The sequence below is a fragment of the Podarcis muralis genome, chromosome 4, assembly GCF_964188315.1.
Source record: "Podarcis muralis chromosome 4, rPodMur119.hap1.1, whole genome shotgun sequence".
NCBI classification, from domain to species: Eukaryota; Metazoa; Chordata; class Lepidosauria; order Squamata; family Lacertidae; genus Podarcis; species Podarcis muralis.
The window spans coordinates 71224346-71296434 of record NC_135658.1 but is presented as its reverse complement, the minus strand read 5'-3'; the positions used below and the strand labels follow the sequence as shown (position 1 = coordinate 71296434).

At 40.9% G+C, this 72089-nt stretch overlaps 1 protein-coding gene across 1 annotated transcript; it reads right to left on the bottom strand.

Moving 5' to 3' along the window:
* Positions 1 to 11670: 11670 nt before the first annotated feature.
* On the bottom strand, positions 11671 to 70282 carry PRKX (protein kinase cAMP-dependent X-linked catalytic subunit). The gene is made up of 9 exons (XM_028727744.2): positions 69509 to 70282; positions 36074 to 36242; positions 33108 to 33371; positions 24887 to 25006; positions 20334 to 20429; positions 18985 to 19042; positions 17403 to 17480; positions 16731 to 16881; positions 11671 to 15999 (listed from the first exon to the last, which is right to left on the bottom strand). The coding sequence occupies exons 1-8, from the start codon at positions 69693 to 69695 to the stop codon at positions 16756 to 16758; spliced, it is 1098 nt and encodes a 365-aa protein (XP_028583577.2). The 5' UTR covers positions 69696 to 70282; the 3' UTR covers positions 11671 to 15999; positions 16731 to 16755.
* Positions 70283 to 72089: the final 1807 nt, after the last annotated feature.

The window sequence follows — 72089 nt, the reverse complement described above, 5'->3', positions numbered from 1 at the left end:
TGATCTCATCTTGATGTATTGCTTCCATTTCTCTAAATCCCTTTGTTTCCTACAGGAGGAATGAGATCAGTGATGCAACGTACCAGAGAAGGAAAAAGAAAATGGAGGCTCCACATTCTGTTCAATGATGAGGCAGGCACGAGTTCTCATTCCATGACTATAAAAATAAACTTACCTAGGAGATTGGGGAGAAATTTGATTCAGTTCACTTCTAAATATGAACCCAGCTAATTCACACTTTCCAAAACAATATGTGAACCAAAATACAGCCAATTTCTGAAATTCACACTTCCCCTGAATTTTGCAATGCAGTTCTCTAGCCAAGCAATGTGCAGCAACATGCATATTCTAAGGTGCAGTGTGCATGAGAATGCATGTTAGTGAAAATAGCATACGAAAGGCATTAGATTAGGGGAATTTCTCTGCAAAAATGCTTATTGGGCAAAGCTGCATACAAAAATGTGTATATTAGGAGTAATCCGCACTATGATGTTGATTAATTTTCACGGAGAAGTTTATGCCTGCTTCTAGTGTGGTCACAACATTTTCACTGTTGCGATCAAAGATGTTACTAAATGTGTAGGGTGTGTGTGTGTGAATGGTTATGATTAAATGCATATGTATTGGGGCCCAGTTGTAAAGTTATCTTACAAAATAAAAATGGTTACATGGACTTTCTCAGAAGGTGGTGGACTCTCCTTACATTGGAGGTTTTAAGCAGAGCTTGGATGGCCATCTCTCTTGGATACTTTGGTCGAGATTCCTGCATTGCTGGGGGTTGGGCTAGATGACCCTTAGGGTCCCTTCCAACTCTACAATTCCATGATTCTATGTGTAACCAATGCCTAGATGAAATGTCAAGCTAGAGAAAGGACTGAGCAATACTTCCCATGGTTAGCAGGCAGGCGTCCCATGACCTGCATGGTTCAAACCCTTCATTACGGCTAACAAAAGCAAAACTATGCAAATATGCTGAATGCACGTGCTTTAAATAGGCTGCAGAGTTCAGCTGTTCTTGGCACACAACTTGCTTTACCTTGATGTTGAGCAAACTGAGCCCTGGGCGCTGCAAATATCTTTTAAAGATTAATTATTTTCACTGCTCCTCTATCAAACCTCCACTCCTCTCCAGCTGTTTTAGTGTTTTGCTCAGCCCTCCCCCATTTCCTGTCTATTTTGAACGTTCAACAACACTCCCTGAGCCATTGTCTGCATCTGCATTTCACCTTAAAAGAATCCTGAAGCATTTGGGTCTTATTGGCACTCTTTCCCTATATCTTCAAATTTCACTATAATACACTTCCTTCAGCCTCTGGACCAAATTTACTGCTGCTTACTCAAGCAAGAAACTTCCCAATGAATCTGAAGAGGAGACGCATGTGTCCACCACTGGCAACTTGTGCGAAATGCCAGAGACCGCTATCTTTCCATGATATTCTTCAGATATATCCTTCTGAAAGATTTCAGCTTGGTTTCACAGAACACTAGAAATTGGTGATCTAGAACTGCTTTAGCTGGAAAAGAAATTATATACAGTGGAGAGCTGAAGGCAAGAGAGAAGTGAAATAACGCCCTTTGTGTGGAACACCAGGGTTTATACTGGCTGCTGCTACTTCAGCAAGTGGTGGCAATTTTCCAGTTCTCTCTCTCTGCAAAACCACAGGGTTGTTATGATGTAGCGGGAGGGTGGGCATGTATGCCACCTTGAACTCCTTGGGAACCTAGTGGTAGAAAGTATCATTGCACCCAATGCAACTAATGAGTCCTGCAAGTGGAATGAAATCCATAGACCTCAGCCCTAACTCCCCCAATTTAAGTTACATCTTGCTCTGCCCCCCCCAGATAAATATCCACCAAAAAATGTAAGGGGACTGTGCCCTCTTTTGCCACCTTCTAATTTGGGTACTGACAATATTATTATTATTATTATTATTATTATTATTATTATTATTATTATTATTATTACAGTGGTGCCTCGCAAGACGAAAACAATCCGTTCCGCGAGTCTCTTCGTCTAGCGTTTTTTTCGTCTTGCGAAGCAACCCTATTAGCTGCTTAGCGGCTTAGCGGCTTAGCGGCTAAAAGGCTATTAGCGGCTTAGCGGCTTAGAAAAAGGGGGGAAGCGAAAAAAATCGCAAGACTCGCAAGACGTTTTCGTCTTGCGAAGGAAGCCCATAGGGAAAATCGTCTTGCGAAGCAACTCAAAAATGGAAAACCCTTTCGTCTAGCGGGTTTTTCGTCTTGCGAGGCATTCGTCTTGTGGGGCCCCACTGTATTATTATTATTATTATTATTATTATTATTATTATTATTAAAAATTTGTATACTGCCATATACCCGTAGATCTCAGGGCAGTTTGCAACATAAAATCACAATATATATAAAAAAGAAAATACATAATAAAAACAAAGACAAACCAATAATCTTCTCTTCTGTTTCTTCTGTTGAGAGCAAGGTTTCATAAATTCATTTTCAAAACTGTCTCCCGTTAGGTTGCACCAATTTTGCTGCATCACACTGCCTTGCTTGGGACTTGAGAAATTTTGCAGTGATTCCTTCTAGACTGTGGTTTCTACAGTAAGGGTGCTTTCAGACAACCTGTTTATTGAGCATGCTTCCTAATTTGTTTGCAGCCGAATACGGCGACATTAATCATTCAATGCGTATTCATTCTGATCCATTTTACGGTTCATTTTCCAGTGTACTTTCCTTATATCAAAAAGTCCATCCTTTTGGGGAAGTGGATTTATTGCACAAGGCTTCCAGATCAACTATAATTGCACAAGCCAAATTGTCCAGTATGTGATTGAATCCCACCTGAAAATAGTGAAAATCAGGAAAGGCCCTAGCAGAAAACAAAGGCCAAAAAAGCAGTGGGAAAACACAGTAGGGTTACAATTGGTTTACAGCATAATTTGGACCCCCCGCCCTTGTAAAAAATATCTGAAGGAGAGAGGCATGACAATTGCATATTAAAGGCTTCACTGGAAGCCCTCTAAGTCAGCAGGAGAAGCTTCAGAAGAATTGGATTAAGTTGTGTACATTCTTCTGGCACATAGCTGTACCACTTCAGTTACGCTTGTGTTTTTGCTTAGCCAAAACAGAACATTAAAAAGTTTCCAAGTAAAAGTATTATCACAGAACTGCATCCAGTGGGAATAACTGAGGTACATGCAAAATGACATTCTAAAATGTTCTGATCTAGCTTTCAGCTCTCAAGTCTCTTGGAAATAAGTGTTCTGATTGGTTACTGGAAGCTGAACGGTTCATTTTAGAATCTACATCTTCTAGGACATGACGGTGGGGAAAGATGAAATCAGAAGATGAGGTTTTGGACATATAAAATAAAAGCATCCTTGAGGCGGATGCATTTTTTTAGTCTGCTAAGTCCAAAAATGTTTTCCTTAGTATTGATATACAGAAGCTGGATATGAAAAAATACCTAGTGTATTAGGAAAGCTTTTCTGTTCTATGAGGTCATGTCAAGAAGCAGCCATATTATGAATCATAACAAATCCTTCACTTCCTGGTGCTCCCTTTGGAAAATATAGACAGCAAAATATAGACTGCAAAATGGAAATTGTGAGGCCCTGTTGTGTCAACTGTTCGGGATCACCAGTACACATTCAAAATCCCCCGTTATTTACAATGGGCAGTAAAAGAGCAGTAAAAAGAAGGTTCATGGGAATCATTTTGTTTGCTTTACGAACGCCATGCATCCTGTAATTCATTCTCCTACCAAATATTATTTAAGTAACAGTGTATCACGTGAGTTTAGGCTTATGAGATAGGCTAGGAGCTTTGAATGACTCTGTCCAAGTTGTTAGCCTGAGGGAAAATTAAAATAGAAACAAAAAAGAAATCCTAGAAGCTAAAACATTAAAATTATGAAGGAGTAAGACTGGGGGAGAGCTTTGGGGAACACCCACGGCAAAATGGGTATTCTGTTTCAGCAGTCTTTAAGGAACACACAGCAGGGATAAAAATGTTTGCAATCGCTTCCCCTCTCTCTTGGACATTTTGCAAATAAGGGGTGGGGGAATCAGCTGACATTTCATACCTGACCACTGTAGTCCAGGGACCCAGCTACACTGGCAAAGAAAAAGCTTTATATGTGCTTTATATGTATTATACATTATGTAACACTGTGACACCAGATGGCACTGTGGAGTTCCATTTTTGCCAACCTGATTTCTCATACAAAAATTACAACACGTTTAACTGAAACGCTTCTTTGATGTGTGCAGATCCAGCCCAGGCTGCAAACAATCGCAAATGATGCCACCTCCAAAGACGGGGAGCCAAGGCTTTTGAGGGGAAAAATAGCCTTGAAAAAGCCATATTCAGCCCCAAATTGTTTGCAGGCAATCATTCAATGTAGCCCAAATTAAAATGCATCACAGTTTAGCTGAGCTATAAATGGATTTAACATTAGAGGTGGAGGGGGAAAGATCAAGTCACTGCCTGGAGTTACATGAACTGAACAGAAAATTAACAATGCATGTTTGAAGGCCATCATCTCCTCCTGTGGAAAAGGAGCTGTTTTTACGCGCACAAAATCATGTCGTGTATCCATAGACACTTCTTTGAGGTATGCAAAAGTGAATACAAAAAGGTATTCATACTCCCTTTGGAAAAGAAAACATTTAAGATTTAGAGTAAAAGGCATCAGAACCTAGGGATTTAGAGCCCTTAGGAAGCATTTTAGTTCCTTTTTCAAAGTAATGAGAGAGATGAGTCACAGCTGTGCAAGTACAAAAGTCAATAAACTTAAAGGTTTACTATTACACATTAAGGGACGCGGGTGGCGCTGTGGGTTAAACCACAGAGCCTAGGACTTGCCGATCAGAAGGTTGGCGGTTTGAATCCCCATGACGGGGTGAGCTCCCGTTGCTCCTGCTCCTGCCAACATAGCAGTTCGAAAGCACCTCAAAGTGCAAGTAGATAAATAGGTACCGCTCTGGCGGGAAGGTAAACGGCGTTTCCGTGCGCTGCTCTGATTCGCCAGAAGCGGCTTAGTCATGCTGGCCACATGACCCGGAAGCTGTACGCCGGCTCCCTCGGCCAATAAAGCAAGATGAGCACCGCAACCCCAGAGTGGGCCACGACTGGACCTAGTGGTCAGGGGTCCCTTTACCTTTACCTTATTACACATAGGCCATGGGTACAAATAAGGTGTAGAAGGTGTCTAGAGATGATATCTGCCAAGCAACAGCAGTCAGAGCACATGAGATCTTTACAACACACAACAAAAGGCTTTACCAGACCTGCTGTTAAATCTAAAAGCTTCCAGTTTCGTCAAAAGATGCCATTAATAATGCAGAAAAGCAGTAAATTTTGTCTTGTCCACTTTACGCAAGGACCCCCCACAAATTATAATCCACATTATACAAGGGAAACACAGTAGGGAGAACAAAATAGGAGATCCACTGTTTCAGAACTGTGCTTTAAACTCACACACCCTATTTTGCTAGCGCTGGGAAATAGGAAGCTGTTTTCATACCAAGCAAGACCATTGGTGCATCTTGTTCAGAATGGTTGACACTGAATGGCAGCAGCTTTCTGGATTTCCAGATGGGGAACTTCCCCATGCTGCTACTAGGCATTGAATTTAGGAGCTAGGTATGCAGAGCTAGATGCTCTGTTGCTGAGCTTGTTGTTTAGTCGTTTAGTCGTGTCTGACTCTTCGTGACCCCATGGACCAGAGCACGCCAGGCACTTCTGTCTTCCACTGCCTCCCGCAGTTTAGTCAAACTCATGCTGGTAGCCTCGAGAACACTATCCAGCCATCTCGTCCTCTGTCGTCCCCTTCTCCTTGTGCCCTCCATCTTTCCCTACATCAGGGTCTTTTCCAGGGAGTCTTCTCTTCTCATGAGGTGGCCAAAGTCTTGGAGTCTCAGCTTCAGGATCTGTCCTTCCAGTGAGCACTTAGGGCTGATTTCCTTCAGAATGGATAGGTTTGATCTTCTTGCAGTCCACGGGACTCTCAAGAGTCTCCTCCAGCACCATAACTCAAAAGCATCAATTCTTCGGCGATCAGCCTTCTTGATGGTCCAGCTCTCACTTCCATACATCACTACTGGGAAAACTATAGCTTTTACTATACGGACCTTTGTTGGCAAGGTGATGTCTCTACTTTTTAAGATGCTGTCTAGGTTTGTCATTGCTTTTCTCTCAAGAGTTGCTGAGCTATAGTCCTTTAATCTGTAACAGAAGCCCATGGTGTTTTCTTGGAGAAAGACATAGACCAGTGGCAGAGGATCTGCTTAGCACACAGAAAGTCCCAGATTTGATCTCCAGCCTCTCCAAGTAGGGGCTGAGATCGACTCCTTACCTGAAACCCTGGAGAGCCTTTGCCACTCAACACAGACAATGCTGAGCTAGGTGGACCCATCTTCTGACTCAGTATAATGCTCTGTATTGCAGTGTTCATTGGCTAAAGGTGACATGTGGTTTTAAAGCATAGTTCTATGTCTGCTCTATACCTGGGATACACTCGATTGCTTTTGATGCCATGCTAATAGCACAGGAGAGAATCAATGGTATCATCTGCGCTGCTCTAAGCAGGCCTTATGTCCCCACTCTCTCCTCTAGCTTTAAGTAGCCTCAAGCTGAGATACATCACCATCATATTTAATCTGAAAGAACTTGAAAGGAAGCTACTTAGGCTCTGGATTGCATTGCCCAGAGTTTAAATATTCAAATATTATTTCATGTCTACCCCATAAAATGCTTTCCCCATTCATCTTGGAATCTTTTACAGTAGAAAGATAATGTTTTTTGATACGGAAGTGCACTCTTAAACTACTTGGCTGACCAAACAAGGATGAAAGGGAGCACAGAAATATGTGTTCCCTTTCATCCTCCCTAAATTCTAATTTTAGCTTTTCCCACCCGAGCACTTAGCTTATATTTAACCCAATATCGCTTATGTTACTTATCTTTTATTTAACTCTATCTTATATTTAACCCAGCACCTAGATGATGATGATGATGATTAACATTTATATAGTACCATCAAATGGGGTCCCAGGATTGCTCATGGAACTCAATGTGTAGCCTTGGAAAAGTCATTATTTACTGCACTGAGCTGTTGGGAAGATAATGCAGCACAACCACTGGGACCCTGGCCTCAGATAATGATGTGATTCAAGTGTGATGACTGAAATTCCCAATTCTTAGAGATCTTAGCCTTAAGTGATGACTGGAAATCTATTGTTAGAAGAACATCGCTGGCGTAAGTTGCTCAATCTTGGTACGCTGCAGTCCATTTCCTTTTTGAAACACTTCAATGGGATGCACAACAATATCAAAGTAGGATTTCACTCTGAAGTTTCTTGCCCCTAACTTGTCGGACTAGATTTGTGAGGAGGCACAGATGAAGGACTTCTTGATCAAACAAGCATAACTTAACGTCACTGAGTGTAGCCTGGGGGGCAATCATGAAAATGAAGCAGGCGCTTCCCAAGCGAAAGAGGAACAATGAAGTATCGATTTTTGTAAAGGAAGCCACATAAAGGGGAAATAATAACTGTGGTCACACATATATTTTAGGTGCAAAAACGGGCAATTCGATTGTCAAGACACACGTACCACATGGCTTTTTTCAAGGTACAGGATGTTACGATGAGGTTATAGTTAGTAAAACAAAATTCACAAGAGGGAAAAACTTTAGGCAACACATGTTTTGAGAATCACTTATTGTTTCCACTCACTTTTTGAAGCTTTTGTCTTTTCAGTTGTTTCAAAGTGTGCCAAGACGTTTTAAAGATGTTATTAATGGACTATATTTTCCTGCAATTTTTAATAGAAACAAAAAAAGGGGGGGGGGGAGAAGCACCTTTAAGTTTCATAGGTAACTGCTGTTTGCTGTTCATATTTGGTGAATAAAAGGCATTAGAGAATTGTGTTAAAATCGAAGAGATATTTATAAGCATCTATATTTTTAAAAATATGAGGAATAAATAGCAATAGGCAGTCCTGAGATTTAAATTCAGGAAATGTTTTACCACACACACACACAATTAAAGCGCTTATATTCCACCCTTGTAGCATAATCACTCAGATATATAACATTACAGTTCAATAAAACAATGTCAAATAATGGCCAAAGAAGTCAGGATCAGCAGTTAAAAACATCAGTAAGACATTTTATGCCTTGTAAAATAAATGTCTGCTGGAATATAAAGGTCTCTGGTAATCAGAAAGATGTTGAGGGACCAACCACATTTTATGGGGTGAAATGTTCCATGATCTGATTGCAGCCACTGAGAAGCTCTCTGATTCAGAATTTAAAAGGCCCCAAAATCCTCTGGGACCAAAGTGTACATTGGGTATTCTGAAATGAGAAATATTTATCTATTTTGCTTTACATTTATATCCCACTTTTTCTATAAGGTGCTCAAGCTGGCACTCATGGTTCTCCGTATCCTAATTTTATTCTCATAACAACCTTGTGAAGTAAATCAGAGTCTATGAAGTAAATCAAGGTCTCCCAGTGAGATTCATGACTGACAATTTGAAACCGGGTCTCTCAGACCCTAGTCTGATGCTCTAACCACTATACCACACTTATTATCACAATATACCCTAAAACATGTATACTATCACTTTCCTCAAGCAGCACAAGTATGGCACTCCTCATGTTTGGCCTCAGTATATAGTATATAATAAAAGGTTGTATTAAATTAAAGTGTAAGGAGAATATAGAATATATGAAATCCTATTTTTGTCCGAAGACAAAGAGTGAATATTGTGATATTAGAAGGATGTTTATGGATGAGGATGATGGTGGATAGAGAAAGAGATGATATGAAAGACCCAGGAGTGTAGAACGATTGCAAGTTAGCATAGCTCATTCTGACTTACCTAGAGAAATAATCTAGTCGGGTAGATAGACGCTTCCTATGTTCCAAGCAGATCAAAAACATCCAATGGTTGCACACCAGTTGTGTCCCAATATTCTGAGCTCCAAATTTTCCTCTTCTGAGCAGTGTAAAAATAAGCAAAAGTGAATGCCTCCAGGGAGCATTCATACAATGTCATCAATCCACTCCAGTAGCCACAGATCTCCCAGTCTGAATATTCTAACTCAAACGGTTGTAAGGAGCATGTTCTGCATACTTGTATAGAAGTACTTTTGCACTATATGCTGAAACATGCAATGTGTTTCTATATAGTTACCTTTCCTCACACATCAACAAGCCCTTCACCCTAGCACAGTAGAAGGGGGCACTTCTGAAGTGTTTCATAAGAAGGTGCCGTATGTGATGGGAGTACAGTGATACCTTGGTTTACGAACTTAATCCGTTCTGGAAGTCCGTTCTTAAACCAAGGCATGCTTTCCCCTAGCAGCGGGGGACTCAATGTACAGTGGTACCTCGGGTTACATACACTTCAGGTTACACACTCTGCTAACCCAGAAATAGTGCTTCAGGTTAAGAACTTTGCTTCAGGATAAGAACAGAAATCAGGCTCCAGCGGCACGGCAGCAGCAGGAAGCCCCATTAGCTAAAGTGGTGCTTCAGGTTAAGAACACTTTCAGGTTAAGAACAGACCTCCGGAACGAATTAAGTACTTAACCTGAGGTACCACTGTACAAACAGGAAGCGGAACATGTTCTGCTTCCAAGGCAAAGTTCACAAACCAAAACACCTACTTCCGGGTCTGCAGCATTCTTAATCCAAGTTGTTCATAAACTAAGCTGTTCTTAAACCAAGGTACCACTGTACAACTCCCAGGATCCTTGGCTATTGACTGTGCTAGTTGAGGATGATGGGTGTTGGTGTCTGACATCATCTGGAGGGCCACAGGTTTGATAAACTTGCATGCGGTCCCAGTGCCTTAGTGTGCTTTTTACCTTTATACCACTTCCAACACCCATGCCACTGTGTTTCTCCCAGCCTAGTAACAGAGCACACCATTGTGTCCATAAATTTGCAATCGAATTCCAAAGGACCGATTGCCCCTTTCCAAAGAAACTTGGCTTCCACAAAACATAGTTCTGATAGAAATGTTGCATTTATGAATAGAATAAGATTTCTAATCATAACCAGGACTGCAGGAAGTAGCACAGGGTAGAGGAAGAGATAATGGACATGCCACCCCAGCTGTAGAATGACACCAGAAGGCTTTGCCACGGAAGGAGACACGGCTGAGAAATGCCAGATAACTGCATCTAGCTCTGACATGGAAGCTCTGGAAGTTATTTAAAACATCACTTTTGATTTATTTTAATCTGTGGGCCATGCGTATTACGAGTAGGACTGTTGCCAAGAGCAGACATGGCCCCCAACGCTCCCAGCCAAACGGGTTGCAGTAATGCATTTGATGAGGTTCACATCAAAATGTAGCTTTCCCAAAAACACCGAGGAGGAAAGCTGCCAAGAATGGGCTCTCCATTCTGTTCCACATAACTTGAAAATAATGGCTAAATGGAGCGATGTGACAAGAATATGCCATATCATGCCAACAATCTCCGCCCCCCTCCCTATTGTTGCAGATTTTGTCTTAAGAATATTGTGATAAGCTACTCTTTGTTTTTAAAGAGGGAATAAGAAAAGGATGTGGCTTTTGCTTTTTATGTGGGGTGGTTAAAATGAGACCACCAGGAATAGCCATTCTAAGAATCCATTTTCATTGTCTATGAAACATTCTACTATATGGAATTTACCCTCGATATCAATTTCAAAACAAATGGGTCGTTTCCAGTGTAAGTTCTATTCAGAAAACAAATGGACATGACAAACTTGGGTTCATTACTTTCAATGAGTCTACTCTAATTTAAAGTGGGTATGAAAAATGAAAAAGCATACAGACGCAGTCAAACATTTAAGAAATTACGACCTATATTCCTTCTGGGAAACATGGTCTGATTGCAGATCTAAAGCCATGCCTTCATTTTTTTCTTTTTATTATTAGACAATGTTTCTTTCTTTACCTTCCTCTTCTTTGCTCAACATACTACAATGTATATATGCCTATTTATTTTTATTTAATTCAGCAAATCAACACAGTGGGTAAGGTCCAATGTCAGACTAGTGCAAGAGGTTGGAGAATTATCATTGTTGTGGAAATGACTGCACAAGTAAGCCACGGGTTGCACAAGAATTTTCACAAGTGCAAGAAACCAATTGCAAGCAATCAATCAATTACAAGCAACCAATTGCCGCTACGGAAAAGTTGTATGAGCAGGCTGTTGCTACAGTTGTAGATCTCCCAGTAACAGTGAGCAAATTTCTCTGCGCCTGTCATCTTGTTTCTTCTTTGAGGTTAAAAGGATGGATGGCGAAGGAGAATCTGCCTACAGGGTCTGTTTTATTCCAAGGTCGTAGATAACAGAGCAGATCCCACAAGCTGAACTCGTATCATATCTTATCCACTTGATTTTGTCTAAAAGGTTCATGCCTACAAAGAATGAATAAATTTGGTCTATGCAGTTACTCATACTTGGAGAAGGATTCATCATCCAATAAAGGACAGCACAACCTGTCTCTGCCTTCTACTGTGTGCTGCCAGTTTTTAAATCTGTGAGTAGATCGCAGTCTCTTGGGAGTTGGCCACCCCTGTTATAATAGATTCAAAACACTTTGTAACTTCCAATAGGGTAAAAAATGTCTCAAAGGTCAAATATAATTAATTTCAGAACTGATATACAATTAAAGAGCTGAATAATTTTTGGACTAAGTTTTATTTACAGATCACAGTGATTTTCATTGTGCAATGAGGACTGACTTATATATTTGTACAGTACTTATACACATGAGTTCAAACAAGCAAGCAACTTCTCCGACATCAGTCCAAGTCAGCGTTGGAAGTCAAATCTGTTCAATTTGGTTTTCTACACAAATGTAACTATCCCTTACTTACTGTACAACAGAGTATTTATAAAGCTGTCATGTTTGCCATAGAAAAGTGCAAAACATAGGAAATCTGTACACAGTACAGTACAAAGGAATTATGCTACAATTCTTGAAAGCTGAAAAATTCTGTAGTATAGGAATCACTGAATCTTAGTTTTCCAGGATGGCAAGATGACTGGCTTGCTATTCTTCACTTTCCAAGATTTGTCCATCCAGTTAAACAGTTTAGTACCTACATTTCAATAAATTAAATTTGCTCTTCTACAGCAGATCACCTTTGTTAAATTCAACAACAGCACAAACGTTTGAGCAAGCAAGTACATCTAGGCAATTTAAGGCATGACCCCCATTTCAATTATACTGCATCATGTTTGGTTACAAAATTATGCCCATTATCCACCTTATAATTGAATACAGAGAAGGCTGTAGGGGCGATTTGTTTTGGTTTCATCCATATCATGAAAGCTGTGTGTTGATGTGAAAAGGGGAATTTTTGTTTTGAGTCCCTTAAAAAAGATCTAACCATTATAAAAATAAGGCATGAAGAATAAGAATTCTAATAAAAATAAATCAATAGGTGTATGAAAAAATTTAAGTGGAATTTAGGAGACGCTAGGGCTGTGAAATGAATCTGTGGCCTGCCACATGTTTGACTACAAACCCTCTCATTCCTGATCACTGGACACGAGGGTTGCAGCTATGAAATTTGGAATCCAACATCTGGAGAGAAACAAGTTTCCTCTTCCTGGCATATAGGACTGCAGCCTAAGCCATCTTCGGGCATTATAGTTCCCATATAAAGCAACATGGGAGCAGCAAAACTGGGCTGTGGTTCCAGATCACATGGAAGCTTTTGTGCACACCTCTGCATTTGAAAAGGTACACTTCCCAGTAGATGCCATGCTGTATGTGCAGACACAAGGGGCATAGATACTCACTGATCTTGCATTGCTCCTTTATAGGGGCTATAATGCCCAAATAGAGGTTTAGCTGAACTTGACACCCACTGATTTCAATGATAACCAAGTCAAAGCTAAATTGTTCAATTTACTTCAACTGGACCAAGTTCAACTAACTCAGTCTGGATCCAGCCCAGTGTGCGCAGCTCCAGTTGATGTTTTTTAATTTATTCATTTTATTTATATAAACTATCAATAACTATTTCCCCAGGGCAGCTTACAGCAGAAAATTGGAAGATAAAAGCACAACACCCATACTGCATTATCACTTTTCGAGGCAGCCTTTTGCTGTTTCCAGTTTGGTGGTATCCTGCTAAATTAACCATAAGGCAGGCTTCAGACTTCAGTGCACAATATTTGCGAAGCATCACCAGTGCCTTGTGAACAGATGCATCAGAACAGCTCTTTTATATTGTTGTTTATGCTAAGGGAAGCTATATTCTAAAATGCACCTGTCGTTCATACAAATGAAGATTCAGTTTCTTCCTGTGCAGAATTCAATTTACAATACATAATTGATTTATTTTATGGATGATTAACTTGCCAAATGAAAGCCACAATTCTCTGGTATAACTTTTACAGCTAAGGAAATGTTACTTTCCTACTTACTTATTGGAAGCACTATTTCAGTATTATTATTTTTTCCTTGAGAAAGAAGTTGTAATAGCATAACTGAATTCAGAGGATATAAATTTATGGAATAGCAGACCAACTCATAGAATACATTGGCTCAATTTACATATAACAATAAGGCAAATCATGGCTTAGCATGAACATGCATACTCCCACAAAAGAGGCTGTTCCATTCTTCCTGTTTTGAGCTACCCATGGTTTGGCTTAGTGTGTCATGCAAACCTGGGCTGGTTGTTTCTTTTGCTTTAGACAAATTATGAGCTGCACCAGGGTTTGTTCTTGGTTTACAGCTCACAACCTCCTGTCCGGGAACATGTGCATTCATGCCAAGTTGTGGTTTGGCTGAGTGTTATGTGCAAATTAAGCAGTATGTCTTCCTGTATCCACTGTTTTTCTTGCTTAGCGTGGTTCCAACTGTTAAAACTGCTGCAAGCTAGAAACAAACAGAAGTACTCTGTTTGCAAGCACCTTAATATACTGCACATCAAATGCCAAGATTCTGCAACACAGGAAGTCAAGATTTGGAAGGTTCATCTTGGAAGAATTATGCAAGACACACAAACGTTGTGTGTTCAGAATCAGTAGATGCAGTAACAGCAAAACAGTCACTTATTCTCTGGCAGATAGATTGTACTAACTGCGAAAAGTACAGAAGGAAAAGCACTAGAACTCATTTGATAATGAGTAGGTGACAGGAAACTGTGAAAAGTTTCAATCCCCTGCCACTTGCAAGACACGCTATCTCCTCTTTTTGGAGTCAGTTTTCCCCACAATGTGGTCTAAAAAAATGTGATCTTATGTACAATAAGAGAAATATGGGTTTTTTGTAGCATCTCAGGTTCAAATAGTCACAGTAAAGGTCTGTGGGGAAAACTGACCAGAAGAGACCAGAAAGCTGGACAAGTCTTTACATTTATAAATTGCATATGCATGAGCCACCTAACAGTGAGGATTTGCAGACTGTGGGGAGAAGAATCAGTCATTGATTTTTTTAAACAACTTCTTCAAATGTACAGACCAAACATCTATAACCATGGTAGGTGTCTAAAGCCATCACTGGAGAGAATTTCACATACAACAAATATTTCTCTGAATGCACAACTGCTGAAATTTTATTTTTAAACATACATGCCAGTTCAAAGTTAAGCTTGCTAGAAATAAGTAAGCTTAAATCCTAGTAGTGGTACTAGGTGTGAACAGCTCAAAGAACTTCTACACATCATAACCCTTCATATGTTGGATTTCCAACTCTAGTCAGTCCCAGCTGATATGGCCAATGATCAAAGGGATGGGACTTGTAGCCACATCTAGAAGGCCACAGGTTCTCCTTGCCTGTTGAGCTCAACCTTGGGATCATGTAAGTATATAGTCCTAATTCTACATATTCTGGTTTATTTCAGCAGTATAAATGACATTAATTGACATGTAGAAGATTCTACTTCGGAATCTGTAGAATTTTAATTTACACACAAAGATGTTCATTAATTTTCACGATGATGACTCAGAAGACCATGTGAATAGCCTTGTTTCCTCAAGTGATACTTATGCAACGTGAAATCTGATTGTAGCAGTTGATCTGTGGTGAATGTTTCACGCACCAAGCCATCACCTTAGGTTGCAGTTGTTCAGTGATGGTAATTCATGTATGAAACAGTGCATATGGCAGAAGATTTATTAGATGATCTTCAGGTCCCTGTAAGTGCAACGATTCTAAACCTAAACTCAGAGAACACACCTTACCAATAGGTATGATTTTGCCATGATTTCATATAGTTAATGAAAAACATTTTACATAGTCTGCAGTAATCAAGAATCATGATTTGCATGGACAAAATTTCAACTCAAATTCATAAAGAAAACATTGTGTAATCTAAACAAAACATACAGGCCCTTTATCTTTCAGCTTTCAAATAGTAGGGCTGCAGGTGTGGAGCACTGGAAATGTTACAATTTTCTCAAAATTTACTTGTATATTTCTTTTTTACAAAGAATTATAAAACGTATAGAAGATGCTGAAAAACCTATTGATCATTTTAAGATTTTCTTCTTCTAGGGGGCATCTTGAAAAAACATTTAAGAATAAAAACCATAGACTCTGTAAAGTACAAAAATTTACATTTCAGCACAGTTTATGTGCCTTTTTCTGTATTGATTTCTTTATATACACATATTCTAATCTGTGCTTTAAATGACAATCTTAGTATAAACTTATAAAGTTAGTCAATGACATAACTATGCAAAAATATTTGGGCATAGCAAGAAACAAAACTAAAAATAACTGTTTCTTTTTTAAAAAAAAACAAACCCCAAAAAACTATAACAGTTTCAAAGTCTACACCTCAGGGTAGGTGCTTCAGTATTTTAGTTTACTGAACTAATGCCAAATCCATACAACTAAACTTATTGACCCTTTCCCATCTTTTAACATTATTTCTTTATGAATAATGAAGTAACGTTCTTTCACTCATTTCAAAGAAATTCTTCATAACTTTTTTCATGTTCTTCTTTGCCGGTTCCCAACTAGCACATTAATAATCTTCCAGTTTCTACAAAATAAATAAAAACAAGTGTTCGGTTAATTGATATTGCAGAGTAGTAGATACTTGAATCTCCTTATTCAAAGTTCTGGACGTTATACACTGCATAGACATAACCACAAGAAAATCTCTGCAAGGAAAGATCACTTTCTTTTTTTCATGCTATTTTAAAATGCCTTTCTTGACTTTCAGTCAAGAAAGATCTCAAGGAATTACTTTTTACCAAAGGAAAAATCAGTATGGGTGTGATTCTATAAAGTACGAGAGTGGACATTCATAAACGCTATCTGCTGAAAAATGCGTAAGTGCAACAGGAATGAATAAAAACATCAAGATCATCATGGATGCTTTTACAATGCAGAGGAAGCAGATCTGATCCTTTTCATTTCTTTACCCCCAGCAGATAAGTTTGACAAGTGAGTGGGCCTACCAACCTGCCAATCGTGTGACATCACAATGTCAGGTGACCTGTTTTCACCAATGTGTCTTGTAATCACTCCATGAAGGCAAATGTTCAGTGCTTTGCAAGCCCTGACAATCAGCTGATCATTGGGACTTTGTGTGCCTGCAAAGCCCCCTTTTGGCCCAGCTGCATCTTTACCTGCCTCACAGCTGATACCATATATGATAGGTGTGGCTTGGCAAGGTGGGTCTAATTAAGTCATGTGCCAGAGCTTTCCTATAGACGTTAAAAAGGAATAAAAAGGAAGTAGAACTTGGGGAAGATGAGTATCCAATACCTTAATGACATTTTGTGTCTCACATTTAGAAGTTCTTGAAAATTTCTAAATCTTTAGGAGGTACAGGAGGCATTTTGTTCCAGTCATCTTCAGGATAAGCTTCAAAGTTGGATGTATCACCATCATTTGATACCTTCGGGACTATAGGAGGCTGAATTAAAAAAGGAAAATAATAATAAATTTAAATCCCATGTCAAATGAAGTATTGGTCTAGAATTTTTCACCCCCCTCCCCAATTTTTTTTGCTTGGCATAAAGTTAGCTCATTATCACAGATTAGTTTTAGCACAATTGCTTGGCCTGATCAGTTATTTATCTATATTACAGTACATTTATATCCCACCTTTCTTTCATTATGAAACTTAGGTTCCTATCTAGGCTCTGACTTGAACCCAAATCTGCTTTGCTCCAGCTGGGTGGATATCTCACCTGCCTTCTGAGAGTCCTATCACTAACTTCTTTTTGTCCATTGGAATCCTAACTTATATTGAGTTTGGGAAATGTTTGGTGTGATGGCTCTGGGATTTCAACTTAAAGAACTCAGGCATATGACCTTCACTATAATTCTAGGACAACCTTCCAAACAGATTTTTTTTTTTAGCTGAAAAAGAATCAAATGAAGCAGAAGTATAATGAATTATCTCAAAGCTGCATTTGTTTCTGCACAATTCACCTTTAATTTTCTCTGTGGTACAGCATCCCAGTCTACAGACCTGAACCATCTGTGCCTCTTCACATCATCAGCTCCATTCTTTTGAAGAAAAATCAAATTAGATGTTTATTCACTGACAGGAAATGCCAAAATATATTCTAGCAAACACTTTATGCAGACCCATACGTATTTCTGCCATCTGTATTTTGAGGGCACACTCTAGTGCACATACTCCAGTTTGCCCAATTTTTCTCGTTCTCTCTTAAATACTGGATTCCTCAGCAGCTTTTCCTGTACCAAATTTGGATTCTGCTGGTCACAAATCATCCTTTGACATACCGAATGCAAGTAATATTGTGAGATTGGGACTGATTTCTACAAAGCATATACTGAGTAAGGTTTTGATTCTTTTACCCACATGCAATAGTACAAGTTTTTGAAACTGATCTCAAATTTGAAATTGGTATACTATGGGTTGTTCCTTTTTGAGGAACACATGACTGGAGTCCTACTGAATGCACAGAACTGTACACAGTATTCCAAATGGAGTTAGATCACAGATTGGAATAGCAGCAGTTTTATTTTAAAATTGTCTCCTAATGATCTCCGGCATGGAATTTGCCTTTCTCACAGCTGCTTTCTACATAGAATCAACATCTCCATCAAACTATCCATGATGACCCCAAGGTTTCAATCCTGGCCAAGTTACTGCCAGTTTAGGTTCCATCAGCATATATGTGAAACTAAGGTGTTTTGCAGTAACGTGCATAACTTTATGCTTATTTACACCAAATGACATTTGCTACCTATTCACTCAAGTTTGGAGATGCCTGTTTGGAACTTTTTGCAATCCCTTTTTCTTTTAGGGATCTTGAACCAGGGCTTTCTTTCCATCCAGAACTTGCTGGAACTCAGTTCTGGCACCTCTCAGGTGGGCGCCATTACCATTATAAGAGAACAAGAGAGGCAGTCATGGTGAGTTCCGGCACCTCTTTTTCTAGAAAAATAACATTGCCTTGAGCCCCACTGCTCACCCCTAACTCTAGAACGATATGGCTTTCCCACACTTAAAGGTAAAGGTAAAGGTACCCCTGCCCGTACGGGCCAGTCTTGCCAGACTCTAGGGTTGTGCGCTCATCTCACTCTATAGGCCGGGAGCCAGCGCTGTCCGCAGACACTTCCGGGTCACGTGGCCAGCGTGACAAGCTGCATCTGGCGAGCCAGCGCAGCACACGGAACACCGTTTACCTTCCCGCTGGTATGCGGTCCCTATTTATCTACTTGCACCCGGAGGTGCTTTCGAACTGCTAGGTTGGCAGGGGCTGGGACCGAACGACAGGAGCGCACCCCGCCGCGGGGATTCGAACCACCGACCATGCGATCGGCAAGTCCTAGGCACTGAGGTTTTACCCACAGCGCCACCCACGTTCCCACACTTATTAATGTATTCTTAAGATCCCCCCCTCCACAAAATAAATCGAATGTATTGAAATTTGGTTTTAAGCAAACCAAAAAGAGCATTTCTGGAAACCGAAGATAAGGAAAACGTTTTATGCCAATGGTTAGGATGTGCTGAGATTTAAAAGTAGCATTTAAAGCTTACCTTCATGTTTCCTAGCCGTCTTGTTCGGTCAACCACAAGAAGTTTTTTAATAAGGTCCCTGGACAAGGGGTGGGGGAAAATTAGTCAATTTTTGAAGTTGTATTTGAGTTCATGATGACAGAAAATATATAAAGGCATCTAATAACAGTGAAAGAAGTAGTAATAGTGGTGGTGGTAGTAGTAGTAGTAATGTAATAAGGCTAACATTTTCCCTGCAGTTATCAGCTTTCAAATGGAGAGAGATTGTAGCTTGAGCAACAAACCTCCAATGCTTAATACTCCAGTTGAGATAACTGGGGTGCAGCTAGGGGAGGTGAGCAATAAATCCACCTTTCAACACACCTTTGACAGGGATGCAGACAGAATAACTGAAAGCTGAGTTGCCAAGAAAACATATGGGGAGGGCAGGTACATATTTCACAATTATTAAATTCTTCGCTGATCTACTCAAACCATTTAGTCAGCATTCCAGTTTGATTAAGTGACCCCTTATAAATACATATTAAGCACACAGCTGCCACCGGCTGAACTAGTATAGTTGTATCGTTTTTCAGCCATGTAATATATAGTTCCTACTCTATTAATCCTTGCTGCAGACTGGGGAGGGGCATGGTCTGGGAGAGGCATTTCCTGCAGAGAGGTCTCCATACTTGCTCGAGTGGTTTAGGAGAAAAGGAACTGTGCAATTGGTGAAGGTCAGGCAGACACCTTTAAGATATTCTCTGTAAAGTCCTACTCTCAAGCCCACTTGGCTGAGTCAGGGCTATGACCCGATCGCTTACATATAGACAAAAAGATCCTGCTCGGGTTTCAGTTCACACTGGAAAGCTTCCCAAAGCTTTGTCAGAAAAGCTCAGGGTTTCTACGCCTCCCTTGCTCTCAAGGGTTGTCAGTTTCCCTGAGCTGTGCCCTATATGCCAGCTCAGGGACGACAGAGCTCCCTGGAGTCTTAAAAATAAGCTCTGTCTGAGCTATAGAAGGCAAAGTAATGTCTGATTTTATGAGATTTGCTAAGCTGTTGGGTGGAAATCTTCATCACACATGCAAATTGCTATATGAAAACCAGAACTAATGCTACTAATTAGGCTCAGCTCTAATTAAAGTTAAATATTTAAAACTCTGAGCAAGCTTTCTGAATTCACATTAGAGCCCCCTAGAATTTAATTAATGTCAAGTATATAAATTAGAGTGTTCTCTGCCCAGAATCCACAGACAGTGCACACTGTACAAATAAATAGTGGCTGCATGTGACAAGCGGCTTCACACACCGTACTTTGAATGACACTTTAAAGTAATGCTAAGGTAGAACCTAAATAGAATAAACCAGTGATTAAGGTGAATGCACTTACTTTACATATAAATCCAGATGCCTGGGGAAATCTATTTTACCAGCAAGAATCTTCTGATATATTCCAAAAGGGTTGTCATCAAAGAATGGAGGAAACCTAATCAAGAGGAGGAAGACACACAAAAGCACACAGCTATAAGTTTAAAAATCTTTGAAAGTATATTGCAAAAGCCATAAAAAGGTAAAGGTAAAGGTACCCCTGCCCGTACGGGCCAGTCTTGACAGACTCTAGGGTTGTGCGCCCATCTCACTCAAGAGGCCGGGGGCCAGCGCTGTCCGGAGACACTTCCGGGTCACGTGGCCAGCGTGACATCGCTGCTCTGGTGAGCCAGAGCCACACATGGAAACGCCGTTTACCTTCCCGCCAGTAAGCGGTCCCTATTTATCTACTTGCACCCGGAGGTGCTTTCGAACTGCTAGGTTGGCAGGCGCTGGGACCGAGCAGCGGGAGCGCACCCCGCCGCGGGGATTCGAACCGCTGACCTTTCGATCGGCAAGCCCTAGGCGCTGAGGCTTTTACCCACAGTGCCACCTGCGTCCCTGCAAAAGCCATAGCCTATTTTAAATGCCATCTGCTTCCCAATATTAGACCTGCAATTATTTATTCATACAGCTGTACTGTATTTACTGAAGTCCGGAAAAGTGATTCAGTACATACACATGTTGACTACTTCTGCTGCCCCTTGGCCTGGTGTAAACCAAAGAATACACTTTCTAGAAACATACATAAAGCATAGAGAATGACAGTACGCTTATACCATGCAATGAGTGACAAAATTATGAATGGGGTTTTTTAAAAACACTTTGGGTTGCCTTGCAGCCTTCACTTTTGCCCTCTGAAGCACCCTGCATCACAGTGAAGTCAATCCTCTTGTTAACAGGCTGGGGGTTTTATGCCTTGGTGTATGCATTCCTCACAATTGAGGTACAGGGCATCTGTTAAAGAAATAGGTCTGATTTATTAAGTGCTAGCTTGTGATGAATAGGGGTCTGACCATAAAGCTTGCTATGCTAGCAAGACCTGGGGTGGCATGTTTTAAATACTGGCGAAGCAGCATATCTGTGCCATGAGGATATTACTTTAGTTAATAAACTTAGTACAAATATTTAGCACTTAAGTATAAAGGAGCTCTAACAAAACACCCAAGACCTCTTCAGAAACATGTTTTTAAGCCTTAGATCCTCATGTGTCTTGTAAATTTTGTCCATCTTGGGAATAATTCCTCCTGCTGTTCCAATTTAAGAAATCATGGGTATTTTGGAATGGTTGATGTTATGTAGTAATAGATCAGTTAAAAATGGAAGTGTTTGTTTTATTGTTGGAGAAGTCGACTCCAGTTTAATGGCTAACACTATTATAAGACCAGCTATTGAGGGGCAGGAAAGTCGAACGCCTTGCGACTAGAACGTTTTGGCTTCCAAACACCGCAACCCAAAAGTGAGTGTTCCGGTTTGAAAACGTTTTTTGGAACCTGAATGTCCAACACGGCTTCCGTGGCTTCCGATTGGCTGCAGGAGGAAGGCAGGCGGATCTTTGCAACCCAACACTACATATGCTTAAGACGGCCCTGACAACAGGTCTCTCTTGTCTGCCCTTCAAAAATGCCCAAACCAAACCCCTCAATGGCTCATCTTTGTACTCTGAGTGGGTGAGTTTTTGCCTGGCTGAAATGTATCCTTGAACTCTTAATGCCTTTTGCTTGTGCGAGTGGAGGAGGATGTTGGTGTCTGTAGAAACCAGGCTACTGTAAAAGGGGGAAATGTTTATCAGTTGCTCCTCCATCCACTATTGCCTCTGGCCACACTCATCACTGGAATGTGGTCCTCAAAATGCTGCCCAGAAGGAAATGTGGCCTCTGGCCCAAAAAAGGCTCCCAACTCTGCTCTAGTATTTGCCTACAGGTCGAAATATCATTAGTGTATCTTCCAGTTCAGGGATAATGCATGTAAAAGGTTGCTGGCACGTATTGAAACATTCTGATCCAACTGAGAGAGCTAACAAATTAAATAAAAATTGAAGTTCTCCAGATTTTAATATGTCCCTCTAGCCTGCCCTTCCCTTTAAGTGATGTTTTCCTTTGTCACATAAGTTTGGTATCAAGCAAGCACAGCTGGAGTTTAGGAATTGGTTTTTTTAGTCTGCTGAATGCAGTATTGGGACCTGTGAGCCAAAGCAGAAGTGGAATTTTCTTTATTAATGGAAGATTCCATCAAGCAAGCTTTTCTGATTCTTTAAACATAATTCAGAGTAAGATACAGCTCAGATCAGCTTTAAAAGCCTATGGTATAATATTCATTTGATGTGCATTTAATCAGGCAACACCGTGTGGGTGTGTTAAAAATACTACTTAGGAAATTGCTTCTATTTTTAAAAAACATGTCTGTGCCTCTTTAGCTGATTTGTATAACAGATTCACAGTAATGTTTCTGCAGGAAGTACTTTGATACTAGCAGACCACATGTTGGTTTGGCTTGTTTTTTATCTTTTTATAGAAGGTTCTTCTATAAGAAAGACAAAGCCACTAAAAAAAGAAAGGAAAAGACTGCAGGCCTCATTTAAGTCTTATGTGCACAGGCTCTCTATTATAGACTGTTTATGAAAAGCATACAATTCTGTCAGAAACCTAATGAATCCATATTATTCTTAATATTTAAGACCAAACAGATTTTTGCACTGATTCCTGAGAATTGTTTGTAACTGATTGAGTAGATTACTGCCTTAAGTTTGACCATCTTTTTAACTGGTTTGCTTGTAAAAAAAAACCCAACATCGCTTGAACTGTAGGAATGAAAATGTGTGTGCATATTCAGGACACAGATATATGTTTGAAGTGCCTTACTAGTTACCTCCAAGAGATAATAAGAGTTGAAGGGAAAATGCATGGATAAATTATCTGGTATGTATCCCATTTCTGCAGAGTTATACTAATGCAACATTAAGCAATGATACTTTACACAATTCTTTTATAACTGCACCTCCATCTTTTTTTAAATGCAAAGGATTAGATCTAGATTAAGTTATCTGAACTGAAATGATGATTTCTCAATGAGAATATAGTTCAGCTAACTTGGATCCAACCCTATTGACTTTGCTGGGATAAATCTGATCCAAATGCCAGCTTAACAAATTTATCTTTTACTAGTGTAGGAAATTTCTAAGAAAGCCTTTCTGCAACAAAGCTAGTTAAATCATCTACGCATTATTCTGAAAATGCTGCCATCTAGTGGATTCAAATATTCATGGATTTATGGGATACTGAATTATAATATTCTCGCTCTAACACACACAGAGATGTGTACATGCAGCAAAAAATGTTGATTAAACAGGTACCAGCAAGAAGTCCAACAAACTCAAACAGCATGAGCCCCAATCTAGCATAGAAACATAAGATTATCAGATGTATCTTCTCATACTGAAATACTGAATGCAAATATGGGATTTGTTCTCTTTTCCCAAAACATATTCTCTTTGAAAACAGCATGCCTGATGAGTTAAAACTTCTTAACATAAATGTGAGAATGTCTTTAAAAGATGTATTGATTTTTTTAAATTAGAAGTGTGATCTATTTCAATTAAAACTTGTTAGCAAGGCATGAAACCTACCACCCAATGACACAAGTGAATCTAAGTGATGAACATGGGATTCTTTTTGAATTACAAGTTAATATATGTGCCCCTGAATCATCATCCAACTGAAATATTCTTGCATTTGTCTATGGGTGGCTATGACATGGCTACAGGATATATCTAAAACAGGGTTGGGGAACCTGTGACTGTCTAGATCAGAGCTTTCCAAACTGTGTGTCACAACATGTTAGTGTCTCAGCTGCAGTGTGTAGGTGTGTCACACAAATGCTCCCCACACTCCCCTGGCTGGAAAGGGGTTAGTTTAACCTCCGGTTAAACTAGTAAAACTGAATTACTGTGTCGCGAAATGATGCATGTCCAAAAAGTGTGTCATTAACATGAAAAGTTTGGAAAACTCTGGTCTAGATGTTATTTGACTACAGCTCCTATCAACCCCAACAAGGATGGCTGATGATCAGGGATGATGGAACTGCAATGCAACAACATCTGCAAAGCCACAGGTCCCCTTTTCCTGCCACAAACAATTCAGCCATATGAGGGCACCAATTACATGGTTCTATTCTATGAAACTGGCACCTTGCCAGGAAGGGGCCACTACCTATTGCATGGGAAAGGCACACACAATTAGTCCCAACCATATGCCTCGGTCACTTAGATGTCGTTCCAGTTGTGTGGGAGTCTCCCATGCATACGTAATACCATGAGACTGAATGTTAAAAGGCACTGTTTTCTCACAAGGAAACAAATATTTATCATCTCAATTTCAGAAGATGGGAATTCTGTGCAGTTAAGTATGCTGATGTTGTGCAGAACAGTCTCATTTTCTGTCTCCAAAATTGCTTTTCCACACAACACGAAAGCAATGCTGGGACATGTAAAAGAACCAGATTTTCCATATTAGTTCACTGTGAGAAAACGAAAAATATCTGTACTTCACTTAATTCTATATTCCCCATTCAACTTACCCAGACAGCATCTCAAATATCAGAATGCCGAGGGCCCACCAATCTACTGCTCTTCCGTGACCTTTACTCTGTATGACTTCTGGGGCAAGATATTCCGGGGTCCCACAGAGTGTCCATGTCCTAAGAAAAAAATAACAAGGAACAGGAAGCTAAAATTACATTTCATATTTGTGATGGATTAAGCTTTCATTGAAACTGGGCTACCCAAGACCTAAAGGCTTGTAATCAGAAACAGTTCAGCATGTTTAAAGTTATAGGAGAATCACAGCCACATTCCAATACCATATAAACAGCATAACCTATTATAAAATTGATGAGGCTCTGAGAACTGTTCTGGTTACTGAATTTATTTGTATTTATTGTAATGCTGCTTATATTAGTTTTACATTTTTGTTTATTTGGTTTTTTTAAAGGTTGTAAACCACCTTTTTATTGTTATGGATGACAGTATATAAAAGATTACAAAAAGATAAATAAATGAAGTGAACACTTAGTGAATACAATTAGAATTTCCTTTAATGTAAGGCAACTGGAAGCTCCTAAATGTTTATACTCCACAATGAAAGCAAGTGAGCAGCAACTCTCACAGACTAAGCAGAGCACTTTAAAGAACTCTAATTTATCACCTGAAGCAGGAGGCTTAAGCAAAATGGCCACAAATGCTTGGTCACAGCTCAGGGATAATAGTGCACCCAGAACCAAATGGTACTGATTTTATCTCAGGGATTTTACATGGTATTTACCAAACCTTTGGCCACAAGACCATTCTGCCCAATCAGATTCCTAACTGGTTGCTACACTAAAGGTAAAGGTAAAGGTACCCCTGCCCGTACGGGCCAGTCTTGACAGACTCTAGGGTTGTGCGCCCATCTCACTCTATAGGCTGGGGGCCAGCGCTGTCCGGAGACACGTCCGGGTCACGTGGCCAGCGTGACATCGCTGTTCTAGCGAGCCAGAGCCGCACACGGAAACGCCGTTTACCTTCCCGCTGGTAAGCGGTCCCTATTTATCTACTTGCACTTAAGGGTGCTTTCGAACTGCTAGGTTGGCAGGCGCTGGGACCGAGCAGCGGGAGCGCACCCCGCCGCGGGGATTCGAACCGCCGACCTTTCGATCGGCAAGCCCTAGGCGCTGAGGCTTTTACCCACAGCGCCACCCGCGTCCCTCTAGTAAGTATTGAATAGGTTAAGCTAGGTATTTTGAACAAAATTTACAAAAAAAGAGAGAAGACCTCGACTTAGCACAAGAAGAAAAAATATATATGATAACTATCTTAATCAATGATGTAGCCAAATTTGCAAATATCTAGTATGGAATAGGAATGTGTCCCGTTGACAGTGAGTGTATGAATGACAAAATGAGCATAACCGCACACCTGATGTTATTCTCCACTTCAAAATATACACCAAATCCACTTACAAAGCTGCTTTTTGGCCACACGTGTCTGTTTTAATGAGGGAGAATCTTTTACTGGAATAGAAAAGCCAATCAAACAGATTTTGAGAGCATTTCTCTGTTGGTAGGTTCAATTTACTTTAGTCCCAGAAAAAGGTAATTTACACTGGAGTTGTGCAAACAAGGATAATTTTAATGCTATAGGGAGCCAAGGACAAACCAAGGAAGCTCAGGGAAACTGGAAACAAGGATCTGTGAAATCTTTGAGCTTGTCTGACCAAACTCCAGGAAGCTCCCTGATCTAGATAACTGACAGATTTTGAAAAGACAATCTATATACTCTATGGTGGGTCTCCTCTTCCTCCTTTATGAGAAAGCTAGTGATCAAGTCTGCCTATTTAAGGCACAACATCAACTCCTGACTAGAAGTTTATCAACTTCTGCACTTTTGAACTTAATATCACTCTTCAATACGAAGTTCAAAATCAACTTTTGAAAACAGGAAATCATAGCAGCACTAATGCTTGTACACTGGGTAGGATACTTTAATAAGAACTGCAGGAATGGACAATATGGTGTTCTGGATGTTTCCGGGGCTCCACATCCCATCAGCCATAGTCAGCATGGACACTGGTCAGGGTTGATGGGAGTTGTAGTCCAACAGCATCTGGAGGGTATATACATTGGCTACCTATTCTTACTGACACTGTTACAGTAATCTGCCGTCAAAAGATCTACTCAACCGATCACAGCTGTGCATATACACTGTGCATATACACAACCGAATACACTGTGCATATGAGGACTTTTGTCACAATGTAAGTGGACCATGTGAATTTATACAAGGCAAACTCCTTTTTAAAAGTTTTAGAGATCAAACACATGCTGCATTAAAAAAAAAAAAAAACATTCTCCGTTGCAAAAAGTAGCCAAAGGCCAATCACTAATCCCTTTAAAATACTTATTTGAAGCTAGAAACAACCCTGGATTTACAACTCTCTTATATGCTACACAGGAGCTAGGTTAGAGGTCCCAGAGGATAATGCACTCTACCATTCCAAGTTTTCTATAGGAATTTATCCCAGTTTAATATAAGAGTTAAAAGCTGTCCCAATGAACAATCACACTTGATATTCCTGAGTGTACCAAAACCAAAGACCAAATATACCTGGTCTCTTTTTTTGAGGCAATAATTCTACAATTCATGAGGGATGCTTTACCAAAGGTTTTCAAGCCTACTTCTAAGGTTGCATTTACTTACTTCAACAATTTATATACTGCTTACTACTGTAGTTTCTAAGCTGTGTACCAAGAAGTTATAAATACGGTATTTACAATCATTTTTTAGTTATTCCAGCAACTGGCTAGTAACATGCTTCAAATAAAATAAGGATATTGCAAAAACAAAAACAACAAAAAATGATTTAAATCAAGTACAGTATTTAGATGAGCATTTTTGCTTGACAATTTAAATCTGGATATAAACCACGCTTCACTTAAAATCCATCCATCCTGGAAAACTGTATATTCAAATTAGAAGGAATGAGGTGTTCTGAATTTATGATACATTGTTTCCTCATGTTTGAAAAAACAAAACAAAAAATCCCTCTTATTGGATTTTTTTTTACTTCCTTTCATCCTAAGAGCTTCAGCCCAATAGCAACACTAAATTCAAAACTCAATACATCAATAAAATATTAAACACCAAAATAGATGATCAGGATTAAAATTACCCTGTCGCTGCTTAACACCCACCTCCCCCAAAAAGCATGCCAAATAAAACAAAGCAGTCTTGCAGCACTTAAATATAGCTTCAAAGCCTGAACTTAGCAAGTCTCTAGGATATTTTTTTGAAAAATCCAAGGCAGTCATTAAGCACATCCATCTTCAAGGGTCCATAGGTTTTGACTACAAGTCTATTCAAACATTACTCCCATGGTGTCCAGTGGGGCGTTCTCCCAGGTTAATGTACAGAGCATTGCTTCCTTAGTCTGTAGCCTTGTGCTCCACTGGAAGAAGGGGCTATGCCTTGCTCTCCTCTTCAGCTGAATCTTTTGGAGCTGCAGGAGGGGAACAGAGTTGTTTCGGTGCTGTCCCATCTAGATGTTCTGCACCCTCTGTTACTAAAACTTCCAGCTACCCTTCCTCTGTAGCTTGCAGAAGGGGAGAGGAGTCCTTTTCATATTTGCACTGAGCCCTCTGTAGCCCCATGCAACTAGAGGCACAATCCCCAACCCACTATCTTTCTCTGCAGAGGATGAGCTGGAGCTCCCTCTCATCCTTCTTGCCCGAGGATGCTAAAACACTTGCCATGTCAAGGATGGGAAACGGAAATGTGAACCCCCCACATATCTTCATCTATAGTCAAGAATCAGCTAGCTTTTAAATCCTGCAGTGTAAAATCAGAGAGGTGATAGTATCTGCAGCATTTAGTACACAAGCAGTTCATAGGCAGGCATGTGTGTGCATGCACGGGGAGCCAATTAACAGGTGCAATGTGCTCTCTGCAATCCAACCCCATGAGGACACTATGCTCTGCATCAGCTGAAGCTACCACTGCAAGTCACAAAACCTGCTAGCTAGCCTTATCTGAGCCTTATATGGATTAAACGAACTGTCCCATATCCAGTCCATTCTCATGGCCAGATGCTGGGTAGTCAGCACTGCAATACTTGGATCATAGGGAAATAATACCTTGTGAACTAGCCCCATGTGTGGAAGTGGCAGTGGTGAGCAAGACTTGGTCGCATCTGTTGCCAAGGTGGGCTTACAGTGTTGTGAATGTGTCACAGGTCCTTTCTGTGTTCTATCAATCTTCAGCCCGTGTCTCAACCAGCAGCCATCAATGATTAATAGAGCAATCATTGGCTTGTTCACCTAATAACCCTGTCTCTCTGTGTTTAGTGGGTTCACTTTCATGAAAATATATGGAAGACTGCAACTGTGTTCTGCACAGCAACAGGCAACTATCACAGTGAGCAGGGGATGGTTTCAGCCTCCAGGTAGAGAGACAGCTTAGCTTTTGACAGGCCATTCATAACCTAGGGCCTATCTGCTGGATGGCATTTCACCCAGAGAGTAAAGTCGCCTTTGCTTCTGTAAACAATGTGGCACTCATAACCTTAAAACACACACACACACCGCAATCTGTTATCAGCATGAATCAAGCACCAACTGCTCTGTAGTCATCTGCCCTCCTACTTAATCCCCCTCAGTTCCCCAGTAAATCACACTAAGCATAAAGACGGAAGATGCCCAAGAGACACTGAGTCATGACTGTTACACAAAGGATAACACAACAAGGCAGATTATCCAGGAGCTTGACCTTGTAATAATGAGCAATGGTTTTACTTAACACACACACAGACTAATAGTTGGTGGCTCTTTCTCACATAGGACTAAAATAGATTTATTTCTATTTTCAGTTGTATTACAGCAAGCCTTCCATTTAGCTCCACTGCCTGACTTTGTGCTTCCACAGGAGGTTCCCTTTCCCAGCCCTAAGCTACAGAAGAAAGTTACGGGTCCTCTCTTGCTCTCACCAGAGGGCTATGAAAACACTCAGCTCTGGCGAGGGGGGGGGGGGCAAGAATGTGGACCACAGGTGTAGAACTTTCACATTGTACCTTCAGTTTAATATAGTCTCCAATCAAGATTGTATTAACATTCAAACTAAAAGCTACAGAAGTCATTTTCAAACTTTCTGCTTTCAAGTAGCAGTTTCCATAACATTTTGGGCTGCTGAAGAATCCTTGCACACAGAGCAAAGGCACTATATCCCAGCTGAATCAACGAGATCATTTGCAGGAGCTTTACTTGAATTGGTGAGGCTCATTTGACCTCAACGCAAAATCCAGCTTTCAATGCTAGTGGTCCACTCTCGCGGAATGCTCTTCCAATACAGATTCAGCAGCAACTTTCCATATTAACCTTCAGACTTCTGCTGAAAACTTTTCTCTACTGCCAGGCTGATGCAGAAAATTGAGAAAAAAACGTTTCCCATAATAGTAAGCTGATGATCTTTTTTGTGTGGTTTTTTTAATTGCATAACCGTTGTTGTAAACTGTTTTGATTTTTCAAAAAATGAAATTTCGGTATGCAAGTATTTTAAAATATATAAACAAGGTTTTCTGAAGCTACTAGCCATGGCGGCTATGTTCCACCTCCACTGTTGGATGAAGGATGCCTCTGAATGCCAGTTTCTGGGAATCACAAGTACTACTGAACTCTGGTTCTCCTACTGTGCTTCCCATAAGCATGTGGCTGGCCACTGTGAGGACAGGGTAGTCTTAAAAGAGTTCTCTCCAGCAGCCTCACGATGCTGAAGAGGACCAGTAGTGGTGGGCAGTCTGCCTTTTAGGTAAGTATGCCTGTAATGCTCATCTTCTCCTGGAAGAACTAAAGGTAAACTTGCAAGTAAACTTAAACACCCAGTATTTCACTTTATATCTTCTCTTGTCAGATGGTATACTTCTAAGCTCACTGATGATACATGGGAGACAAAACACCTTATAGAGTATGGAATGGGGAGTTATTGACTACAGTGGTACCTCGGTTTAAGAAGAGTCCGGTTTAAGAATGATTTGGTTTACAAACTCAGAAATAGTGTCCCAGTTTGAGAACTTTTCCTCAGTCTAAGAATGGAATCCAAATGGTGGAAGGCCGCCAGGGACGGGAGGCCTCATATGGGAAAACGCGCCTTGGTTTAAGAACGGTTTTGGTTTAGGAATGGACTCCCAGAATGGATTAAGCCTGTAAACCGAGGTACCACTGTACTTACATTTTGAATGTGGTTAATACCGAGGAGCATACATGCATTGTCAACATCCCACAAATGCTGTGATCCAGCCAAACATTAAGCCCTTGTAAATCCCATTGATTAAAGAATGCACTTCTCTTACTGGGGTGGAAAGGGTTATAAATGCTCGACTCTGGGTGGATCACAGCCAACAGCTTCATATCCTCTATCTCTAACCAGACCTTTTGTAAGCAATGCTTGTCCTCAAATGTAACTGGGTATAGATTAATACCTGTATAGTATTTTACTTTTAAAAATATATATCTAATGAAGGCTTGCTGCATCCTCATTAGGATACAGAGGCAATCCTCATTCATTTCTGGAATACAAGTTGACTCAGAATCTGGCTACCTGCAACCTGGCGATATTGTACAAGCCTTGTTTGGTATGCATTGGAGTCAACAGTAAAACTGACTTCCTAATGAAGGCATAATCTGCTCACCACTACTAAAAGTAATATTGTAACCAGTACCAACACAACTTTCTATGGAAGATAGAGCATTTTTTTCCCATGCTTATACAAAATACTTTGAACATCCGAATGCAAACATTCCAGGAAGCTGACGACAAGTTGTGACTTCTGCACAACAGTTAAAAACAAACATTAAAACTCTCTGCAGTTGCAAGGCCAACTTCAGAGACGCAAACAAACAAGAGAACACAGATCAAACCACTCTGTTGCAACATATATTTCCCAAATAACTCCAAAAGATTGTCAGCAATTTGCAGTATGTAAACCTTTTTCTTTCTCATTCCATCTAGCTTAGCATTGCAATACCAATCATTCCTCCATAAAAAAGAATGCTAGTTAAAAGTTTAAAGAGACAGGTATCATTTTTTTTTTTTGCCTAAAGAATCAGACTGAAAAACACCTAGATTTCGAACATCTAGATTTCATGTCATGTTTTTAGGGCAAGCTACTGCCAAATATAAGCACCATATTGTCTGGATAGGAGATAACCTGGAATCATATGCATACTGCCTTATCCAGAATACGAATAAGAAAAAGCACTTTACACTGACTGATTTCAGTAGCGGGGAAAGAAGCAAGGCTGAAAAATGTGTAGCTTTGGTAGGATTGCATATTTAAGGTATTAAATTAAGTGAGCCAATTTCACTAAGCTTTAGCAATAATTGTTGGTCAATTAATATTTTTAACCTGCATCCATAGAAGTTAATGGATGGGCCTGGACAGCAAAGTTGTCTTTTTCTCACCAAGGAAGGGTAGACAGGTGCTGGTCTTCTGCAATGTTTCTCTAAGCATCTGAGACATTTGTGACCCAACACGATTGGGAGGGCAAGCTCATCACCCCTTCCCCCAACCTTGACCTGGAGAGGAAGGCTTAGAGGGGTTTGGGAGACAGCAATTCATTTTGCTGTTTTCCCAAGCCTCTCATACTCATTTTGGAGATCAGGGAGAGCTTCTGCTCTTCTACAGATTTTTAGGGTGAAGGGAAAGTATACATTAAAGCACATGTGCTCACAAGAGGTGAGCTGGACAGTGTGGAGATTACACACACACACACACACGAGTCTCAGGATAACCTTCACAAGAGGGGTATTTATACTGAGTGGATATTTACAGAAGGCAGTACAGATATTCAGATTTTCCCCTGTTACATAAAACAGTGGTGGGGGTGAGTTGTAAGCACAAAATGAAACAGCTACCTATCTTGTGTATACTTACATTGTTTTTGAACTGCAGTCTCTTTTGTCTCCCTTTCATATTCCCTCATCATTTGTTCAAAACTACTTCTTATTCACCCACAGTAATTGCTGTTGGAGCCTACTTTGTTATCTTTCTCACGCTATGTGAAACCTTCTTAATAAATATACATACATACATTTTAATGCATGTTGCATGTATGTATAGCAGTTAACCAAACATACTAAAAACTGAAAATGTTAATCATGGTTGGTACCACTAGTCATGTTCAAAATTTCATTCTCTGTCCTCTTCCCACCATACTTGCATACCCCCAAAAAATAATAAAGTAAAATATAATTTCAGTTAAAAAAAGAGCTTACCTATCAACCAGCTTTTTAGCAAATCCAAAATCGGTGAGTTTTATATGCCCCTCTTTGTCTAATAAAATATTTTCAGGCTTTAAGTCTCTGTAAACAATTTCTTTTGAGTGAAGATATTCTATTGCACAAATAATCTCTGCAGAGTAAAACAGTCCAGTGCTGTTATTAAAGCGTCCCATGTTGCGCAGATAACTAAAAAGTTCACCCCCAGGTACATATTCCATCAGCATATATAGAAAGCGTTCATCATGGTAAGTCCAAAATCTGCAACGAAAGAGATACGTGTTTAAAAAAATACTAAGAGAACAACTTGTCAGAAAAGCATAAAATGATTTATTTGTTTTTTAAGGGTTCAAAATATGAATGAAGAACTTCCACTATTCAAAACAGAAGATGTAGTGAAGCACAAGCTCAGCAGCGTGGTCATGAGAAACTGTTCTGCCACCCAAGGCCTGAAACCCCTCAATATATTTTCGGCATTTGTGGAGGTCCCGACACTAGACCTCAATTGACTCATGGAGCTCCTGTGGGTTGATAGATACATCACAGCTCAAAATGGAAGAGAAGCTCCACACAAGCACAGCAAAAAGCAGCTGGGGGATTTTGGGGAAAACGTCACACATGGCAGCTCTGTGAATATTCTCAGTTGGTTTAGACAGGGTTGAATTACAGCTATGGGTTAATCGCCTATGCATTTTGGCATCACAAATGAAGTGCCATCACCAGTATAAACAGGGGAAACACCTAAAAGTAACAGACTGCTAAGGAATTTTGAGGCCATTTTTCAGGTGTCATTGCCAAGGGATTGATCATGTAATTGTATACTGCTTTTAAGCCATTTTGGCAAATAAATGGCATATAAAAGTAAAGTAAAAGTAAAAACAAAACAATAGCAGCAGCAGCAAAAGCAGCAGCTACAGCAGAAGGGGCATTTCAGTCACAACACCCAGACAATGCACATTTCTTTCCTCTAACATTTCATTATAATCTGCTCTAGATCTAAATTGTCTAAATTGTATTTTTTTTTATTTGTGACTTGTTTTTATGTTGCTTATATACATTAGTCTATCAATCTGTTTTACTGTATCTGTTTTTAGGTTTGCTTTTATTCTTCTTGTGTGAGCCATCCCGAAATTTGTTTTGTAAGGCTTTATGCAAACACTTGGAAATGGATTATTATTAGAAGTAGATTGCATTGAGAAAAGAACATTTATTTTTATTTTTCTGTCCTGAGGAATTTCTATACTTTGTAATTTTCATCCTTGGTGCTGTTTAACCTGGGAAACTTATTGACATGTAAATAAAAAGCTATATACTGGGAGGGGAGAGAAAGCAAGCAGATACAGGTTCAATGCACCCGATACAGGTTATATCCACTTTTTGCTAGCATAAAGCGCAAGGTAGGACACACCTTTTTTTTCTGGTCCTACCTACCTATGGTAGCGCTTTGTGCTCTACCCTAGTCTGTTGTTTGATGGTCTCCCAATCTTCGGGAACAGTTTTTCAGGGATGCAGCAGATATAATGGGTAAATGGAATGAGTAAAAACAGGATGCACCATCTGGTATGAGTTCTGTTTGCTTGAGGTTCCTAGTGGATGTGCTTTCTGCTGGCACAAAGCTGTCCACTAGAAACAATCCTATAACTCTTCAGTCATCAGGTGCTTCTCTGCTTTATGTTTTCTCTTGCCACTCTACCTCTTTCAAAACTCTTTCACCCATAATTGCTTAACAGGTTGTCATGAAAAACTAGCTGTGGTGAGCTCAGAATTAATGCGTTCATTTCCCCCTGGTTTAATTAACTTGGGAGTCTTTACTTGAACACTGGACAGGACTTTTCATTTTAACTGGGTTTGCTTTGTATTCTCTTCCTTCCCTTTGCCTTATCAGGAAGCAATCTTGCTATGTCGAAATTACTTTTGCAATACGTACCCACACCCCTTCTGTTCCTATCAGTTTTCAGTGAAATGCTGACATTTCCGGTGGCGTGCATTACTCCACCCTTTACCACAAGATATTCAAAACAAGCAATGAAGCATATACACAGGGATCAGATTTCATGCTGTTTTCAAACGCAGGGAAACAGAGTGGCATGTTAAATCCAGTGTACCACCAGCAAGTGCAATGGTCAATATTAAAGTCCTCCATGGACTGCTGCCACATTTCCTCTGGGGTCAGGGTAGAACCAAAGTCCTTTCTTTGCCAATGAAGGCTATCAACAACTCTTAGGTTGCTCTATTAAACACATGAAAGAACATAGGGATGCATGACCAAAAATGAGCTTATGATTTGTCAGAGATGCATCAAAGACTGTGAGAGATGAATAAAATTCTGCCTAGAATGCACTGATTCCCCCTTCTTTCTGCAGCACTCTGTTCACCCCACCCCAAAATATGTTCAAGAAGGTTGAGGGATCTCTGGAACACTGTAGTAGTAGACGTATTTGAATAATTAGCATACAAGACCACATCGTTAATAGCTATAGGAATCACCCTAATTTGAAGGGTGGCAGCTTCCATTAATATGTCACCACCTATTGCATATTTTCCCCTTACTATAGTTTTTGTTTGCTCGCTTGCTTAACCACGACAGCTGTTAGTGCAGTTTGTGAACACTTGCGCCTTAGTAAAAAGACAATGGAACATTCTGAAGTGGAATCAAGCACACAACAGGCAGGCACAACTACTACATCATGTTGTGTATGTTCCAAGGAGCAGTTCTCCATCAAATACATTTTCTGTAACACATTTTGTTTCCTAGCTTTTCTAGATTATTTCCGCCCTTTAAAAAATATGAACATAATATTGTTTAAAGTATTTCTTCAAAAGAAGGATAAAACAAGTGTAGCATTTGCCACCCAAAAGACTTTGAATTAATCCAAACTGACGAAAGATTGAATGCTAGAATTGAACATTATGCCACAAAAGCTATAAAAGGGGGGGGGGGAGTGGGAGAGAAGAGAGCTTACAATCTGATCAGAAATGGATGATTCACTTCTTTCAAGACCGCTTTTTCATTGTGCACATGCTGTTCTTGTTTTAGTCGAATGACATCTGGAATGCTCATTACTTTCAATGCAAAGTAGCATTTGGCCGATTTCTCTTTCACCAGATGAACCCGCCCAAAAGTACCTGTCCCTGAAAATTAAAGAGCAAAATGTGTCAGTTGCAAAGAACATTATCTTGCAGTTAAGATGTGTAAGGAATGCATAAATGCAACAAATCAATATAAAAGCAAATGGTAGACATTATATATTCCTTCATAGCTTTGGTCCTTCTAACCCTAAATACTTCATGGCAATTTTAACAGGGAACAGGCTAAACAGTCAGCTCCACCTACTCTGTCACATCTACAGAAATCAAGGCAAAGAACTCTTTACCTCCCCTCCTCCATCAACAGTGGCTACAGCCCTTCCTTCAGATACCTCTACTGATCAGTGCCCTTCCCTAGGTTTTGGGTTTGTGAATGGATGTGAGCATATCAGATACCTAAGAAGATACTGTATACCAGGTTGGACCACTGGTGCATCCACATCAGGAGTAGACAAGCAGACCATCAGATGTTGTGGACTATAACTCCCATCACCCATGTTATTGGCTGTACTGACTGGGGACGATATAGTCCAAAACATCTGGAAGGGACTAAGTTGGCAATACCCCCAATTTACACTTATTGGTAGCAGCTCTCCAGGGTTTTTGACAGGACTCATTCCTAGTCCTCCTTGGAGATGTTGGGGCATTTTAAATGCTGGGTTTGTGAGCAATAGACCTCTATAATAGACGCGATAGACGCGGGTGGCGCTGTGGGTAAAAGCCTCAGCGCCTAGGACTTGCCGATCGAAAGGTCAGCGGTTCGAATCCCCGCAGCGGGGTGCGCTCCCACTGCTCGGTCCCAGCGCCTGCCAACCTAGCAGTTTGAAAGCACCCTCGGATGCAAGTAGATAAATAGGGACCGCTTACCAGTGGGAAGGTAAACGGCGTTCCGTGTGCTGCGCTGGCTCGCCAGATGCAGCTTTGTCACGCTGGCCATGTGACCCGGAAGTGTCTGCGGACAGCACTGGCCCCCGGCCTTTTGAGTGAGATGGGCGCACAACCCCAGAGTCTGTCAAGACTGGCCCGTACGGGCAGGGGTACCTTTACCTTTACCTATCTAACCTTATTTCTCTTGCTTGCTGTTCATACTAAGAAGAGGTACCTGAAGTGCTTTTTAACTTTCTCTCTGATCAGGCTAGTTATCAGCATGCTGACAAGCACACAGGGTGGCTTTGTCTGCACAAAAATCTGTGTTCCTCTTTCTGTACGGGAAGGAGTGTTGCAGCAGCAGGGAGAGATCGGAAATGAGAAGAGCTAGATGCAACCATTATGTTTTCTCTCTCACTCTAGAAACTGCTGCTCAGAGTAAAGTTGCACATTGCATATATTTTATATTGTCTATCTGGAATTAAGCATTTTGTGGAGTCTGATGAAAATGAAAAAAAGCATTGCAAGACATTGTGCATTTGAATATTTATACCCTGCTTGTTAACTGAAGTCCTTGCAGCAGCTTACAAAATATCTAAAACACAATGAAACAGCTAGTAGCACAACTGTTAGTAATGCAGAGCAAATGCATGTAAAAGCTTTCCTCCCAGTCCAACTGCCACTCAGCAGCCTGGAAATACCTCCACTGTTGGAGGCAGCATGTCTCTGAATATGAGCTGCTGGGAACCACCAGTGGAAAGTATGCTGCTGAGCTCAGGTGCTGCTTGTGAGCTTCACACAGGAATCTGGTTGGCTGTTGCGAGGAAAGCATGCTGGCTAATCCAGCAGGCTTTTCCTATGCTCTTATTGCTGCAAGATGGGCCAACAGCCAGATGTTAATTCCTCACTGAGCTGCTATGGTCTGGCCCTAGTGGCAGCTGAACAATGCATTTGGGGAGCCAAGCTGCCATAACCCTCTTCACAGTCCTCAGACTATTATTTTCCGTGTCAAACATATATTGCCCATAGATTGGATATCCACCCTCAGTATCGCTTGCAGAGCAATATCCCTTGGTTATTTTTCACTTTCTTCACAATTCTCTCAACAAATCCAATTAATTTAAGGAGGAGCAGATGGAACAGCTTCTGTACACCAGCATTAAAAAGACACACAGAGAGACAAAGGAAATCTGCAGTTGGATTTAGTTAGCAAGCATTCGAGTAGATGAGCAGCACACTGTTATAAACACAGAGCAGCCTATGACTATCTTTCGCTAGCTAAGAAACTCAAGAGGCATGCTTCTGAAGTGAGATGCATTCCATTTGAAAACAGCTAGCTGTCTACAGAGCACTTAATACCAAGGATAAGGTTATCAGTTGAAGAGGTACAAAACCAAACTAGGAGCAAAGCAGGCAAGATCTAAGCATTCTAATTTAAAAGCACTTGAGTCCATATCACAATGAGGTATGTTTCCTAGTTATGAGTAGAGTAAACCCTGATTCATACAAATAGCAATGTAGTGGCGGTTTCAAGAGGAACCACAGACAAGCTGCTCTGTGCAGAAACCTGATCACATTAAATGATTCAGCACCTGGTTCTGGCATCAGGCAGAAAATGTTCCTCCATAATCAGGCCTTTGACTGATTAAACAATCTATGGACTCTTAAATGTGTTTGTGGAATTGTTCTTTTGGTTTTTCTGTTTGCTTGTTTTTATTATGTTAACCTCTTTTGTATTTACATTTTGTACTTTTATGCTGTAAACTGCCCCGTGATTTTTGGATGAAGGGTAGCATAAAAATTTAATAAAATCAATAAATACTGCCATCTCTTTTCTTGGACTGTAGCAGTGTGTCAGAAATAAAGCCTAGTTCTGGCTTCCCAAACTTGACTCAATGACCCATTGATGAGCTTGTAAAGTTGTCATCAACCTCAACCCAAATTCTTAGGAATGTACATGAAATAGGCAAGAAATATCTATCCATCTATCTATAATCAACGTTTATTAATCACCAATCACCAATAAAAATGTGTGTGTTTTACATGCACATGCACATATATATGGAAGTAAAACAAGTGAAAATAATGATGCCGTATTTTTCATCTTCCCTAATGAGATAGAAGATAGAGGTTCCTTTTGTACATGCCCTTGCCCTCTATTTCCAAGGCTCATAGTTCCTAATTAAAATTTTCACAGTATACTTTTTTTCTACCCCATGCCCTTTTTAACACTCCACCCCCATTTCATCCCCTGCCCAGTCCCACTGTCCCCAGGGAGTCAATATCAACCACTTTTGGAAACCCTAAAATAGATGGAATAGACAGAGGACAAAAGTCTTGGTTTGAAAATAAATTCATAGGAAATTATGGATGTATTCTGTGCTTATAGCACTCACTGTAACACAAAAGGCCGGGGGATGTCATATAATGTACTTCCTGTCTTGCCATCTTCATATTGAGAATACAGAAGCAAATTATTACACCATTGATTACCTCATTAGGAAGTTTCTTTGTTTTACACTTGCCATACTGTATTTTTATGCATACACAGAGTGAGATCTTTAATACTTTTTTAAAAAATGTATTAATGCTGAACGCAAGATTTAAACTAGTGATTATAATCTTCTGAAGCACATTAAAATCCTGTTCTCTAAAATAAGGTAGTTCAAATTAATGAGGACAGAAGCTGAAAGCAGAAGCTTCCCTGAGGCAAATATCAAGGTTAAAAAGGGCACATTCATCTTCCACCCCACCCACATATTAATTCTTAAAAATACAGCATCATCAGTTAGCCATAGCTATAATGCAAGTACATAGAGGGGAAACATCTATGTGAAGCTGCACAGACAGATGGATAAGAGCTTAACTCTTGTGGCATTTTCAGCCCCAAGTGGAAAGCTCCACCCTATGAAGTCAAATCATAACTCTGATTAAGACTCTTCAACTTAAAAGATTAAACAGAATCTCGCCACAAACTGATCCTGAGGTGAAGATTTCCTGCTATGCAACTTAGATAGATTTGCTATATGAATCTACATGTTTAAATTTTTTAGCTTGCTTCTCTCAGTTGTATACTTTTAAAATGGTTTTCAATGAAGTACAATGCATGCATGATAAAACAGTTGTCTATATACCAACTACTCCCAAGAAATAAGTTATTATGCTTTAAAACAGAGGTGTACAATCTAAGGTCCCAGGGAGAAAATGTTGCCCTTGGTCTAGTTTCGTGATGGTAGCTAGGAAAAGGGGGTGTCACAGAGAAAGTGGGGTGGCAGAGAGAAGAGGGGGGCACTGCATACTTTTGCCTCCATCATTGGTTTCAGCCCATTCCATCATGGGCATGCAATCTGCACCCTTGACAGATCATCATGAAGGGGTGTGTGGTCTTCCTCACACCTACATAAAAATCAGGACCACACAAATGTATCTCCCTCTATGCAGAACTACTAAAGAGTTATTTAACACACTTGTCAAGAAACAAATGGGAAAACTATAGCCATGCAAAGTCATGGAATACTGAAAAAGTCTGGTAAATGCAAACTGATTTGACAGCAGTAGCTTATCACATCCTGCTTGCGCTACAGTGCTTTGATTTAAACATAGAACTATAAACAGCATTCAGAAAAGGCTTCTTAACATATTCAACTATGTCATCTAACTACCCTGGGAAATTGAACATGTGATTAAATCCCTTAATACTGTTGTCACGTTGCATGCAGATACCAGTAAACAACCTTGTTTTCACGGTGGGCTTGCAACACAATAATTTGGTGAAAACTGTACCTGAGTAACACAACTGAAACAATGATCTATGCCGTTGTGAGTCCCTTACAGATTTAAATAGTGGAAGAGTTAAGAGTTCACCTTTTTAAACACAGTAGCTCTGCTGCCAATTGTTAAGTAGACACTTTAAAAAAATAATTACATAGTAGCAAAGCAGTGTGAGGCAGTTGTTAAGAGAAATGCATGGAAGTGCACAGGTTTGTTACAGGAGCATTTGCAAAAATATGTGTGCATTACTGAAAGTCAAATGATGCCAGCAGTCCTATGTTTATAGGATTCTGTGATTTGGGAAACACTAAAACGAGACACTTTACGTGAGCCTCTTAATTTGCAAGAGTCTGAATGTGCAAACCAATAATTCTCGCAGGTTGATTTAAATGGTTTCTGGCACTTTGTGCAAAGTGAGAACAGCAACTCTGTTGGGTCATCTAGTCCAACCTCCTGCAATGCAGGAATCTTTTGCCTCACATGGGGCTTGAACCCATGACCCTGATATTAGGAATCTCATGCTCTATCAACTGGTAAATGCCAGCCTTTGCTTCCCTCTGGGATGGTCATAATAGGAATATGTTTGTGACAAGTCCCACAGCATGAAGTTTTGCTTTTGCAACTAGTTATACAGTGGTACCTCGGGTTACATATGCTTCAGGTTACATACGTTTCAGGTTACAGACTCCGCTAACCCAGAAATAGTATCTCGGGTTAAGAACTTTGCTTCAGAATGAGAACAGAAATCTGGCTCCGGCGGCGCGGCGGCAGCAGGAGGCCCCGTTAGCTAAAGTGGTGCTTCAGGTTAAGAACAGTTTCAGGTTAAGAACAGACCTCCGGAACGAATTAAGTACTTAACCTGAGGTACCACTGTATTACCATCCTTCCAGCAGAGCATTCCTAAATGATGGATACTGAAATACTTGCTGCAAGCAAGGTTCTAATACCCTTCTATTAAATAAAAATAGCTTTGCTATTTATAAATCTACAGAAACAATTTGACAGATTATTTCAGACACGTGGCACACCACCTTGCTTTCTATCCTCTAGGGGCGGAAGAGAAGCCAATAGCCATGCAAGAATGCACAACCATACCAAGCAGCTTTCTGCCTGACGAGAGAGACCAAACAAGGTCATGGTCTTGAAAACAAACCTATTACTGCTATACTGACTACTGAAAAAATGTCTGTGTCTGAGCCAATATTAACACAGAAAAAGCATATAAGAAGCAAACTCTTTTGTACAGAATTCAGTTTTATCTTGAAGACTTCAGCCAATTACACTCAATCCTATTTTCCTCTAAGGAAAATGCATCCAAGAAGTTATTAAATTTGCCTACAGCAAAGTGGCTACTTTAATGACAAAGTAGGAGACAACAATGGTCCCTCACACACCTTTCAAAACTTGTGATTTTAATTGTATGCTTGTTGAAAGCCTCAAGCATTAGTGTCATTTTTATTTTTTTTACTTTTACAGAGAGTGCTGCAATAAACACGCTTTAAACATACTGTAACCATTTTAGCTAAGTGGAGAGCATTGATGCTCACAGGAATGTGCAAGACATTGATGCTGAAAGCATTTAGCATGCCTTCTTTTACTCACCTTGCCTTCCTCCTCCACCCAGCACTCAAATTTCTAATCTCCATGGGACTGTCTTGCATAACATAGTCATATGGTTGCGAAGCCAGACTCTGATTAGGTTCACAGTGCTGTGGGATGTCAGAATGCAGTTTCTTACTTGCCATTATAAACTAAGCCAAATGAAGTTTTCACGCATTACTAGTACTAAGGAACAGGTACACAGTCTGGGGTGATCCTGAACCCAACGTTATTATTACTTGAAGCACATGTGGCCTTAGTGGTTAGGAGTGCCTTTGGCTAGCTTTGGCTGATAAGACAGCTACCGCCATTCCTGGTCTGAGATAGCTTAACCACCGTGGTCCTGGCACAAGTAACTTTTAGACTGGATTACTCTAATTTGCTCTGTATGGTTCTTCCCTTGGGATACGTCAATTCTAGAACTTCACCAAGGTTTGCTTTAACTGATCAGACCTAGAATGTTAGTTCAGGCACAGATCTGCTCTACATCTTCTGCTGTGAAGAAAGTCGCTAATGATTCATTCAGCTTCTCTGCAATCTCCTTTAGCACACCTTTGACTTCCTCATCGTTCAAAGGTACAACTGTCTCCCTAGCTCTTCTCATGCTAACACAGGGTAAATAAATAGTGTTTTGTTGGCGGCCTTCATGCTTCTCTTATTCTATTTGGCATTCCTTATTGTCTCCTTGCATTTCTTTTTCCAAAGTTTGTGGTAACTTTCATTTTCCTCATTGGAACATGATTTGCATTGCGGCCTGGCATCACCACCCACACCAATTCTGTGGTAGAGTGTGCCCCTTTGGGGATTTTTAACTTGTTGGGATTGCAACAGAGTGACACTGCATCCAGGATACCCTACCCTATCCTTTCTATAGAGTTTGTATTCAGAGAAAACTATGTTCCACTGCTTCTCTCCATTCCACGAGGTTCCTATTATGAGCACTATCTATCCGGCAACCAGCTTAGAGTCAGTGTCAACATTTCACTTCCTACATTGAAATTTCAATAAACAGTGTGTGTGTGTGTGTGTGTGTGTGTGTGTGTGTGTGTGTGTCTTGTTGCTAGAAGGGGACATAATGGGACATAATATCGGGTCAGCTAAATCGGGGCTTGTAAGCTTGCAAATATGTGATTGATATGGTTGCCACATTCAGGAACCTTAAAGAGAAATATGCTCCTAAGCTGGAAAAATTGGTAAGATCCCCCACTATGCAAATCATCTACAGCACATATAAGATTGGAAAAACTGCTCAATGACCTGAAAACTGAATTAGAAATCTGAAATCAATGAACTCATCTGAATTAGAAGAATCCTTTCTTAGAATAGTTATTTTTACCCCGGAATATCTGACCTAATAATCTTAACTGGGTCCTTGAGAAAGCAAACACAAGTCTTGGAATGTACAAAGGCTTTTTATTACTGTTGAAGAGCAATAAAAAACCACTTTGTATTATACGGGAACAATGTTCTGCTTTGCCAGTGTTATAAGGAAGCTAATCTTTTTTTAAAAAAAGAAGAAGCTTAAAATATTATAAAAGTTTATCTTCATTTTAATCAAGCACAAGCATGGGGAACAAGTTCTATCACAAGTATTTTAATTTAGTACTTAATGAGGAACTACTGGTATTTTCAGTTTGCTTTGTAAACTGCTGAATGTTGACAGCTCTCAACTATTCCAATGATATCTAACAACGTCATTTAATTATGTACTCGGAACGTAATTCCTTCATTGCTCAAACACTTCAGATGCGTGGATAGCCAGTATTGTTTACATAATAGTGTTCAGAATTGGCTCATTGCAATGTGTCTAGCCTTCGTTCATATAACAACAAGTTCTGGATATAAACAAAACATCTGCCAAAAAAACTGACCAGATCCACAATTTAGCAAGAAATATGCACTCAAGCCAGAACATATTAAGCAGTAGTGATCTTTCAGCCAGCTTAATTTGTCAAGAATTAAACAAATTTGAAGTAAAAGCATTAAGTTACAAAAACAAACAAACCAGGGATATGCAACCATAATATAATTGCCACCTGTTTTAAAATCCACATGGTTCAGGGTTAAGATTCCAAAATACATTTGAAGAACATGTACAAATTTGTACTGGAATGAATTGGAACAGACATAAAGCACTTCTGAAAGATACACCTTGAGTTGAACAAGTGCAGCTCAAAATGCTTTGCTCAACAAAATTGTCACTTTGTCATCCAGATTTACATTAGCTCAGTAGTCAAGTTTGTCTACTTCAGTTCAAATGTGTTTAATGAGTAAAATCTTCTTGTGGTTGTACTACGGAGGGTGGGACCTTTTTAAAAAGCTACTACTAGCTTTAGGAACCTACATTAAATATGAGGAGGAAGGCCCTTATTAATTTTAAAGAGTGCTGCAATTTTTTTCAGTGAAAAATACCAAGTGGTGTTGTTTTCCAGGCACAGTCTTGAGGTAACCGAGCTGACTTTGAGGGCCAAACTATTACACTACAGGGGACTGAATGTTTCAAAGGTATACTAGTAGAGTGGGGTGGTTATGGAAGTTTTTAGCAGCACTACACACTAATGGAAACAAAACAAAACTGCTGCCCCAACATGGTAAACAGTCCAAAACTTGGAACAAATTTTGCATACCCCTTCAATAATGAAAAAAAATAGTCACCCAAATGAGGAGGAGGAAGAAGGGAGATTTGGGGTAGCTCTACATTAAAGGGCAAGGAAATCGTCCCGACAGAAGAGACTAGTACAGTGGTACCTCGAGTTAAGTACTTAATTCGTTCCGGAGGTCCATTCTTAACCTGAAGCACCACTTTAGCTAATGGGGCCTCCTGCTGCTGCCGCGCCGCCAGAGCACAATTTCTCTTCTCATCCTGAAGCAAAGTTCTTAACCTGAAGCACTTTTTCTGGGTTAGTGGAGTCTGTAACCTGAAGCGTATGTAACCTGAAGCGTATGTAACCCAAGTTACCACTGTACATAGAAAAGGAACACAAATTTGAACATCAGCTTCACTGAGTGCTTCTTCATTGGAATGCCAGATGCAGTCACATGGCCATATGTGATCACATAGTTCTAAAGGTGGGAACAGACTAACAGTGCTATGGTACTATGAAGAGCCAAAGGAAACAGTGGAGAGACTAAGAAAAATAATGTACTGCAAACACTATGAAGCCATTCAGGACTATTTCAATCACTCGGCTTTCAGATATGTGAGTGCATGAAGAAGTGACTGCCACAGCAGGGGGAAGGAGTGCCCATCACACAGTCCCCTCTGATATATCAGGCAAAGTGCTGTGCAAATAAGACAGTGCGAATGTAAAAAAAGGAAGAAGTATGTACTATGCACGAATAGCTGAAATGAACACACCACTGAAATAATATTCCATACATCATTCTCAGCTAAATGTGGAGGGTGTAGCTCTAACCTAATCACAAACAGTAGGCCAGGAAGAGTGGCATGGATAGTCAGTTGCAATTCCCCACTACTGCTTCAAAGCTCAAGCCTAAACTATGCCTGATGGACTGTAAGCTATTTCCATTGCAAGGGGAGGCAGGTGTGAAGTAGTTTCCCCAAATGAATCACCTAAAACTTTATGGTCGTATGATCCCTTCACAACCCTGGAAACCACCCCCAGTCTCAACCAAAGTGGGCTTCACAGACACCTTCCTATTCATGCTAACGTGGGGGCAATTTCCCCATCCAGACTGGCCCTTCAGCTGAAGTTGACAGAAGCCAGACCACAAACACCACCTGGAAGAAACAATACCAGCCTAATAGCCAAAAAGAAGTTTTAAAAACCCTTCCCATCTTTTATGCAGAGTGATTAGTCACAGGCTTTGTTGCCCAAGTGGCTAGATGGGGTCAGTTATATCAACTGGCATCCAAGTCTTGCAAGACCGTGGCTAATTGCACCCTAGAGCTTTGCTATATGCAGTGGCAGAGCTAGCTGCTCTGGGCGGGGCTAGCTGCCCGCGAGGGTGCGCCAGTGGCAGCTAGCTTTCGAGGGGGAGCACCACCCATGGTGATGTCACCCCTCCTCAGGGATGACACCCGTGGTTGACCGCCCCCACTGCATCCTCCTTGCTCTGCCTCTTGCTATATGAGGCCAAAGCAAAGCCATTATTTCCCTAGGCCTCATCTTTCCCTCCATGCAGACTCTGCTAATAGAGGAATGGGCCCCCTTTCCTCAAAAGCATCAGAGAGTTTTTGTAGTTGATCCAATATCCCAAATGATCCCTTAGAACTCTTAGCCTTAAACAGGTTTTGCAGTTACAGTGGTACCTCGGGTTAAGAACTTAATTCGTTCTGGAGGTCCGTTCTTAACCTGAAACTGTTCTTAAGCTGAGGTACCACTTTAGCTAATGGGGCCTCCTGTTGCTGCCGCACTGCCGCCGCACAATTTCTGTTCTCATCCTGAAGCAAAGTTCTTAACCCGAGGTACTATTTCTGGGTTAGAGGAGTCTGTAACCTGAAGTGTCTGTAACCCGAGGCACCACTGTATTAGGGATGATGAGCTGTTGACAAACAACAATTCAGAAAGGCTAAAAATACAGAAGCATTTAATTTTGGGGGGTTGTATCCAACAGTGGTGTTCTGCTATGGAGAGGTGGTTCCACTTGTGAAGGGCATGGCACCTGATTTTCCATGATCCCTTCCATCCAATGCAGACCAACCTTCCTTCCCAATACAGTGGTGCCCCGCAAGACAAATGCCTCGCAAGACAAAAAACTCGCTAGACAAAAGGGTTTTCTGTTTTTTGAGCTGCTTCGCAAGATGAATTTCCCTATGGGCTTGCTTCGCAAGACGGAAAAAATTAGGGTTTGAATTTCTGTGTGGTGGGTGGCTGGGGGAACAGTTGGGGAAGAGTTTGCAAGAATCTGGAAGCTTGTGTGTGTTTTTTTCCTGCATTTTTATGATTTTCTGTGACCATTGGGCCACTCTGCTGTTTTTTTAAAAAAAATCTGGGTTTGAATTTTGAAATGCTCTTTACAGTATGTGTGACTTTAAAGAGCACTTAATAAACTCTTGTTGTACCAAATTTGGCTTTGTTTGGACTTTTTTTGACCATAGGAATGCATTAATTGATTTTCAATGCATTCCTATGGGAAACTGTGCTTCGCAAGACGAAAAATTCGCTAGACAAAAAAACTCGTGGAACGAATTAATTTCGTCTTGCGAGGCACCACTGTATACACTTTTCCTAAGGGAGGGGGAGGGCCCTCTGGAACAGTTTGGGGTGTGGCAGAGGGCTACAAATGGTGTGGGGAATTAGTGGAAAAGAGATGCCTCACCTTACACTAGCAGAAGCCCAATGCTTCCATGAGATACAACCAATTCTATGGTGCATTCTAGACATATTACTCTACAGAAGAGTCTTTCTATAATCTTCATCTTGTTCAGGCCATGCAATATAACTGCTGAGGACAATTTTCACAGCCTGGAGTTTGTTTTAAAATGACTGGACCTAATGGTCAGGGGTCCCTTTACCTTTACCTTTTATATTTAGGACAGCCATCAGAGGTGCTACTGAGTTTCCTAATCCTAATGCATAGTCTCTTTACCAGCAGGTCTTTAGTTGAGGCCTAGAATCAAGAAAACCAAACTTCCTCTAGGAACTTGGTGGCAAGTATGGTGAATCTGCAAGCCATGTGGCTAATAGGTTGCAGAAGCGCACTCTTTTCTTTCATGTATATCTTCTGGATATTGTCAGCTCTGCAATCTGAGTAACTCCAGCATAACCTACAGTGCTCAACACCGGACATGTATCTTCTCCTAAACACCATCCCTTCCTCTCCAGGCTTCAATCCTACTCTTACCTTCACTAACCATTTACCTCGCTTTGATATTTTTGGAACTGCAACTACAGTGAACTCACAGACATCATGCATGGCTGTCATATGGCTTGCCACATTTTTCCTAAGTTTGACATCCTGCTTTCATGGCCATGCTTCATTTTGTTGACCAGATCTGTCAACACCTTTCTCAGTGTTAACATCCTCAACCACAATTTGAGTATACAATGCTCCAGAGTATACATTTCCATCCCTACAAGTCACAAGTTCAAACCCAGCAAAATAGTGACCTGTTTATTGCCATCTCATTGTTCTTTGGTGTCTCATTTCACAACAGCTGAGATGTGGGAAATGGCTCTCTAGACAAATGAACCCTTGATTCTTCCCTGTGACAAGTGACAAGTAGATATGAAAACAGGATATCAGACATAAGCAAAGTGTGACCAGTAATATGACAAGCATGTGTGATGCTGAGTTTCATTCCAATTATAATTCCTGGAAGACTGATGTCAACACAAACCATTATTAGATGCCAGGACACTAATGCACGAACAATTCTTTAATCCCTAAATTTCACTCACCATGTTACACACCCATTCATTCCATAAGAGTCCTATCTGAATGGCATTGCTATTCACATGTTCCTAAAATAAAATATTTGTTTTACCCTTTGATCATAGCAACAAAGGAGGGGAAATGGCCATTAAAAAACCTCAACCTATCATCATCTGCAAAGTCATACAACAGTGCTTTCAGACTCTTAAATAGTATCAGTGCAACATTTAACAAAAAAGATACAGCTAGACTTTGATTGGAAACTCAGAATGTTACTGAAAACTATGCGCTTTCCAGGGTACACAACTATAGTACAGATACCCCACCCAAACGCTATTGATTTCATTTTCAAAATCTCCCCACCAACACCAGGAATAAAAGGGGGGGTGCCCAATGAAGAATACTCCAAGTAAACCCAGTGAAAATGAATCAACTTCAGTAACTTAAGTTATTTCAACAGATCTACTCTTACTATGAATTAGCACTGGGTATAACTCTGAATGACTGGTTCCACACTAACTAGGTTCCTCACCACCTCTTCTTCACTTCAAATGATGCTCAATTTTGGGCAATATACATCCAACCTGCACCCAAACTGGTGTGTGTGTGTGTGTGTGTGTGCGCGCTACAACAGGTTTGTAACAAGAGACAGATGTGTGGATGAAAGTGGTATCTCCGTTTTGTGGGTGTCACTTCCTCACCAACCGTTTCATACTTTGCACTTTTAAATTGCCTGTTCAGATTTGGTATGTGTGTGTGTGTGTTTTAAAACCTTCACCCTGACCATCTGTGGCTGTTTAATAACTTACAACTTTTATATAGTTACGAGAGAGGAGTTGCTAGATCATCAGTGCCTCTTTCAAACAGGCATGTGCTGGTATCTTGTGCTAGTACACAGCATCCATATCACATATTGGAAGGGTGGGTTGCTACAAATGCACACATCCCTCACACTGCTCCCCCCCCTGTAAAATCCCCTTATTTGTAGAGGAAGTCAAACGGCCATAGAATCATGAAATTGTAACATTGGAAGGGACCACAAGGGTCATCTAGTCCAACTCCTTGCAATGCAGGCATCTTTTTGCCCACTGTGGGACTCAAACCCACAACCCTGAGACTAAGAGTCTCATTCTCTACTGACTGTACTATTTTATACACTCCCCCTATCTATCACAAGGTCAAGATCATCCACCAATATTGTGCAACCAAACTGGCTTATACTCTGAAACCGACGTGGGTGGCACTGTGGTCTAAACCCACTGAGCCTCTTGGGCTTGCTGATCAGAAGGTCTACGGTTCGAATCCCTGCAAGGGGGTGAGCTCCTGTTGCTCTGTCCCGGCTCCTGCCAAACTAGCAGTTTGAAAGCATGTCAAAGTGCAAGTAGATAAATAGGTACCGCTGTGGCAGGAAGGTAAATGCCATTTCTGTGCGCTCTGGTTTCCGTCGTGCGAGAAGCGGTTTAGCCATGCTGGCCTCATGACCCGGAAAGCTCCCTTGGCCTGAAAGCAAGATGAGCGTCACAACCCCATAGTCGCCTTTGACTGGATGTAACCGTCCAGGGGTCATTTACCTTTTTTACCTAACTGTGAAACTACTCAGAAGCTAGATGTACCCGGGCCTGTTTCAACTTATAGCATAGCACACTAGACAATCAAACTCCTGCTTATTTGCTCTTGCAGATAGACCATACTGTACCCAATGAGGGAATAGAGAAAAATAATACATTTTACATAGTAAGAGGAAGTCAACACATCAGCCTGGAGAGGGGCTCAGCAGACAACATGAGGTGGGAAAGGTAAATGAATGCTTACGTCAATTTTTCACTTAAAGACATCTAACCTCAGAATTTTTCACTTAAAGACATGTATTTACAGAAAGAAAATATGCACAGAAGCAATATATGATCATATTACCTCTTGCTTACTAATACAAGCATCAGCCAGACAGGTTCTAATGTTACCAAATGTGCATTTATAGAAACACATATACCTCTATAAGCATATCAACTTATGCCCCAATTCACTGGGACTGGATCAAAGTGTTGTCTAAGTGTACACTAAGTATTTTAATGACATAATTTTGAATCCACTGATACAAAAGGGGTAATTTGCCAAATAGGAATAGATGACAAATATATACCCTGAATCCCCGTAAAAGGGGCAAATTAAGTGCTACCAACACTTCCCTAAAGATGCTGATATGGAAAAATTAGATGGAAACAGGTGTATTGACATTGGACCAACTGATAGATGGAGAAGATGAATTTTATATTTTTGCTGTTTTAAGACAAAAATATCATCAGATACAGCCCAATGGCATTATCTTCAATTACAACATCTCTTAACAAGTGTGTTTGGGCCATCAGCCCTTTCAGCTTCCAAGATACCAGAGATATTGGAGCAACTGGACCACTCATTCAAAAATAAAAAGCCAACAATTACTGTTTATAGATATCTATTAACAATACACAAGTTCATTATGCAGACTGTAAGAGATAATTGGAATAAAGAATTGGGACTATCAACTTCCCAGACATGTATTAACTTCAATACCTAAGGTGTCATTAGATTTAAAATTAAGACTAATACAACAGAAAATAATATTTAGAGTTTATTGGACTCCTTTACGGTTGTATAAAAAAGGGTTAGCTAAGACAGCTCAGTGTTGGAGATGTGGCAAGGACAATGCCTCTCTGAAACATGTTTAGACAATTTTCTTTACATAGCAAGCTTTAGGAGAAAGTGATGGGCCGTGTAACTATGACTGCAGAAAAAGTTAATTTTTTCAGCAGAGAATATTTTATTGAACTATATACCTGTAGTATGAAAACTATCAATGGGACAATGCAAATGGATTTTCTGTGCCCCAATGGTGGCAATAGACTGATACTGAGGAATTGGAAAAATAAAGATATGGTACCCTCCAATCAATGAACTGACAATATGAGATCACTCGCAGTTTATGAATGGACTGCTTATAGGTGTAGTCTGTATGGATAAATATAAAATTTGGAATTAATTTATACAAAATGTAGTACGCTATTAACATTTACATAAGCACTAGGACAATAACACTATCCCAATTTATACAAGAATCTACGGGAATATCGTATATTGCTCTCTTTTTTTGCATATTTTCTCTTTTATATGTATCTTTGTTGTTGTTTTTCTCCATCTCACTTTTCCTTCTTTTTCTGTATCACTTTATTTCTTTTAACTGAAACCACCTTAATAAAATATAAATATTTTAAAAAAACACTTCCCTGAAGCAAGCGTTCAACTGATAAAAGACCTTTACTTCTTAAGTAAAGATGAAGGCATTTTCGCACTCTTTTGAAGGTGATATATTTAGCCACTTAAATTTAGCCAAATTTGCTGTATTCGAGAAGTAATTATTTGCAAAGCATGTATTGCAGTAAAAAAGAAGTGTTAATTGCGTGCCCTTTTGTCACTATAGCAAATGAATTCCTCCAGTCTCAATGAGTCATCTTCCTTTTCTTTACATTAGAAAAGGTTACAAAATAATTTGCAAATGTTTTTTGAAAAGAAGCAAGCTAATCAAACTCTTAGCAATCTGCTTGGATAGTAATATATAAACACACCAAAAACAATAACACCCCCCCCCCAATAGTAATATAAAAGTCCTATTTCTTTTCTCCTCAAGCATCTCAAACTATACTGCAAATTCCCACGTAGTGGCAGTGAAAGCTCTTCAGTTATTGGTCAAATTGACGTGATGCCATAGCAGTTTCACACACATTCTGACTGATGAGATCATGAAACTGAACAGATTGATCGAATGCTACAACTTCTGTCAGGGACTTTGAAGGTTATGTTGCAACCTTGATTATGTTCTAGTAGCTGAAGAGTCACACAGTAACACGGAAGTGAGCTACAGTCATACTGCGGAGATAAGGATGCTCACCCACTCCCCTTTTAACCAATAGGATGTGAATATCAGAGAGGTTAAACATTCACTTGGGAAGGGAGAACAAAGCAGTCGTGCTCATGGGCAGCTTTTCATTCTCTTTACGTAAATGCTTATATGCTGCAGTAGAGAAGTGTTCACTGCTAGGGTGTTGGTTTAAATAAAACAAAGCAGAGGCATTAGGAAGAAAGATAGTAACTGTTCCCCAGGAGTCCAAAAAAAATGTGGATAAGCCTGGTACCAAGCCATAAGTTGTGCTACCACAAATCATGATTCTCCTTCAAGAAGGAAAAGGTAGACTCTTGATTGTGACATCACTCTGCACTTTTGAAAGACACTCAAAACACCTCTTACACCCCATAATAGGTCAAACTCTTGCCTCCTCCCCAGCTTTAAGCTGTGGAAATGGTTTCTCTTTGTCACACTAAGGCTTGGAGAGGTATTAACATGAGTTATTGGAGATTCTCCTCATCTTTTTCAGAATAGGCAGGTGTTCACCAGAAGAAAACATTTGGGTGGATCCCTACTCCTATGACTGATTGCCAAAGGCACTATCCAATAGGTGTTTGCAAAACAGACAGAACCTGTACATCGCATAAGTAACTTGAATTACCAGGAAAACTCAAATTAGAACCTAAGCCAGCCTGCATCATGCATACACACACATTTTGATCTTTGATGTACCTTCCTGTCTCTGTATCTCAAGACTTCTAACCTGGAAAGTTCTAAATTTGCCATATTGTGAGTGAATTGGCAATCTCCAGTTTCCTAAAAGCTTGACATCCTGATGACTCAAAATATCTCTAGGATGCTTCAGAATTTAGAATAATTTTCTGTTTTAAATGTTCATTCCTTAGCAATACTACTACATATGTGGGCTTGGAGATCAGGTTTTATCAATTCCCAGCTTTGGCTAGTGTTTGACAAGGGATTTCATTATGGCATTGGATTATGACAAACACAACATTTTTTGTGCATTCTTTCAGATACTATCTGCACAGTGATTACCTGCACACGGTTTGTAAAGTTCAAAATTCAAAGAAGAACACAGTAACTAATTCTAGAATTAAGTTTAGCCATATGCTAATAGTGACACTTCTCTTGTCTGTCTTAGAAGTCTTCATCCTATTTGGTGCATTATGCAGGATATAAAAGGTAGAGAAGGGAACATTAAAGTGCATTAATTATTGTAGGCACTATGTCAAACACACTGATCTTACAAGACCAGTATAGCCATCACTTTCTGCCTTCACTTCCTGTTCAGGAGTTCAAATCGTTAAGAGAATCTGAAATGCACTTCCAGACTTACACACAGAACAGCTGAAGACAAGGCGTATTATCAATGGCCACAACACAAGATAATGGACTCCATGTTACTGTTCTGCTCCAGCAGCAAATAAGTAGTCTAAAATGCCTCTTATCTGGTAGACATATCTAGAAAGAGTGTATGTACCTGTTCAACTCTGGCAAGCACCTTAGGACAAATTCCATCTCAGTGAAATGCTGCAGGTGTTATCTTGCCAGAAACCCGCAAGTACATACAACATTCCACTGTGTGTACATTCACGTAGGCCACATTTTATGCTACGATCCTCCTCCCTCTTTCTTTCACTTTCACACTTAAAAAGTGCATTTTAACGCCTCTACATGATTAACTACACCAAACATTTCATTCCATTCCATTAAACGCCATGAACTAGTGTAAGGTGGCTCTTTAAGACTTTTCAAACAATTATTTTTTTCAGCATAAAAATATACAGAACAGTTGCAAGAAGGCTGAAACTCATACCAGTGCTCCAGCTGCAGCAGTCCCCACATACTCATGCTACAGTGTGGTGTAGTGGTTAGTTGCTAGACTAAGACCTGGGACACCTGGATTCTAGTCCCCACTCAACCACAAAGCTCACTGGGTGACCTTGGGCCAGTCAGTCTCTCAGCCTAACCTACCCCATTGGGTTTTTGTGATGATAAAATGGAGTGGGTGAGAACTATGTATACCACCTTGAGCTCCTTGGAGGCAAAATGGGATATAATAATAATAATAATAATAATAATAATAATAATAATAGAAGATATTTAATTTTTCCTGGGAAGATGTGGTTCTTCTCCTCTTTTTTGTCCACTACAGTTATGAGTGCTATGGAAGACATGTTCGTATAAATATGACTGGCCTCTGTCACTTGTGATGAGCAAAAATATCCCCATTCATTCTTATATCATTATGTGAACATTTTGTTGATGTTTGATTGTATTATCTGTGCTTTCCATTTTGTTTTTCTAATGATTTCTTACTTAAAAGTCCAAAGCAAATACATAGGAAACCTTTAGTTTCATTCTGGCTTGGATACATAACTTAATTTAGGAAGGGAACTGGCTCACAGCACTGACTGGGATTTCCAAGTTCCACTTCACGCTATGAAGGAAGCCAAACCCTGTCAGTCTCACTTCCCAGTTTTGACAGCAGAAGTGAAACTGACAGACCTCACTCGCACAGTTTTAAGGCAGGAATCAGAAGGGGATCTTCCTCCCTTCTCCTTCATCATCTAAGGCAAATCTCCCCCACCTCCTACTCAAGCCTGTCTCATGTGAAGCAAGACATTCCACACCTTGTCCATCTACCAATGAGTGCATGCTATAGTAATTAAAGTGCACAGCAAGAAAGGAGGCTGATGCACCCTTTGGAGGAGGATGCAGCTAAGTGTCTCCAAGTTATGCCTTGCTCTCCACCCTTCTTTCCTAATTTGAATGTGGCAAAGCAAGTTCTGCCCATTCCAAAACAGAGGAGTCCCACACATTTTAAAAGTGTATCCCAAATTACTAGTGGTGCTATTGTATCCAGGCAAGCTAAAATTCCTTGCAGTATACTGTAATACAGTGGTACCTCGGGTTACAGACGCTTCAGGTTACAGACTCTGCTAACCCAGAAATAGCACCTCGGGTTAAGAACTTTGCTTCAGGATGAGAACAGAAATTGTGTGGCAGCGGTGCAGCAGCAGCAGGAGGCACCCATTAGCTAAAGTGGTACCTCAGGTTAAGAACAGTTTCAGCTTAAGAACGGACGTCCAGAACAAATTAAGTTCTTAACCCGAGGTACCGCTGTAACTGGTTAGGCATTCACAAGGGAAGAAGCGTATGATCATGTTCTCTTCAGTACAGTCAAGAGCCTCTCGAACATATTCCCTGAAGCATCACTGGAGAACTTTAAACCTTTATTAAGAGTATTACTTTTCTGTTTGTAATCTTGGTCGCACATCTGTAGCATAAAAAATAAATGTGGCATCAAAACAAAAAATGATTACAATGGTATCTCTCTCTCTCTCTCTCTCTCTCTCTCTCTCACACACACACACACACACACACACACACACACACCTTCGAATTCATTGTCGAATTGCTACTCCTGGCTCACATCAGGGAGAACAGTACAGAATTCAGTAAGACATAATTAGTGAATTACTCTCATGGGACAGAACACGATTCTTCTAACAGCCAAGGCAAAAACATGGTGACAGGTACTTAAACAACTCAAAGCTGCTCCTTTAAATTCACTCACCACGAACCATGATTCCATCAACGATATTCTGTTTCTTATATGGAACAAAGCTATGATCTTCCAAAAGTAAAGCATGTTTGTCATTCCAAACAAGTTCAACTTTGCTGAATTCTGTAAGCCTATAAGAACTCATTCAGCTAAACAGGAAGGAGATTTAGAATTTACTCATGGTTGTTTTGGCACAGGGAACTTGAAACCTATCAGGATTGACATATACAAAATACTCCAGACAGACACCCTTTGTGACCTAATACATTTAGTACCAGACCAATTCAAACATCATATTTTATTGTTGCTAAACCGATAAAAAGTTACACCTGCAAATGCAAATTGGGAAGTGCTTTGGAAGATTTGGGAAAGGGAGAGGAAACCACAGTTCCCAGACACCACAAGCATTACATTCAAATTCATAAGGACAAGAAATATCATGCTTAAAAATCTCTGTAATTTCAAACTTCTTGTGCTTTTGCATGATCGTAAGAGAAAGCCTACAGGGTCAGATCAAAGGTCATCTAGTTCAGCATCCTGTGCTTACATTGGTCAACCAGGTGCCTATGAGAAGCACACAAATAGGACATGAGTCCAACAGCTATTCAGAGGCATATTGCCTCAGATACTGAAAGTATCACACAAGCAAATGATTAGTAGCTATTGGTTGCCTTATTATTTATCAGCAAGCAATACCTGAAAGCCATGTCATCTAATTTATATTGCTTTTTTAATGGGAGAAGAAGGGTACAAAATGTTCTTCATAGCCAAACTGGGGTGGGGATGGGGAATGCAACCAGGATCTCACGAAGAGACAGCAGTACCTAATATCATCAGCATCCAGTATGGAAGCCTTCATAACAGTGGCAATGCCATTTTACATGTGTGTTCTCTGGAGGCACACCTCGGCTGAAGGTGCCTGAAAGCAGAATGCTGGAGCTTTAACTGTGCACACCGATCTCAAGGAAAATATGTGTGGGCTCTAGTGCAAGGTCTCGACATACAGCAGGCTTCTACTCATGTGTAAGAATTGCCTCCAGACAAAGTGGGCCATTTGTTTCACCTTTTAGACAACTGGTGGTAACAACAACAACAACAACAACAACAACAACAACAACAACAACAACAAATAATAATAATAATAATAATAATAATAATAATAATAATAATAATAGTAATAGTAGTAGTAGTAGTAGCAGCAGCAATTTACCATCTTTCCCCTCACAGGACTCAAGGCAACTCACAGATAACAAGAACTGTGCTAAAAAGACATATGAGGTCATTTGTTATATGTGATCAAATGAAGAAGTAAAAACATTTGGGGGCTAGTAATGTTTGTGGATGGACTGGCAAGACTGGGCAATACGTATTGTCTCCTCTACGAAAGCACATGCTTTGCAGTGTCAGTTCCACACTCATAACTGAAAACACAGAGAGACACCTGGCTGTATTTCCCAAAATTGCATGAGAACTCTGGAGGAAGTTAAGCAGTAAACCTTGAATAAACTTTGCAGTTGTGTCATTGATATTACCACAATGCAACACTGGCCACGCTTTGTCCCTTGCGGAACATGAACTCAGATAAAATGCGGCTGAACTGGTTTGGTAGTGGATTGGACCACACATATGCAGATATTAAGTTGCCAAGCTACTTACTTTTTTAAAATGTAGTTTTGCAGACAAAAATCTGATATGTACTGGTCTTTTGAGCACAAGTTGTCCATCAGTATGAAACATTGCAAGAGAAGAGCAGGGATAATACAGGTCAGAGCTATGCAAGCTCTCTTATGCCAACAAGCAATATGCAATTCCATGGCAAATGATCCAAAGTCCACCGGTTATTAAAATTATAAATACGTTTGCAAAACTAAGCAGAGTTCAAAGCTACAATCCCATGCACGAAGTAAGCAAATGAAAGTCCCACTGCCTTTAATGAAGTTGCTGCACATAATTATGGGCTGGGCTGCAGCTTAATTCAAAGCAACGTTTAAATGAATATCACAGAGAACATTTCATCTGTGGAAGATTTGAATGAATACCACTTCAAACTCATATTAAACGTGCTATTTCACTTGGAGCAACAGGCAGGAGAACCTGAGTAGTAGGCAGAAGAGCTCAAAACTCCAATTTAATTCAGGCACTTAAGACTGACAAGTCACTGCAGAAAGAGAAATACTAAAAATAAATGTAGTTAAGAAAGATCATTTGACATTCAGCAGTTTACCAGCATACAACACAATCTAACTTATTTAATTTTATTTATTGTACTGAATTTATCTCCTGCCCTGCAAAAGGCAAGAATCAAGAAAAATACAGAAGATTTCACTGTTCCTCTAGAGCAGGAGTGGGGGAACTTTGGTCCTCCAGATGTTGCTGAACTACAGTTCACATCAGCCCTAGCAAGCATGGCCACTAAAGGTTCCCCATGTCCACTCTAGAGCCACATTTCTCCTAGCATAAGGTTGGTCTACAAAGGAACATATAACTAGTTCCATGTTTCCTTTCAAAACTGTTTTCTCTCTCTTGCCTTTAGCCAAGAGGCAAAACATTCACCCATCCATTCCTTTCTAAATGCAAGCAGACTTTGTGACCTTTCGCCTACCAAATCTTAACTGACAGGACAGGGGAAGGATGGTCAACACAACCCCTTCCTCAGGCATTAGTTTTAAACATTTAAAGAACAATCCTCACACATCTATAGAATTGTTTTGATTTTAGGATCTACTCCGGGATGACTTTGAGGGACAAGCAGACCCAACTTGGAGAAGTCATTAGTCCAAACTATGGCAATAGCTGCTACCCTAGAAGCCTTTTGAAAATGATGTGGCAAATTTGTGTGGAGCAGGTCTATCAAGACATAAATCAGCCACAGTCATTAAGCAACAGCAAAAATGTTGAAAAGCGATTTCTCTCAGAATGTCAGATCATAGGGATGGAAGGAAACAATCACCTCCACTGCTCTACCAGTAACCTTCTTAAAGGTGCCTGGCTGACTACTAGAAACACATTGCTCAACCTCATTCCAGGGGTGGATAAGCTGTAGTTCAGCCCCAGCCTGCAAGGGCAGGCTGGGATAATGGGAGATGGAAGACTTCTGGAGTGCCACAGCCTTTAGAGATGGATCATCCTTACCCTTACCTTACACATATGTTAAGTCCATAAAGGCAGGTGTTTTTAAACAACATCTGTATTTTTCATGCTATAGAAACATACCCAATTTTAATTGTTTGCTTCTAAAAAAAGACTTCTGTGTGAAGAGGCCTTCTTCCCACTTGTGTGTTTGCTGCGTCTTTCTGCTATTTATAGCTTGTCAGAATGAATACATTAATATTTGATACTGAGTTGCATTGAAAGTGACTCAAGGGGAAAAAAATACGGAACTATTGTGAACATGTTCCATTCCAGCACCATTCTGTTAAAAGATAATCGCACAACTTGTCTACAGTTGACCCGAGGTTTAATGAGAATCATATAAGCTAATAACTCTCCTCAAATGCAAGGAATGCTCCACAGACAAGGTCCTTGATGGTTAAAAAATATCATGCAAGAGTGGTTCATTCTAGGTTGGGGAAACTGAACCCAGTATTACCCATGCTCACAAAGAAAACCAATGGTACATAACAATCCAACTTTATTTTCTGTGGCAGATATCCACTAACACTATTCTTATTTAGGGCATTAGTAGAACTTTGGAACATGAACCATTGAGTTACCATAAAGAAACCAATGTGAGACTTGGAATAAAAAGGGAGCAACTCAATACTGCAAGGTGAAACACCTGCTTCAGTTTGTTTCTTAACCTTAAAGCAGAATTTTCATATCTCAATTTTATTATCTTAATTACTATTAAGCTGAAGAACATAAGGCTTGTTCTGTGGTTTGGCTTTAATGTGCAGACCAGCTTACTGAGAGATCTTTAGCTGAGAGTGGTGGTGGGGGGACGAATTACGGTATACAAAAGAAGAACAAAAAGCAGTCTTAAGATTTTAGCATTGCAACAGCTGTTGAGGAGTAGAGAGATGATATTGTGTTTATTCGCAGTTCTAGAAAGCAACTCCCTATTATTAATGTTGTTTCTATCCCCGCTCAATCCTTTGGATCAGGTTAGATATTAAAATACCTAAAGGTAAAGGTAAAGGTACCCCTGCCCGTACGGGCCAGTCTTGACAGACTCTGGGGTTGTGCGCCCATCTCACTTAAGAGGCCGGGGGCCAGCGCTGTCCGGAGACACTTCCGGGTCACGTGGCGAGCGTGACAAAGCCGCATCTGGCGAGCCAGAGCCGCACACGGAAACGCCGTTTACCTTCCCGCCAGTAAGCGGTCCCTCTTTATCTACATGCACCCGGGGGTGCTTTCGAACTGCTAGGTTGGCAGGCACTGGGACCGAGCAACGGGAGCGCACCCCGCCGCGGGGATTCGAACCGCCGACCTTTCGATCGGCAAGCCCTAGATGCTGAGGCTTTTACCCACAGTGCCACCCGCGTCCCATTAAAATACCTAGTTAATAATAAATTATATAAATACATTGAATTCAACTATTATTTATTCCACTGTTATTTGCCCCGTTTATTATTTATAGCCACTGAAAATGGGATGGTGTTTGTGTGTTGTTTAAAGTCTTCTTCCTCTCTGAAAATGATCAAGCTCACATGCTCTCACAATTCCCATTTCAGAGGGCATTTTCAAGACTAAGCAAAGGGCAACCTAAGCAATGCTAGGAGGTAACTGTGACAAAAAAAGAAAACAAAACAATTCAACAAAAGGAAACAAGAGTTTTCTTGAAACTAAACACACAAGTCTACGATAGTTTGCATCAGTGAATCTGTGCCAAGCAACAACAAAGAAAGATAAAAAATAAACAAATGTAATACTACACTGTAGATCTCAGGACATAAAGGGAGTAAGGAAACGATGCAACTGTGTATCACAAACATAAAAAAGAGGATGAGGCTATAAATATGCTACCTTCCTGTTGAAGAAAAGTTACATTTCCATAGCATTTGAGCCTTTTAAACTTGCAACACAACCCCCCCCCCCAAAAAAAAACCCCAGATAAAAGCCCAGTCTCCCTCTGTGGCTGCATTCCTATATCCATTTAACTGAGGGTAACCCTCATGGAAATCAATGTGACTAACTTCTGAATAAACATGTATAGCAGAGCTTTCCAAACTTTTCATATTGCTGACACACTTTTTGGACATGCATCATTTCGCAACACAGTAATTCAGTTTTGCATCATTTTGTGACATAGTAATTCAGTTTTACTAGCAAACCAGAGGCTATACTAACCCCTTTTGAGCCACGAGAGGAGCTTGGGGTGTGTTTGCATGACACAACTACTGTACACACTGCAGCTGACACACTAATGTGTCACGACACACAGTTTGGAAAGCTCTGGTGTATAGGATTGTGCTGCGAGTGTCCTTTCTGATACCTCTTCTCTTTTAATAGAACATGCCCTGCAACATAGCATAACATTTCACTTATGAAAATAAAGATGCGGCAACATAATAGTTTTTTAAAAGGCTGAAAACCAGGCTTGAACTCTGATAAATATATCAGAAAAGGAACATTCTGAGAACTATCTCGTAATATCCTTTTTGAGAACACAACACATACACACCCCACAAAAAAGAAACCCAAATATGTTAAAGGATGTCCCACCAGAATAGTCCTCCTGATTTCTCCATGAGTATGTGGTAGATGTGTGCAGTGACTACAAGATTCACCTTATATCTGCAACCTCCCTTGTCATTCAAGCTTTGGGAGTTTTCCTGGTCAGCTTGGTTTCATTTCTCAGAAAATGTGGGGGGATGTTGCAACTTTGGGGGTAAACTATTCAAAAGGTTTGGGACTCCAGGGTCCACCTCAACATTCCATGTTAATAGAACAATCCAACTCGGGAATATGTGCATTTGCCCCGAAATCATTGCATTTTGCCTTGATATTTAGGACATGCACAGAGCTGGTACAATTTCCCAGTATGCAGAATGGGGAAATTCTCAGTACAACTGTATATCCAGCCCAATATGGTTTAATATTTGCTGAAGGAAAACAATGGGTTTAATGCAGGAGTGTCAGCTTGGCCCCATGACCATGGGTGCCCAGGGCCGTGGGTGCCATGCAATGTTCATAGCCCTGGCACTGAAATTTGTGGGTGCCCGGCCCCTTCATGGGGAGGGGAGCTGGCACTTATGGTTTGATGCTACTCCTTCATGTCTTCCTCTTACAACACGAAGTCCTTCATCTATCAATATAAACAACAGTGTTTCACTGAACATTAAAGTAGAGGGGGAAATCGCAAGATGACTTTTCTGTGCCTTTTGGGTCCCCCTCCCCCCATGCAAACTGTTGAAGAATTCAACCTCCTCACCCCAGAGAATATTGAGCATAAATGGCCCCTCTAAATTTTGTCACCCACAAATAGCATGGATAATTTTGGAATGCTTTTCACTCAGTCCTAAGAAAAAGCAGTAACATTACAAATCTGTGACCACTGCACCCATAAGGTATAATCCAGGAGTCCATAATGTAAATATCCTCCAGCACAATTTCACTTAGATGAAGGATCTTTGAACAGAAAATCAAAGGTTTGGCCAATGCCCTTAAGCAATCTGCTCCCTGAGCAACTATACAAGGCCCTTTTTAACAAGGGAAGAGTAAGAAAAAGCAGATGAGAAGACTATGACAGTTCGGGGATAATATCACAAAGAGATTTGTAAACATAGGGTCAGGCAGCAGACACTAAAAGCAGAGCAGTACTTCACAACATCAAAAAAATTGAAGCATGTAGAGAAAGGTGCATTGCAGACCAGATACTGCAGGACCACTGAGGGAAAAGAGGACTCAACAACACTTAAGGCCCATTGAATCAATGGACCTCTTATCTTATTGGCATAAAAACTAGTGGGCTAAAGTCTACAATTACAATACATGAATGTAGACAGTAACATTATTACTATTATTATTTATTAAATTTCTATACTGCCCTTCATCCAAGGATCACAGGGCAGTTTACAAAATAGAAACTCAAAAATATATACCATAGTGACAAACAATAGCAATACAGGGCCACAAACATGGCCACTGGGAGAGACTTCCTTTCCATCATTGCCCAACTCTAAAGATTCTCTCTGTCAAGTGTTTACTTTGCTCTAAACTTTAAAAAGACACAAGCAATAGGAGAGACTGATGTGGCTTCAGCCAGCAAGCTCAGTGCTAGATGGTTCTCACTGCCAAATGGTTCAGGATTATCAGTGGAGATGTGGATCTTTCCTTCCACTTCACATGCCTGGCATTGGAAAAGGTAAGCAGCAGTGAGCCTCTTGCTGGTTTTGCCCTCCTTCAATGCCTGTTGCAAGGCAAGACATAAATGAGCTCTTCCCCTGGGAAGAGGGCCTTCGCAGAAGTCAGAAACAACTAACTACATAGCGTAGCCAAAATCTGTGGACCAATCTATAGCCAAATTTGCACTTTCAAGATCAGGGTAGCCAACAGGGTGGACTCCACGTGTTTTGGATTGTAACTCCCATCCGATCCAGCCAGCATAGCAAGTGGTTAGGCATTAGAGTTGTAGTCCACAATATTGACTCAAACTTGGGTCCCCATATGTTGTTGGACTACAACTCACATCCTGACAACTTATCCTGCAAGCTAGGGATGATGGGAGTTGTAGTCCAACATATGTGGACCCACAGTTGAGAAAGACTGCTCAAGGTTGTACCACCTATCAGAGCATGTTTAAACTTCAACATACAGTAGTTCTTAGAGCCTTGGACTGTGTGAAATTGGACCAGTAATTGTCTCTCAACCTAACCTACTACACAGGTCTGTGAATGCAAAGAATGATAAAAGCAGAACCATGTATGCTGCCCTGAGCGCAATTGAGGAAGGGTGGGATAGAAATGTAATTAATAATACAGTTGTACCTTGGTTTTCAAACACCTCAGTACTCATATGTTTTGGCTCCCGAATGTCGAAAACCTGGAAGTGTTCCAGCTTTTTAACTTTTTTCGGAAGCCGAATGTCCGACGCAGCTTCCATTTGAGTGCAGGAAGCTCCTGCAGCCAATCAGAAGGCGTGCCTTGGTTTTCAAATGTTTCAGAAATCAAATGGACTTCCGGAATAGCTTTCGTTCAAGAACCAAGGTACGACTGTTTCTAGTGTAACTCAGTACAACTTGAAAGCGATTGTGTTGGAAATATATGGGTAAAACAAGACATAAGGATTAATTGCCTTTGCCTGAACCTTTTTGCAGTATGCTATGTTGTGGAAATGAAAAGTCTGTGTCTTTATTCTATAGCTGAAACAATCACCCAATTCACTATTTTTATAATTCCTTGTTTAAGGATTGTATCAGCCAATTTTCTATTTCCTAACTATTCACAGGGATTCCTCAATGACAATAGGATCTTTATTTTTGAAGATTAAAGCATACATAATTGGGCTGGTTCAATCCCACTTAAATCCATGGGACTTAAACAACTTGTCTACAGAATTGTAGCCATTGTTTCTTTCTATTGGCTGAACATATAATGTAAGTCAACACCATAACACCTTTTGGTTATGTCACAAATTTACAGTGCAATCCAGGGTATGTTTGTTCATAGTTAAGTTCCACTTTGTTCAAGAGAGTTTATTGCCAGATAAGTGTGCCATGTTTTTCATAGGGGAATCATGCAAATAACCCTAGCAAGTGATCTTACTTATTTTGCAAGTTCTGACTGCCAATAAAAGCCATGTGTTTGAGGCATAGCTAGCAAAATTTGTATCCAGTCCAGATGTTACACCCACTAAAAAGAACCATAAATAATGACAATATTTGAAGAGATAAATCCCAAACTTCAGAGAAACACTGCCACTTAAGATTGTGTGTGTGTGTGTGTGTGTGTGTGTGTGTGTGTATTTGTTCAATTAACTCAAGAGTATGCCTCCTCCATCCTCAATTCTCTTGTGCAGTCACAAATACTGTTTTATCAAATGAATGTGAGAACTTGTTCCAAGCATCAAAATGAATGCAGATATGTAGTTCTGCTTGCATTTAGTGTAGCACATGTCAGAATTCAAATTTCTGACTAGGTATGTAGGAGTGATATTACCTCTGCTGTGCACAAAGCTATATACTTTATATAAATTCCCTTTGGTATCAATGGGAGGACACCCAAGTGCTCAGAGAATTAAAGATCAAATCTATGCTTTAAGATGACAGTTTCCTAGTTGAAATGTTCAGTAAATGGATAGAGCACAACACATTTTCTCAGCATATCCATCCCACTCATTTGAGATAACACTCTGCAGGATAATAAAACTGATGTTTTAAGGGAAAACTTTGGTGAAATAAAAATGAAAACCTAAGACATAGGTGTGAACACGGTTATCTTTAAATACACGAAGAAGCAAATAAAATAATAATTTCATCTTTTTCTTCCAGCAAATAAATAAATAAATGCATTTCAAAAGCTGGTTTGGAAAACGCTCATTTTGCCCCACCAAAATATGTGTTATTCTGCCTTTATCATGTTTCCATTTGTTAAGTGCAGTGTCTACCTGAGTATGTTTAACTGCATCTTTAAAAGTGTAAATAGTCCTCCATATCTTGAAAAAATATTTGGATGCAAAAACAAAATCCTAGGATTCTAAACAAGGCACGTACTAACTCATGACCCATTACACATGACCCATTACACATATGAAATGGGTCCACACACTAAACGTCATCCTGCTGGTCCCACCTTGAATGTCATAAAGCTTTCTAGTTCTCATTCTTTATGTTTGCTCATGGGCATCTAAGCAAGGTGACCAACAGGTGTATATCTCTGCATGCAAAGGGTTCCATTGCTTAGATACCCATTCTAAGGTGTGAATGTCATGTAGCAGAGCCTTTATTTATTTATTCCTACCCCACAGCATTTGAAATTCACCAGGCACATTTTACACCTGGCTATTAGCCACTTGTGACCAAGTAAAGATGCCCAGGCACCAGGATGGTACCTGACATCTCCACCATCTGGAGGTGCATGCTGGGGATCCGGGGATCCTGACTGTTTTCGCACACTAGCAACACATTCTGTAGAATCCTATCCATTATATTTTATCTCCACAATCAGAATGAATTTCAGGAACCTAAAGGTCGTATTGAAAATTACTTTCGAACCGTCTGACCTAAAATGGCAATGAGGCATTTCGTTTTGGCAACTGTCACCTTAGTTTAAGGAGCCATTTACACCTGGCTTATATATCTGAGTTTCTAGCACTGCTACCCCACCTTTTCCATGACAGAACTCAACGTAGCTTAGCTTACAGATAAAAATAAAGTCATGGAAGTCACAACACGTTGATGGTATGTCTGAAGTGAGCTACTGTCGTTATGTATTTCAGCACTGTCTGTAGGAGGTATACACACAATACATGAACAACTGGTGGCAGGAAATACAAAGATGGCTTAACAGCCCATCCAAAGCTCTGCCTGGCTATACCCACAGGGCAGAAGCAAGGATGGAGGGATGTTCCTATATCCATTCACATATCATGTGAATAGTATTCATTTTCTCTCCCATTGTTTCCCATGGAGAGACTTAGCGCCTGTTCAGAAGTGTGTTTAAATCTTCCACCCGTTTGTCTTGTGTTGTTGGTATGTATGTTGGTATGTTGGGCATTCTATCATTCAGATCCAAGCCACTTCCTAGCACACACCCCTTTTGGCTCTACTGCAATCAATGCCAGTTGGACAAGGAGCTGGGACAGTTGGGGAAGGAGGCTTTGATATCAAAACTCCCTCTCCAATGCCAGAGGGAAAGATGCAACCCATCACATGGCCCCCAGCGATTCCCTTACTGCAGACGCTCTTAGTTGACCCAGGGTATCCAATAATGATCATGCCTCTTGACCCATTCAACACATATATAGTTTACAGCTCCCTCTTAGTTGCCAGAACTTCTTTAGGAGGTTCACCTTACATGAAAACCATGTGCCTAGCAGGCAAATCAAGCCATGCTATAAATTCCTTAATTTGAAGACAAGACAGTTTATCCACTAGCTGAGACCCAAATTGATCAGAATAACACTGGCACACAAAATTAATATAGCTTCCCAAGAGCTGTAGCAGGAAGATTATGGGTCAATCTTGCAGATAAACCCGGAAGTTACCAGCCGGGTAAGACCCTAGTACCCTGTGTTTCCATTGTAGCTGTGAAGTACTACTGTCTTACCCTTCTCTGCAGACAGAAAGGATACTAGCTTCATAGCAAGCTATATTCCTGCCCACAGTCTTGTAGAGGGGCAGAGAGATACACCCCTTCACTGCCAGCCTGATCATTCACCTGTACGAATTCCTTGCTACCGGATGTTACTCTGTCACTAAACAAATGCACATATGTGGGATGGGGTAGCTTCAATATGGCTGGCTGTGCCCCATAACCTACACCAATTCATTTTACCATATCAAAAGACACTATGGACATACACTTTTCTCCAAGGGCAGCATTTTTGCACTAGTGTAAGTATTAGCGCCAATGCAACAAGATCCCATTTCCTCCTTCATGCACCCTGAGCCATCCCCAAATCCGCTCCAGAGGATTGGGGGGAAATCCTGAGCAGTTGGGGGGTGGGCTCCAAAGGGCGGGGGGAGGAGACAAGCAGAACGTTCTGTTGTGCAAGAAGAAATCACCTTAGAGCCATACTAAATACAACCCATGTAAGGAGGAACTCTGCCCCTCCCCCTCCTTTGTACTTTTATAAATATGCACTCATCTGATGGCAGGTTTTAATTGTTGTTAGTCACCCTAAGCAGTGCTAGGCACCAAGAGGTTGGGATCTACTGTATGAAATACACAGAGTAATGTATGAAAGGGCCTTTTAAGTTGAAACAAATGGCAGCGGTTGTTTATGTCAGGTGCCCTCTCTTACGAAGTATTTCACATCAGATTTCCCAATGTGTCATATGGCACTGTAATCATATCCTCTCCTCCCCTGTGTCCCTTCTCCTTCCTCTCCCACTGCAGCCAATGCCCGCTAACAAAACCATCTACGCAGATCAGATGCAAACATCCCTCAAGAGGGGAAATTGGGGGAAGAAAGTCATGTCCAAGTGAAGAACTCCCTTGGTCCTGGTCCTGTTTAAGATTCTACAGATTATCTGCCTTTAAAAAGGAATACACATTCCAGCTCATCACGTGAGCAATACTAAAATGCTTTAGATATCATGAAACCCGAGTAGCTGAACAGAAGAACAAGCCCACAGTTGCAAGCCATGTTTAATATTAACAGGAGCTTGGGTGGAATTTGCAAGCGAACTGTAGGAAGAGCGCACACATTTAGCAAATACTCAGTATACGCATAAAGAGCTATAAACATACATCAACTTACATAATTACTTCACACACAACACTTGTGAAAGCAAGCATCAAAGTTACTTGCAACACAAGGTTATGACTGATGCACTGCTTAAACAGCATATTATTCAGTTAAACAGGCTGAACGCTCGATGATGTCGCCAGGACTCAGAGCAATTTACATGCAAATATTTTTGTTCAAAGGGTTTGTGGGTTGCAAACTCAGAGTAGTTTCTGGGATAAACAGGACCACACACTGTTTACAAAACCAGTTCAGCTTTTTGCCACCAGACAGATTTGGGCAAAATCCAGACTACTAGTGGATAAACAGAGACCAAACACCAAACACATTGGGTTTGACAGTTCTCAAGCACCGCTGGGCACCTGCCTGCTTCTCAACTGCCATCTGCAAAAAGCTTGTTCTGTTTCTCTCTGATAAAAAGTACTGGGGAAGCTTTCCGGATACGAAAACAGGAAGGAAGACACCAAGCCCAGATCATGTTAAGAAGTGAGCCTAGACGCCAAAGAAACAAACTGTTTCCTGGGCATGAGGTGCGCCCATCCATGCTTGTGGAGATGGCACAGTGTTAGCAGCTGGCAGCATCCTCTGGGGCTCTGCCCTGGGGAAAGAAAGCAGTAGCAACAGCTTTCCGGTTGCCTTGGCTCTCACAGAGAATGATCTCCAAAAGGAGGGACACCGCAAGGTTGTATTTCACTACCTGGTCTAGGGAGCGCCCCAGAGGTATGGCATTGTGAGCATAGAGGTGACCAGAGTTACGTATCGCGAGGGCGCTAAAAAGGAGGGGGGTGTCCCTTGCCAGTCAGAGACGCCTCTTAAACCTGGTGGGTGGTCATGGGGGCAGCTGCGGCTGCAGACGAGCACGTTCTATCCCCCCCTTCCTTTGTTTTTCATTGGCTGGCGCCCAGCCTCACTCACCAACAGTGGCTAAGGTCTCCAGATCCTCCAGTCGATAAGCGGGCGAGTCCGGCGCCGGGTGCGCCGGAGAGCCTCGGCCGGCAGGACTGGAAGACGGCGCGGGCTGGGGCTCGCCGGTGCCGCCCGCCTCGCAGCCGCCGGGGCTCCTGGCCCCTACTTTCGCCCGCACGGCGCTCAGCGTCTCCATGGGGCGGCGAGGGGAGGGAGGAAGAAAAGGCGCGCCCTGTCAAGGCAAAAGGGCGAAGTTTGGGGCGCCGGCGCCGGCCCGGCCTCCTTCCCTCTTCAGCAGCTGCCGCTGCCCCGAGCCCGGCCCGGGTGTCGGAGGAGCCTCTCGGCAGCTGCAAAGCGGCGGCTGGCGCCCCGCATCGCGCCCGGGCGCAGCTTCTCGGCTTGCCTGGTTGCGCGTGTGTGTGTGTGTGATATGTGCGCGCGCGCTCGCCTGGCTCTCTGGAGACCGGTCGTGCGCCTTCGCTCCTCGCGCGCTTCCCGCCGGCGCCTCCGCGCAGACAATGGGGCTTGCCCGAGTCTCGCTCTCTGCCTCACTCGCCCGCCAGCCAGCCGGTCGGTCGGTCGCACGCGGGGATGAGAGGGCGGGGCTTGGCTTCCTGCAGCTGCGGCAAGAGCCGGAGAGAGGGCGGGGCGCGCGGGCGAGGCGAGAGAGAAAAGCGGGAGGAGGAGGAGGAGGAGCAACAAACGACCGGCTGGAGGGAGCTGCTGCTTGAAATTTACAACGAAAACACGCCGCAACGCTGCTGTCTGCCTTTTGCACATGGCTCTTGCAGCTGCTGACGCGGTCTCCCCCTGCCCTCCTTTTTAACATAATCCTGTCAGAAGCTGAAGGGCGAGGTTGCCCCCCCCCCCCCACGCACACCCCGGCCCTTTTCGTGCACCTTTCTCAGTGCTTTGGAGGAGCTGTGGGAATTCCTGAGAAGCGCGCGCTTCTCTTCCCCTTAGGTTTAGACGCCGCCAGTTGCATTTTCTTTGATTGGTCTTCGAGGCAATCCTCCCGCCCCCGTCTGAGGGTGGGAGACCTCATTACCTCAGTGGCTATTGGACAAAGAGGTGTGCGTGGGCGGAGCGAAGGGAGGCAGGCGGGGCAGCTGCCCCCACCATCAAGTAAATCAATAAAAGTACTTAAATGATGTTCATGCTTCCCCCAATATAAAACCTGGCTACACCCATGGAAGGTGTTAAAGCACAATTATTTTAGCTCTGCATTTTGACCCTCAAACCCATTTTTCTGGATGTCCCTTGGATGTTTCCACTGTTCAAGCCAGATTCAATGCTGGAAGACTGGCATAATAAAAAGGGGTTTATAAATTGATTATATATAAATTTGCCTGCTGCTTAATAGGGGCAATTTCACCAGGCAATTTGCTCATCTTGTAAGAAAATGGTCATGAGGATTAGGCCTGAATTACAGCTGCCATGCAGTGAATTATTGTTAATTGGGGCTATTAGCAGTAAATGTTTGAATCAAGGCCACTGGCTAACTAAGGCTGATTTCTCTTGACTAACAGCCACAGATTTGTCAATGTGCGCTTTTGGGGAGGGATGGTGATAGAATGTTCAAATGCGCAAGGAGCAACTAAAATAGTGCAATGGGAGGAAATGAAGCTATTTAAAATGAAATTTAAAAACACAGCACATTTTCCAAAGTTTGAAGTAAGGGGTTGAAGATTAGGTCTGAAAACCTGCACACAGGTTTGCTCAGTCCTATTTGCTCAGCCTATGCATGCCCCTAATGTAGATTTGAAACCTAGAACAAAAGGTAAGCCCTAAGCTCCATCCAAATTTCCATATTGCAAAAGTATGGTGGGGGAATCTTGATTTGTTGAGTATTATACAGTATATATGTGTGTGTGTGTGTGTGTGTGTGTGTGTGTGTGTGTGTGTGTGTCTTCTGCATTGTTGTTGTGTGCTAATGCAGTTTTCATGAGGAGCAGTAATCTTGATAATGCAAATGTTCATAAATATTTGAAGATGCCTCTCACCCTAGTAATTGATTGATGTACCTAATGAGCAAAGGTCATTCTGCATACAGTGAAACTAATAGGATGAAGCCAGGATTGCAGCAAACAAGTTTTCAGGAAGTAGTGCCTGAATTACATCACAGTTAAATAGGCAAATAACATAACCATTTTAAATCCAAGCATAAACAAAAGAATAAGATGTGCTATGTTTCATTCTTCAGCAAGGTTTTATTCTGGTAACATAACTTCTGTTTACTTTACTTAGGTAACTCCTAGTTTCCCTTTAGTCATCCATATATACATTCTGTGTTTCACCCTGTAGTCTCAGTATGTAAAATACCAGACAAGACAGAATAAAGTGAGTTTCTCTGCTGGCTTCTGATGTATTGGATTGAAAACTTTAGTTTGAGTTGGAAAATGGCTAAGAAGTTGTTATGGTCTGCTCCCAGTTTAGGTGGGGCTCAGCCAGTTAAGAAACAAAATGTGTTCCTCTGACTTTTCTTGATGCCATACCAAGTGAAATTAAAAATGGCACTTTGCGGGGGGCGCGGCGCTCTAAGACACATTAACTGTTCATGTAATCATACAGCCAGTTTGACTGGAGGCAG

Coding starts and splice junctions, on each gene's coding strand:
- PRKX (XM_028727744.2), bottom strand. CDS start 69,695: ATGGAGACGCTGAGCGCCGTGCGGGCGAAAGTAGGGGCCAGGAGCCCC. Junction 36,243..69,508: donor GGAGACCTTAGCCACTGTTG/GTGAGTGAGGCT, acceptor TTTAATTTTCAG/GGACAGGTACTTTTGGGCGG. Junction 33,372..36,073: donor CATCCATTTCTGATCAGATT/GTAAGCTCTCTT, acceptor CTTTCGTTGCAG/ATTTTGGACTTACCATGATG.